This window comes from Microtus pennsylvanicus, chromosome 1 (assembly GCF_037038515.1).
Source record: "Microtus pennsylvanicus isolate mMicPen1 chromosome 1, mMicPen1.hap1, whole genome shotgun sequence".
Classification (NCBI taxonomy): Eukaryota; Metazoa; Chordata; class Mammalia; order Rodentia; family Cricetidae; genus Microtus; species Microtus pennsylvanicus.
The window spans coordinates 23,191,904-23,263,992 of record NC_134579.1 but is presented as its reverse complement, the minus strand read 5'-3'; the positions used below and the strand labels follow the sequence as shown (position 1 = coordinate 23,263,992).

General features: G+C 41.7%; 1 protein-coding gene across 4 annotated transcripts; it reads left to right on the top strand.

Annotated features, from left to right (window-relative positions):
* The first annotated feature begins 12,309 nt into the window (after positions 1–12,309).
* Mrpl39 (mitochondrial ribosomal protein L39) lies at positions 12,310–48,066 on the top strand. Of its 4 annotated transcripts, none has more exons than XM_075958950.1 (11): positions 12,310–12,434; positions 12,960–13,166; positions 14,678–14,817; positions 16,137–16,236; positions 17,396–17,463; positions 20,374–20,486; positions 23,082–23,147; positions 31,602–31,755; positions 37,354–37,401; positions 38,391–38,456; positions 46,079–48,066. In XM_075958950.1, the coding sequence occupies exons 1-10, from the start codon at positions 12,371–12,373 to the stop codon at positions 38,439–38,441; spliced, it is 1,011 nt and encodes a 336-aa protein (XP_075815065.1). In that variant the 5' UTR covers positions 12,310–12,370; the 3' UTR covers positions 38,442–38,456; positions 46,079–48,066. The 4 variants fall into 4 exon arrangements, with proteins under 4 accessions (XP_075815065.1, XP_075814980.1, XP_075815108.1 ...); XM_075958993.1 differs by having other exon boundaries at positions 12,355–12,798; positions 46,079–46,699; XM_075958865.1 differs by lacking the exon at positions 46,079–48,066 and having other exon boundaries at positions 38,391–38,494.
* The last annotated feature ends 24,023 nt before the right edge of the window (positions 48,067–72,089 follow it).

Sequence of the window (72,089 nt, the reverse complement as noted above, 5' to 3'; positions counted from 1 at the left end):
CATAGGAGCTGAAAGTAGAAGCGTGGACGCTGGGGGTGGGGAAGGTATGGGATGAGGGAGAGATTAGTTAACAGTACAGAATCCCAGCCAGAGAGGAGGAATGTGTTCTGGTGTGTTACTACCCAGAAGGGTGATCGCAGGTAACAATGGTGTGCCATACAACTCATGTAACCATAAGAGAGGATCTTCAGCGTTCTCATACAAAGAAACAATGTGGTTGAAGTAAGCGAACAAATCTAAACATCCTATGTCGACCACTGCAAATCTATTAAAACACATTCTATTCTATAGAAAGTATAGTTATTGCCTGACAATTAGGGAATAAATAAAAAGCATTTTACACAGAAAGCAAATGAATGAACATATGAATAAGTAGAGGGCTCTAGCAGCTCGGTTGTCTGCCAGGAACATGGACCACAGGGGTTCCACTGTGGGTGAGTAGCAGACAATCAAACTCCCCCAGTTTAGTGCCGAGTGAGGAATGCCAAGGCCTAGGAAGACTGGACTGTTAGAATGAGTCATTCAGTTCAGATCTACTGCCCCATGCTGAGAAGGTCAGGATGACACATTTCTTTCTTTCTTTTTTCACTTAGGATAATATTCTTTTTTTAAAAAAAATTTAAACAGAAATTAAACAAACTTTTTTTAAAAAAAGAAAACAAACTATCTTTTTATTTTTCATTTTACATACCAATCCCAGTTCCCACTCCTTCCCTGCCTCCCATTCCCTTTACTTTCCCTTTTTCATCCATTCCTCAGAGAAGGTAAGGCACACTGCTCTGAGGAAGGACCAAGAAGGCTCTCCGCACTATATCCAGGCTGAGCAAGGTATCCTCCCAAAAAGAATGCATTCCAAAAAGCCAGTACATGCAGCAGGCACAAATCCTGGTCCCATTGCCAGTGGCTCCACAGTCTGCCCCAGCCATATAACTGTCAACCATGTTCATTGGGTCCTATGCTGGTTCTTTCCCTGTCTGGCCAGAGTCGGTGAGTTCCCATTAGCTCAGGTAAACTGTTTCAGTGGGTGTCCGTCATGGTCTTGACCTCTTTGTTCATATTTCTCACTCCTTCCACTCTTCAACTGGACTTTGAGAGCTCAGCCCAGTGCTCCACTGTGGGTCTCTGGCCCTGTCTCCAATAGTTGCTGGATGAAGGTTCTATGGTGAGATTTAAGATATTCATAAATCTGACTACAAGGCAAGGCCAGTTCAGGCACCCTCTCCATTATAGCTCGGGTCATTTTTGTGGACTCCTGGAACATTCTCTAGGGCCAGGCTTCTTGCTATCCCCATAATGGCTCCCTCAATCAAAATATCTTTTTCCTTGCTCTCTGCCTCTGTCATTCCCCCATCTAGACTATCCTGTACCCTCAAGTTCTCCTCCCCTCTCCCCATCTCCTCTTCTCCTTTCCTTCAGCCTTCCCTTCTCTCCTCACTCCCATTCTTCCAATTTTTGTAAGGAGATCTTGTCTATTTTCCCTTTCCAGGGGGATCTATATATGTTTCTCTTAACAGTTTGTGAAGCAAACAGTTTAAACAGCTCAAGACTTGAAGACTGAAATGATGCAATAAAGAAAACCAAGGGAATTCTGGAAATGGAAAACCTGGGTAAATCAATGGGAACTACAGAGGCAAGAATAACTAACAGAATACAAGAGATGGAAGAGAGCATCTCAGGTGTTGAAGATACTATGGAGGAAATAGATTCATCGGTCAAAGATAACATTAAATCCAACAAATTCTTAACATAAACCATCCAGGAAATATGGGACACCATGAAAGTACCAAACCTAAGAATAATAGGGATAGAAGAAAGAGAAGAAATCCAGCTCAAAGACACAGAAAATATATTCAACAAAATCATAGAAGGATATCCCTACGAATGTAAAAGAAGCTTACAGAACACCAACTAGACTGGACCAGGAGAAAAAGTCTCCTTGCCATATAATAATCTCTAGACCGCCCTGGCAGGTCTGTTAGTCTAGGGGTTGTAACCCGCCTGGCAGGTCAGTTATTCCAGGGTCCCAGAGAGGCGCTATCTGAAAAGACATGGGCGGGAGAGAGGAAGAAGGCCAAGCAAGGTGTTGTCAAAGCCTCCGTTTATTAGCGTCATGGTTTCGGCTTATATAGCCCTTGGATGAGGAATTTGGCTTGGGATGGGGGCAGGGGACAGGGGCATGGGATCTTGCCGGGGCAGCAATGGTCACTAGTCGGTCATGAGTCGTTGGTCAGGAGGTCACGATCTGTCAGGAGGTCACGATTCCTCGGTCAGGAGGTCACAAGTCAACACACCTAGTTCTCTATGCAAGCAGAATCATTCCTTTTGTGATTCCAACCACAAACAGTTCTCTAGATAGTTGGAATGTGGGGCGGGTTCTGCTAACAGATAGATCTCAAGATAGTTGGGTGTGGGGTAGGCTTTGCCAATAAAACAGTTCTTAATACCATTGGGGTGTGGGGCTCTCTGCAAACTCCCCAGGACAGTGGTCCCTGCAATACTTTTGGGGGGAAATGGCTCCTGACAATAATCAAAATGCAAAACATGCAGAATAAAGAAAGAATATTAAGAGCTGCAAAGGAACAAGGTCAAGTAACATATAGAGGCAGACTTATCAGAATTACACCCAACTTCTCAAAGATGACACATTTCACAGTGATGGTGAGGGGAGCCCTGGAACTTTGTACAGCTCATGGCCTCTGTATAATAAGGATAAAAAGAGGATGCTCTCGATCACCACAGGTAGTGGGTGCGGTGATGTGATGGGCAGTAGGGTCACAGCAGCAATCCGAATGAGCTGCCTTGTTCAGACCTCCAGTGTTGCTGGTTGATCACGGTGTTTGCGGAAATGAAGCAGATAATCTGTATGCCTTCTTTCTTGGCCTAATGTAAATCCTAAAACAGTCATAACATGGTCTGGATAGACTGTGAAATGTCCTCCATAGGTTCATGTAGTTTGAACACTTTGTTCCCAGTGGGAGCCTGAGCCCTAACTGGTGACAGTGGGTCACCAGGATGGGACTTGAAGGTTTTACCCACTGCTGATTCTTGTCTGTGTTCTCTGCTTTCAGATCCAAGATGTGAAGAGAGACCAGTTCATATTTCCTCCTATATGGACCACTGTGCTTGCCGTCATGCCTTCTCCATCAGGATGGACTGAAACCTCTGAACCTGTGAGCCAAGATAAATCTTTCCTCTTCTCAGTCAAGTGTTTTTTTTTTACAGCAGGAGAAAAACAATCAATACACAGCTTCCATCCACTTCTAGATTTGAGCTAATCAATAGGTCCATACCCTTTCAGTGAGCAGGAGTGACATTTGATAAAGGACTCTAACACTGAAACTTTATACTGTTAATCTTTCCATTAGTTTTCCCACAATTTTTTTAGTTGATGATTTTTTTTTTACTAGGGAATTTAGCATTGGAAAAGAATAAGGCATCAGACATTTGAGGAACTAATGGACTTTGGTCACCAGCTCCACATGGACACTTGGCCTCCTGTGGTTAGAACAGGAGCTTATGGTGTCAGGAGATCAATAGAATTTTAGCTCGAGTGCACTTTGCAGTGAGCCTTCTGGGTTTCCTAATCTATCCTGCGGCTATTTCCCCAGTTTCAGAATGTTTTATTGGAATGGATCTACTTGATAGCATGCAGACACCCTATACTGATTTTATGACCTTTGCAGTGAGGGCATGGGAAAGTCTAAATTGAATTCACTAGAACTGACTTTTCCTTGGAAACAAGCTCAAAGCATACCACATTTCTGGAGAAACTGCAGAAATGAGTGCCAATAATAAAAATTTTCAAGGGTCAAAATTCTCACCACATATCCATTCAATTTGCCCGTTCTTACAATGCAGGCAGTCAAGTCTATATACATTCAGGAAGGAACAGGTACTATTTTAGCCTGGAGAGTTAATAATATGATAGAAACCTATGAAGACTGAATTAGGGGCCAGTAAGATGGTTCAGTGGGTAAGGACACTTGCCACCAAGCCTGAGTTTGGTCCACAGGACCGATTTGGTGGAAGGAAAAAAGTATCTCCCGTCAGTCGTCTGACATGCACGTGCATACCACGGCATGCAACCCACTTACTAACTGCATACATGTAAAAAAGAGATTGAATTGGGGATGGTGAGATGGCTTTGGAGGTAAGAGCATGTGTTTTGAAAGTAAGAGGACTAGGGTTCAGATTTCAGCACTCAGGTAAGTATCTGGGCATGCCATACGTGTCTGTAACTCCAGTGTTTTTGGGGTAGACAGGTGAGTTCTTGGGAACACAGCGACCAGAAAACGTAGCTTAAGTGGCAAGCTTCAGGTTCAGTGAAAGACCCTGCCATAAGGCTGAGAGAGACAGGCACCAGACCCTCCCATTTACTTACTCCTGCTGGCACTCAGACACACCCCTGTGTGCACACACCTCCCCCCAGTCACATAAAAACGGTGTTATGTAAGATTCCACTTCGATTCCTGACTCGCTTCAGATTCTACAGCTGAACACCAAAATGCACATGTTAAATATAGAAAGTCCCTGCATGGCTTTAGCTTTAGCAGTTCCAATTATTCAAAGGGTTCATGGAATTATTAATTTGGAAGGATGAGTTACTTGGTGGAAATTGTATAAAGCATTCTGGAACCTGTCACGTGTAGCAATTCTGCAGCCTGAGAAATTGCTACTGGCATTTGCAAACACGGCAGAAATTTAAGAAACTCTCGCCAAACCATTTGCTTGTTTGAATGCCAACGTTTCCTGCCCTATATCACATGCCTTGCCCTGCTGCCAACACTTATCAAAACACTCCCCCAGTAGTCACAGAGTGAACTGTTCTGGGGGTTACTGATTCTTTATTCTCCATGTCCTCACAAACTCCTTGTCTTGCCACTTCCTGGAGATTTATTTGAATAAAATAAATAATGGATGGTGCAGTGGTTAGATTCTAAAACTTGGATTGAGGGTCACCTACAGCCATAGAATGAAGACCGGAAAGTATAGGTTTCGTGCTTTCTATGTGTGCTGTGTTCTTAATGTTTGCATTTTTATAGGGCAGCTGTTGTGCCAAGTGAAACAACGAGAAAACCTCTCAAAAGCTTTAGAGAGAAAGATTATAGAGAAAGGATCACGCAAGTCGGGCTGGACGTATTTATTCTAGTCAAAGTGTGTAATTGTGTGGTGCAAAAATGTAATAGAAGATTCAGAGATAGTCCACAGTCCTTAGACACAGACTGAGGCTGAGTTTGCAGGTTCTGTGACGACCCCAGTGGGTCGGTACCAACCTGGATTTGAAAACTATTGCGTAAGAAGCAGAAAAGGTGGAAGACTGGGGAAGTATGGTCCTGGACCTCAGCCACAAACTCAAAGATGCAGCAAGCGTTGCGCTTCTTCACAAGGATAATCATTCACAATTATCTGAAATATAGCTGTGAACACATATATCTACTTTGTTTTGTATGTTAGTGGCTTTAGTGGTCTCCTTGGCAGTTCTATCAAAATGGTAAGTTCATATACTCTTGGGCAAGGACTTCCATATACCTTTCCAGAAAAAAAAAAAAGACAGAAGGACAGACAGATGCTTACTGCAGCAAAATTCTCAATCTCAAATATACTACAGGAGCAGAGAGAGAAACAGACACAAAGATTATATTTACACCATACAAACAAAAGACTGCTGAGTCCTTTGAGCATTGCTTATATGTATATGTTTTCAAGGCTTTGTACTGGATAACCAACTGGGGGCTCATCTCAAGGGAAGACTATTTCTCCTTCTAGAGAGACAGTTCTTTTCTTTTTTTTCTAGCAATTCCAAGGTTAAAGGTGGAATGGAGAACTGGGAAAGGTTAGAAGTTCAAAGGCCCTGACCCAGGAGTGATTGACACAGTGTCCAGCTTCTGCATTTGGAGAATGTGGGCTTTTCTTACACATTCTCTGTCACTTATATGTAGTTGGTTTCCATTCTTCCTGCAACTGCCTTCTTTTGTAGATAGATGTTTCTTTCTCTACCCTAATCTTCATAAAGTTCAGGGTAGGGAGAGAGGGAAAAGCAGGAAAGTGGCAGTCAAGGGATTAGAAACAAGGAAAGGTGGGCCAAGAATTTGAAACAAGAAAATGAAGGTGTAATTATTCATAATTAAGAAAAAAGTGTTCTTAGGGAGTACAATTCAATTTACTTACACAGAAACAGGCTTCCTAAATAGGATCCAGAAGGATTAAGAACAATTGACAAGAGGTACCTCGGGAAACTAAGATAGAGGGATACAGAAGACACACACACACACACACACACACACACACACACACACGCATGCATGTGCATTTGTAGCACGAATAATAAAAACTCAGAGACAGATATTGAGGTTCAACCCGAAAACCAGAAAAGCAAAAGAGCCAAGCCACTAGAGAAGTCTCACTTCTACCAAGGCTGGGTAACTATAGACTAAGCAGAGTGAGCCTTTCTCTTCTCCCATTTTATATTCCTTCTAGTGCTGGGACTAAAGGTGTATGACTCCCTAGTGCTGGGATTAAAGGTGTGAGGCACTGTTTCTGTATTGACCTTGTGTAGCCCAGAGTGGCCTTGAACTCACAAAGGTCCGTCTGTGCGGTCTCCCAAATCCTGGGATTAAAGGTGTGCACCACCAATGCCGGACCTCTAATGGCTTAGTTTTGCGCTTCTGATCTTTAAGCAAGCATTATTTATTAAAACATAAATAAAATATTACTATACTTACACATGAAAAAGAAAAGAAACAGAAACTCTAACCAATTTTTACTCTATTCTCCAGGATCCATGCATTTCCATTCTAAAACTTTATGTGAGTTTGTATTCTAATTGCTCTGGTAGGTGCTCTCAATTTAAAGAAGAGTGTCGGTTCCCAGCTAAACGGAACATACTTGCCTCTTTCATTCAAAGAAAATTCCTATGAACATATGTTTGTCACTTTGAAATCTTAAACAAATGGGTGTGGGAATTCTTGTGATGTTCCCTTCAAACTATGAAGCGAGGGATTTTTACGTGGCTGTCCCACGCTGGGATAAATCTGAATGGTTTAAGGACCACATGCCACATGCTTTGGAAGTCTTGGCATTTTTGGCATACTCTAGTGTTTCCAAGAAACCCAGGCGCCAAGCTAGCATTCCAGATGACCTTGAGCCAAATACCAATCTCTTTCTGATGCACTTTCTCTGGCTACTAACTGAGGAGGAGGAGTGCAATAAATAATCTGTACTATCTTTTCAACTTGTGATTTTATTTGGAATTTTCAGCACTTACTGAATCGTCATTTTAAGTGAACATTATTTATGTTTATGAGTGAAGGTAAAAATACTTAACATATATACATGTATATACATTATTACCTGTATTTTTGTAAAATGAAACAGAAAAGTATTATCTGCAAAAAATGTTATAGCTTCATGGTCTATATCCTTGATTCCCTCTTTAAGAACTGATAATATTTTATTATAGCTTAAGGACAGACAGGGGTGGTGTAAACAGGAATGATAATTGAAGGGGTCAATTGTATTGTACATCAAAATCTTTTTGCAGTGCCAGGATCAAGTCCAGGGCTATGTGCGTGTTAGGCAAACATTCTACTACACAGCCATATCCCTGGCTTTTACAATCAACAGCCTTTTATCTTCCAGGGACATCTGACACACACAGACAGGTTCACAGCCAAGTCAGTTCACAAAGGAGTTGATAAAGCTAGTAGAAGAACCCTACCATTTAACTTCATGGGGTCATGCATCAACAGAGAGGAAAAAAAAATTTAATTTGCTTTTATCTTGGGTTATTCTGCAGCACCATGCATCACTGAAATCAGGAGGAACTAGATTCTTGATGCAAAACGAAAAAGATAGAAGTGTGTGTGTGTGTCCAAATGGATAAACCTACTAGCTGCTGGGCCATGCTTTGAATAGTAAAAATGGCTTTCTGTGACCTTGCTCATTGTTAAGTGCCACTGTTTTCCCTGTCAAAGTCATTCATTCCTTTTTGATGCTATGGGACTTGAAGGAGAGAGTGGTTATCGCACAGATCACAGTTTTCTTCTAAATATTTATCTCCCTCTTCTACTACACTCTGCTCTGATGCTAAGTTTTGCCCTGTTTCAGCTTTGTATTGAATAAAACCTCTTGCCAGGTGTGGGGTTCATGCCTTTAATCCAAGCACTCAGGAGGAAGAGGCAGATAGATATCTGAGTTTGAGGCCAAGCTAATCTATAGAGTGAGTTCCAGGACAGTCAGTGCTACACAGAGAAACCCCATCTTGAAAAAAACAAAAAACAAAACAAAACACAAATCCTTGTATAGTATAAAGACCATTCAACAATTATTTCATGGGAATAAGCTGTTGACAAAAAAATCGTGGTTAAATGATATGAATTAAATATGATTTATCAAGTTGAATCAATGAAATAATAAAGTATATTTCCATTAAAAAAGAAGTGTGTGTGCGCGCGCGCGCGCACGCGTGCACACATTTGTGTTACTCAGTGCATGTAAAATGTGTATCAACTGCTTCCTAAATTACTAGATTTTGAAATGTAACTTATTTCAAGTGCTTCAGAGACCTCCAGCTACAGGTACCACGGCTGATCCTCCACCTCCTAATAAATTGTAAAGCTCAAATTCTCGTGTGTACTCTGAGGCTACAGTCCCCACTTCTCAGGAACTGCTCCCACTAAAACACTGAACGTGGAAATGATGCTGAGGCAAGTTCCTGGGACACCAAAGTTCTTGGTGAACTTGGACTCAAGGTTTCTAGTTAATTTTCCTTCCTTTGGAACTTATGTGTGGTCAGCCTTACCAGGCTGCTTGTTCTTTTTCTTCATAGGCTATACTGGTTAGTTTTTTGCAAACTTGACACAAACTAGGGTTTTCTAGCAGAGGGATTCTCAATTGAGGAAATGCCTCCATAAGCTGGCTTGCAAGCAAGCCTATGGGGGCATTTTCTTGATTAATGATGGATGTGGGAAAGCCCATTTCCAGTAGCGCTTCCCCTGGACAAGTGGTCCAGAGGGTATAAGAAAGCAAACTGAGCAATTCAGGGCAAACAAGCCGGTATTCATCACTTCTCCATGGCTTCTGTTTCAGTACCTGCCTCCAGATTCCCACCGTGACTTCTTTTAGTGATGGAGGGAATGTGAGAGTTTTGAGATGAAATGAACCCTTTCCTCTCCAAGTTACTTCTGGTCATCTTTTATCACAGTAATAGAAACCCTGAGACACAGGCATTGCCCCTGCTAAAATCTTTGCATACTGAACTCTGCCTTTTTCCAGGTGCATGCTGAGCTTTCTTCCTTTATGGACTCCACTAACGTACATTATACATTTTTTTCCAGACACATATGTTTGGTATGTTGGATTTGGATCAAAAGAGTGAGAAGATACATATTTGGCTTAGTTTAGGACATGCATGTGTGTTCATGTCTCTCTCTCTCTCTCTCTCTCTCTCTCTCTCTCTCTCTCTCTCTCTGTGTGTGTGTGTGTGTGTGTGTGAAAAGAGCTGGGATGAAAATGATTCACTATGCACTTCTAACAGTTTTTTTAAAAAAATTTCATTCAAATGAATGCTTAATAATTTGAAATATAAAATCAAATGCTGAGATTAAAAAATACAAATTTTTAAAAAACAAAATCAAGGGCTTTGGAGATAGTATACAATATTTGCCCCACTGAAAAGGAACAACTTTTGCTCTGTGGTTAGTTAAGTAATACTTAAGATTAAGTGAATTTCACGGCTAGAGAGAACTCAGTCAGCAAAGTGATTGTCATGAAACCATCAGCAGCTGACTTTGAGTTTTGGAGCCCATGTACAAAGGTAGGCTTGGAAGCACACCTTTATAATTGTAGCACAGGGAGGCAGATTTGGATTCCTGGGAGTAGATACCAAGACAACCTGATTATTCGGTGAGTTCCAGGCCAGTGAGAGAAACAAACTCACTTCAGGAAACAAGCTGGACAATGCCTGAGGAGCATCCGAAGCTAACTTCTGGCCTCCACAGGCATGTCCCCACACAGGCACAAAAGTTATAGGAATGACGCCAAGCAAACTTGGCCTATTTAATTTTACTGTTTTTGAGGTAGGGCCTCACTAGATAACTGGCAGGCCTGGGACTTGCTATGCAGACCAGGTTGGCCTCAGTCTCACAGAGATCCTCCTGCCCCTATATCCTGAACGCTGGGATTAAAGGCATGAGCTAAAATGCTTGCCAACAGCTCTCACTTTAGTGTTCCATGAATATTTCCTTCACCTGAACCAGTTATGAGACCCACAGCTGCAGAATGTTGATTTCTTTCCTTTCGTTATCCAGCACTTTTTCTTGGTAAAGAAATCTCTTCCTTCATATCCTAATGTCATTTAATTCTGAACGTTACTACGGATTTGGTGATTTTTAGTATGTATATCTTAATTCCTTATTCTTTTTGTTACTAAAATACCTGCATACAGAATTCTGCCTACTGAACTCTGCCTTTGTGTCTGCTCTTCAGAGGACTCCACTAACACACAGATTGGAAACCAATGTTAACAGTGGGCAGTCTGAGGGAAGGGATCAGCAAGTCTGGCACAGGAGGGGCTGGGGAACAATTGGAAATGTTTAATGACATGAAATTTCTGTAACAAGCCCAATATGTTGTATACTAAATTAAAAAATAATGAAAGGGGGTGTCTTAGGGTTTCTACTGCTGTGAAAAGACACTATGTCATGACAACTGATATATCGAAAAATATTTAATTGGGTGGCTTACAGTTCAGCGGTTCAATCCATTATCATCATGGTGGGACACTGCAGTATATAGGCAGACGTGGTACTGGAAAAGGAGCTGAGAATTTTACTTCTTAAGCAGGCAACAGGAAGTGAACTAAGATACTGGGCGTAATTTGGGCATATATGCGACCTCAAAACCCAAAGGCACACTGACACACTTCCTCCAACAAGGCCACACCTCCTAATAGAGCTATTCTCTAAGAGCCTAAGGAAGGTGGGGGGGATTACATTCAAACTACCACAGCCGGGAGAAGCAGTTCACAAAGAGTTCTAGGATGTTCTCTTCAAAATCAACATGATGTTTTTCCAAGACCACAGAAAAGTGGCACAGATCCACTGCAGCCGACCTAAACATTCACCCTTGCAAAACTCTTTTTTTTTGCTTTTTGTTTTATTTTTTAATTTATTTATTTATTAAATATTTCTGTCTCTTCCCTGCCACCACCTCCCATTTCCCTCCCCCTCCCCCAATCAAGTCCCCCTCCCTCATCAGCCAAAAGAGCAATCAGGGTTCCCTCCCCTGTGGGAAGTCCAAGGACCACCCACCTCCATCCAGGTCTAGTAAGGTGAGCCTCCAAACTGCCTAGGCTTCCACAAAGCCAGTATGAGCAGTAGGATCAAAAACATTGCCATTGTTCTTGAATTCTCAGTAGTCCTCATTGTCGGCTATGTTCAGCGAGTCGGGTTTTATCCCAGGCTTTTTCAGATCCAGGCCAACTGGCCTTGGTGAGTTCCCGATAGAACATCCCCATTGTCTCAGTGTGTGGGTGCACCCCTCGCGGTCCTGAGTTCCTCGCTCGTGCTCTCTCTCCTTCTGCTCCTGATTTGGACCTTGAGATTTCAGTCCGGTGCTCCAATGTGGGTCTCCGTCTCTGTCTCCTTTTATTGCCTGATGAAGGTTAATATTCAGGAGGATGCCTATATGTTTTTCTTTGGGTTCTCCTTATTTAGCTTCTCTAGGATCACTAATTATAGGCTCAATGTCCTTTGTTTATGGCTAGAAACCAAATATGAGTGAGTACATCCCATGTTCCTCTTGGGGTCTGGCTTACCTCACTCAGGATAGTGTTTTCTATTTCCATCCATTTGCATGCAAAATTCAAGAAGTCCTTGTTTTTTACTGCTGAGTAGTGCTCTAATATGTATAAATTCCATACTTTCTTCATCCATTCTTCCATTGAAGGGCATCTAGGTCCTTGCAAAACTCTTTATTCCACCACCTAGAGTTGTATCCCGGGTGGCTGACCAGGCTGTCATAAAAGCAAAAGCATAACTTTTCTGCTCGGAAACTGGAAGCCTTGGAAGGCAAAGGCGCGTGTGTGACTCGCGCGTGTTCCCTGTACAATTAAATCTCTGCTACTCGACTAAGCAGCCTCACACCGGGTCGTCCCTGCACCTTGGAGAACATTCCCTGTTCTGCAACCAAGGATTGATCAGATCAATCCTCAGAGAAGGGCGATCGCGCCCCCTTGTGGCGCCACGCAGCTCCAGCGCCGGGTCCGGAACTGAGCGGTCCTACGGAACCTCGGCCGTGCGGTTCTGGTTTCCGGGGGAAGAGGGACGAGAAGGACCCGGGCGAAGAGGCTCCCTTGGTTTCCTTGGCGGTCATGGCTACTACGGTCGGAAGGCTGCTGCTTTGCCGGCCCAGCCCGGGCGGCGGGGGCCGCTGGAGTGAGTTTTCGCGTTCCCAGCCTGGGAAGACAATCTGCTGCGCAGAATCGGGGAAAGAGAGGGACGCGCGCACGGGGGGCGCTTGCGGGGCTTTTAGGAAGCAGCCCTAGCCTCCTGCAAACGTCCTCATACTTGTGCTTGCCTGGTCAAGTCTCTTGCTTTGGGGTTTGGAAGAAAAGTCCAGCGTTTTTTGTGCTAGATAGTGATAGTTTGGGCATGGGCTTTCCGCTCTCATGGAACTTTCTTGTCCCCTCCCAGACACTTTCCAACTCCAACATTGCTTCCTTTCCACCGAGCCTGGTTTCCTCCCACTTGCTTTTGGGACGCCACTGAGAAGATCGGTGGATGTGAGAGAAAACCAGAGGTGCGGGCCTAGGCTAAGCTAAATTATTAATGCTATAAAGTGGTATAAGTATGCCCCGGTCGAATTTTTGACCTATGTTCTGCAAAAATTCTGTTGCTTTCTCTACTTGTTACAGGCCTCTAGTAAGCTATTCATTTATTCAGTCTTTCATTTCTTCATAGGATTTATAGCGACATCGCCAGCTGCTCAGCTGTCACCCACCGAACTGACAGAAATGAGGAACGAACTTTTTAATAAAGAGAAAAGTAGGCAGTTATCGTTAACTCCCCGAACAGAAAAGATCGAAGTTAAGCATGTTGGGAAAACTGATCCTGGCGTCGTCTTCTTGATGAACAAAAACATTTCAACTCCCTACAGTTGTGCCATGCGTAAGTAGCAGAATCAGTGTACGGCCCTGACCATTCGACAGGCACACTGCGGAGGGCAAAGTGCTGTAATTGTTTTGCGAGGCTAAGGAATTTCTTTATTTGACACTTGGTAGCCCTTCACGGTCCCTTTTACTTTGTGGGTACTGCGGATATTGCAGCATTTCTGTGGCATGCAGGTTGTCTCCAAGTTTGCTTGAATGTGACTAAGCCTAGGGTGTTTGGTGCTCTTGAGACTGTCTCTTTTCATGTACTGGGAGCCTTTATCCTGCAGGTCTCATTAAAGTATTTTGAGTTTTTGTTTTTTCCTACCTTTTCCTTTTTAGCCTTTTTTCCTAACTGAATAATATAACTCTCATCTGCTTGCTACCTGCCCCTTGTGTTGTGGTTTTGTTCAGTATAGGTACTCAATGTATGAATGGACTTTTTAAGTATAGTGAGGGTTAAAAGTTAATTGTTCTGTTTATATTGTTTGAGAGAGCCTTGGGCTTATATATATGATTTGGTGTGGAAATGAAGGCGTTAAAGACATTTGGATAGGGCTTTGATACACATGATATTTAAATTGCATATCTCCAAATAGTAGATAGGAACTATTGGCTGTGTTGTTTAAACTTTTAAGAGACTCAGTAATACCATTTCAGTAAGTGACAGGATTAGTCGCCAGTTGAAACTGGTTTAAGGCATGCATTCTCAGCCTTCCTCTACTCTTGACAGTTAAACAAGCACTGGTGGTAATTACTCATCTGATATTCATGTATTTCTTCACCTTGCTGTGTGGTACAGGCGAGGAGAGTAAGACACACCAAAGGCCCTAGTGGAGCTCTCTATACATACCGTCTGCAGAGATGAAGTTTCTGAGCCATCCTCATCTTGATCTTTAAGACCTTTGTTATGGAACTTAATACTAGTTTATATGTTAGACTCTGTAGTTTGACCATTTTTGTGAATATGTGTTAAATGTGTATTTAGGGTTAGAATCTTAGGGTAGGGTAATAGAACAGATTAGAGGTGATTGGTTTACGTGTGAATTCACTTTTGTAATTTTACAGATGTAACTACATTATTTTATTTGAAATGTCTGTAATGTAAATGTAAGAAAGAGGTGGTTTGGGAGCAAGACTCAAGGATAATTTAAACAAATTTATGTGAATATATAGATATATTTTCCTTTTCTTCTGACTTGTGTGTGAATGAATCCATATATCTATGTTGTTTCCCTTTGACTATTTAATTATAACTCTTTGAATATTATTTTATTAGTTGGCAAATTAATTTAAGACTACACTTAGCTGTAATAGATTTTGTTAAAGGTTTTGGTAGTTTGTTGGCAATGCTTTTGTGTGTTGTTTTCTTTTTAAATTCATCATATATAAAATATATAATATTTCTGCAAAAATAGTTGGTAGAATTTTGCCCTTCATTATTTTGTTTCGGAACATATCAGTTAAACATGTAACTTTTCACGTTGGATTTTGTTAGATTTAGATCATCAATTCAGTTTGCATTCACAGATTTAAGTGAGTGGTACTGCAGGAAGTCCATTCTGGCGCTTGTGGACGGACAGCCGTGGGACATGTATAAGCCTTTGACCAAGTCCTGTGAGATTAAATTTCTTACTTTCAAAGACCCTGACCCAAGAGAAGTGAATAAGGTATTTTCTTGGCTCCTCCAGCTTTTTTCTTCTTTTTACAAATCACACCTATGTTCTATGAAGTAGAAAATCTATAAATAAGGCCAGACTCCTCTGTGGTATTCTACTAGTGTTTTACGTCAGCTTAAGTATTTTTGTAGCTCAAAATACTAGTGGTATCAACTTGTTTGTATTTCGGATTGATAAGACTATAGGGCATGTCATTTATGCTCATAACCTTTGGTAACCCTCTATGTATCTGGGAGTTCCACTTCTACTGATATAACTTGAATTTGGTCTGAAATCAAGCCATTGTCTGTGGATGATTTTAGTAACTTTCTGACTCTTTTCCACCCCAACTACCTCTTAGAACACCATCCTTTGCAGTTCTGTTACATTTTATGAGTGACTTTTTGGGGGTCTTGTCATTGATCCCTGAAGAACTTGCATGCATAGTAAAGTGGACATAGCTTTCTGGGGGTCTTGTCACTTGTTCCCGAAGAACTTGCCTGCATGGTAAAGTGGACGTAGCTTTCTGGGTTTGCATGATGTGTCTCCAGCCTGCTGTTTTAGTCTTACCGTCCATTGGATCTCCACACCCCCACCCCTTTCTTGCTCTGGCCACACAAGAGTACTTGGTGGTGAACGATTTATACGTTATTATCCTCCCTGCTTTTGCTGTGTTCTTCCTTCAGTGCAGATCACTGTCTTTCCCCTTTAGCGCTCTGTTTATGTGTTATGGTTCAGTTAAAATGCCATCTGCGCTGTGGATTCTACTAGGTTTCATCTTGTCAAAATTCTTTAGGCTCTAGCAACACTTGGCTAGAGTCTCTAAATACAGTATTTTCATCTTATTACTGGGTGCATTAGACTCCTGTGAATACAGAGGTAGTTTCTGTTTCAGATCTAGTCTTTCACTTTAGGAAATGTTCAATAAACATCTGTTGAAATAACGTACTTAAACAAGAAGATGTTAAGAGCCTTTAGTAGTAGTAACACTGAGGTACTGGTTTAAGTAATTGACAGATGTTCATTTGATCTCATATAAACTCTAGAGAGTAGGTGGTTTTCTTCCTATTTTCCATAAATCAATGATAAAGAGAACTTTCACACCTTGACTAAGGTTACAAGTTACAAAGTAGTAAGGTCTGGATGTGAACCTGGGTATTTTGGCAAAAGCGTAATAGATTTTTGATTGTATTAATGTTATAATTGCCCTGGATGAGTGGGCAGGTATTGGAAAAATATGTGCTAAGCCAAGAGTTGATTTAAGTTTTAATACTGTAGAAACTTTAGTGAATCTTAGTATGTTACATTTTTGCGTGTATTTCTTTCTTTAGGCCTACTGGCGTTCTTGTGCCATGATCATGGGCTGTGTAGTAGAAAGGGCCTTCAAAGACGAGTATACAGTCAGCTTGGTGAGAGCACCAGAAGTTCCTGGTAATATATACATCAATAATTTATACTTTTAAGATCTATGAATGCTTTGGTATTGATTTTTGATTTTATCCAGTATAAGACTATGCATGTGGTTCATGTATTGTAGGTAATACAGTTACTGTGTTAGGATGAAATGTGAAGTAATCAGATGTCAGTAATTAACACAATGAAATTAGTTACTCTTACATACAATGTTATGGAATTACACTGTTGATGAGGGAGAGTCTTCTGTTTTGTGTTAATTTCATTGGTTAATAAAGAAACTGCCTTGGCCCATTTGATAGGCCAGCCCTTAGGTGGGTGGAGTAGACAGAACAGAATGCTGGGAGAAAGAAGCCGAGTCAGGCAGTCGCCATGATTCTCCCACTCCAGACAGATGCAGGTTAAGATCTTCCCTGGTAAGCCACCTTGTGGTGTATCACAGATTATTAGAAATGGGTTAGATCAATATGTAAGAGCTAGCCAATAAGAGGCTGGCACTAATGGGCCAAGCAGTGTTTAAAAGAATACAGTTTCCGTGTAATTGTTTCAGGGCATAAACTAGCCATGCGGGCGGCCGGGTGCAAGAATGCGGCCCGCACCTACTACAACACACTGTTACAGTGTTCTTTTCCATATTAAGACTATTTCTAAACTGAATTTGTGGGAGGGTGCAAGAATGGGCAGATGTGTAGGCTGCTGAGAAGAGCTGTGCTTTAGGGGGGTTCCGTTCTTCAGAAGCAGACCAGAGGGGCAGCTTGGTGATGAGGTGCAAGGGTAAGAGTCTAAAGCTTTGTTCACCCCAGAGCAGCAATGTATGAAATTAATGTGTGTGTGTGTGTGTGTGTGTGTGTGTGAGAGAGAGAGAGAGAGAGAGAGAGAGAGAAAGAGAGAGAGAGAGAGACAGAGAGAGAGACAGAGACAGAGAGAGAGAGAGAGAGAGAGAATGAATGAAGGAAGCTCAGATGATTCTAAGTACAAAAAATTAAAAAATGAAGTTTTCTAAGAGATAAGAATTTGGGCATTTCCTGTAGAGTTATATTTGTATCCATTTGTAGAGTTAGGAGTGATTGCTAACTTTTCATTCTGTGATCTAACTAATTGATTGTTGCAGATTAGAAACTTCTTGCTCTAACAGATTTGGCTTGCTTTTTCCTTTTTCTTGCTGTTGGATTCACAGTAATCGCTGGGGCCTTCTGCTATGATATAGTTTTGGATAAGAGGCTGGATGAATGGATGCCAACAAAAGTAAGTCTACTCTTTGGAGCATTGTTTTCGGAGTCTGTTGTTCTCTGCTAAAATAGTGCTGTCAGTACTGCTGAATGGTTCTGCACATTGAGGACAGTTAGAGAATCTCTCTCCAAGAGTAATATCTCCTTGTTATCTGTGTGCCTGTCAGTCACTAATCTCTCATCCACCCATTCATCTTTTTTCTATCACTCTATATTGTAAACACATCTGTTGGTGATTTTTTTTTTAGCTTATTTGTATATTTATTTGTATTAGGATATTCTATGCCTTGCTTGACCTTCTCTTTTTTGTTTGTCTATTTATTCTTTTTTTTTGTTTTTGCATGAGATGAGAGCCTTACAGTATAGTTCTGGCTGCCGTGGAAATAACTTACAAAGTTAGTTGACCTCAGACTCACAGAGGTTTGCCTTCCTTTGCCTCCTGAGTGCTGGGGTTAGTAGTTTGAGGACATCCAGAATATAAGATACAGAAGCTGGACTGGAGAGTTGGCTCAGTAAGAAGCTTGCTGTGTGCGGTCTAGCTTTTTGTTAACTTGACAGATGCTAGAGTCCTAGGGGAAGAATGACTTCAGCTGAGAAGTGTTCCTCTCAGATTGGCCTGTGGACAACTCCGTATGGAGTTTTCTTAGTGATTAATGTAGGAGGGCCCAGTCCATTGTGGGTAGTGCTATCCCTGGGCTGGTGCTCTTGGATGCTATAAGAAGGCAGGCTGAGCAAGCAATGGGAGCACACTATTAAGTAGCACTACTCCATGGCCTCTGCGTCAGCTCCTGCTTTTGGTTCCTGCCCTGCCTTCCTTTGATGATGAGTTGTGATGTGGAAGTGTGAGTGAAGTAAACTCTCCTCCATGACTGTGCTTGTGGTCATGGTGTTTTTACAGTAGTAAGAATCCTCAGATGCTGTGACAGCATGTGGTTCTCAGTGCAGATCTCCAGTATCCTTGTAAAAAGCTGAGTGGGACTGTACCTACTTGTCGCCCCTTGTACTGGGTGCTGGAGCAGAGATGGGGGGTTCACGGGAGTTTGCTAAGCATCAGCCTGGCTTCAGGTCCTGTGACTGACACTGATGGGAATATGGTAAAGAGTGACAGAGCAGGACACCTGATACCTGATGTTCTCTTAGGGCCTCAGCATGTATCCTTCACCTCAGCAGGTTCATATACACCCACTATACAGACACGCACACACACACCATATACATATGCATGTATATGCATGAGCTTACCTTGTTGGTTAATGCTGTGTTAGGGGACCTGGAGCCATACTTACTTGGGTCCACAGAGCAGAGTGTGAAAACTGTCACCTTACATTGTTTTAACATTGTGCATACAGTGAGCATTCTGTATATGCAGGAGTCATAGCAAGAGCCAGATGAGGCTGCAGAGATGACTTGGCAATGAAAAGAGCACTTGCTGTCCTGACTGAGGCCCTGGGTTCTGATCCTGCCACCTACATCAGGCAGCTCACAACTGTCTGTAACTCCAGTTCCAGTCGATCGGACACGCTCTTCTGGCTTCTGTGGGCACTTGAACACACACACACAGACATACGAATAAAATAAATCAACTTTTTTTTTATTTTAAAAGGAGTAAGTTTAACTAAGATTCAAACATGAAAAAGTATCCCAAATAGCAATGACATATGTAAAACCTTAACTAATTGTGTATTTTCTGCCTCATTAAAAAATGTCGGTCCTGATTGATCTGGGATATGCTAACATTACATGACCAGCGAAACAGGGATAAAAACAATGATACTTTTCTCCTGTATTTATTTATTTATTTGTTATTTATTTTATTGAGCTATACATTTTTCTATGTCTCCTCCCTTCCTCTCTGTTCCCCTCCCCTCCCCTTCAATCCTCTCCCATGTTTCTAATTTACTCAGGGGATCTTGTCTTTTTCTATTTCCCATGTGTGACGTGTGTCTCTCTTAGGGTCCCCATTGTTGTCTAGGGTCTCTGGGATTATGAATTGTGGGCTTGCTTTATTTATTTTTTTGCTAAAAATTTTATTTATTTATTTATTTTGTCTAAAAACCACTTATGAATGAGTACATGTGATATTTGTCTTTTTGAGTCTGGGTTACCTCACTCAATATTATGTTTTCTAGATCCATCCGTGTGTCTGCAAAATTCAAGATGTCATTATTTTTTTTTTTTTTGCTGTGTAGTACTCCATTGTGTAAATGTACCACATTTTCCTTATCCATTCTTCGGTCGAGGGGCATTTAGGTTGTTTCCAGGTTTTGACTGTGACAAACAATGCAGCTATGAATATAGGAGCACATGTCCTTGTGGTGCAATTGAACATCCTTTGGATATATAACCAAAAGTGGTATTGCTGGGTCTTGAGGAGGTTGTTTCCTAATTTTCTGAGAAATCGCCATGCTGACATCCAAAGGGGCTGCACCAGCTTGCGTTCCCACCAGCAATGCAGAAGTGTCCCTTTTCCCCACATCCTCTCCAGCATAAGTTGTCATCAGTGTTTTTGGTTTTGGCCATTCTTATAGGTGTAAGATGCAATCTCAGCGTCGTTTCTTGCATTTATTGAACATAGTTTTAGTCATGTGTACACAGTATGCAGTCTTTTATGCCTCGCTGCTTATTAATGTTTCTACTTGTGTTATAATTTTAGTAAACATTTGTTTGTATATTTTGAGTGAAGTGTTAAGATTTTCTCTGCAGATTTATGTTTAACAACAGTTTTACTATTTTATAAGATTTTTAGTTTGTGAAATTGAAAAGATTGAAAAAATATTGTGAATGAAAAGGGTCTTCATAAATGAGTTTTTCCTTCTTTTAAGTGAAGATCTATAGCACTAAGTATGTGGTTTTGTCTTTGTGACTTATGGAGAAAACATTTTGGGTGAATGGTTTCTAGCAGTTTGTTTGTTTGTTTTTCCCCCAGGAGAACCTGCGTTCTTTCACAAAAGATGCCCATGCTTTAATGTTTCGGGACCTTCCCTTTGAAACTCTGGAAGTTGATGCAAAAGTAGCCTTAGAAATCTTTCAACATAACAAGTAAGTGTTGGCTGCATTTTCTTAAGAATAGCATATAATAATGAAAACTCAGCTTTTAAGAAGTTTTGTCTTTTTATTTTACTTAGTATATATATTTTTCAAGTACTGCTGGTCGAGCCTTGGGTCTTGTGCACGCTAGGCAAGCCTTCTGCCGTTGGGTTGTATTTCCAGCCCTCCTTTCCTGTTGAGTGTGAGACACAGTGTCACTAAGTTGTGCAGGCCGACTTCGCAGTCCTCATCATCCTGGCTTAGTGTTTGGAAACCTGGGGTTGTAGGGCCCTTACCCTTCCATACTCAGCAGGAATGTTTATCTTTGGTTTACGTAAGGCATCATTTTAATTTTTTTGCCCTAAGATTTATTTTTCTTTATCACATTTCTCTTTCTGTATTGTCTGTGTTCACCTCATTGCTGATTCCCTAAGTAAAGTGGTCCCTATTTCCTCAATAATTTCCTCACTGGGTTTTAGTGTCTGTTTTTAGGCCAGCCCTTCTCTTTTTATCAAGATGGTGTGTTTCCTTGTTTCCACTCTGAAGTGATGACCTGTGTTTAAGAGTGTATTCTTTTGTGCACACATCAGCCTTTCCCTGATGGTCTTCCAGTCTTAGAAGGTTAAGGCTGAAAATGCAAGTAGTTTTGGACAGTGTTTATGCATTTGGGTCATACATATGATGGATTTGCTAACATTTCAAATCCTGCTTGGCTTCTCAAGTCTCTTTCTCCCTTAAAATTTGTAGTTTCCCTCCTACTTGTGTTGTTAAGAGCAAACTGAATTTGAGAATTCATGTACTAGAAAACATTACAGAGACTTTAAAGGGAGATCTGTGTTGAAGACAGAAAACATTGTGGCCTAAAGCTCCAGTGTACACCTTGGAATTAGTGAAGGGTGTGGATGAGAATTCCCTTAGTGTGTAGCCAGGAACTCAGACTCTTAGAGGAATATTTTGTCATAAATGTATCAAGAGACTCCTCACCTTATTGTCTAGGTTGGCATCTTGTAAAGCAGCATACCTCTTTGCAAGTACCTTCCAGAGACATTGCTGCTGAAGTGATAAGCCCACACTTAGCACACTTGCAAAGCAAGGCCTCCCGGGAGGTAGAAGATAGCGTGCAAAAGACTGGCTGGGAAGCCCTTTCCTGTGAAGTGTTTGTGACATTTCCTAGTCCAGTGCACTTTGTACTAACGTATGTTTAACTCAACTAGAGAATAGGTAGTAACTCGTGCCATAGGTCAAACCATCCTGTAGCATTGATGCCATAAGACAATTCCTGAGTTATCAGAGCTTATCAGCTTCCTTTCTGACAAAAGCCAAGACATACATATAGAAATGTGATTAAGCCATTTATCTAATTTTATTAAATTTTCTTGTGGCTATATAAAAAATGTTAAAAGAAAATCTGTGATACTAAAATGTTAATTTAACATACTATCAGTATCAAAGCTGCTAAGTATTCATATTCTCTCCATTCTGAAGTGTTCAGAGTCCACTGTGCATTTACATTTAGGACATATCCAAGGGAACTGGCCCTCCATCTGCCTTGGGTATAAATCGGTGTATCCCACTGCATCCACAGTTCACGACCTCATGTTCATGCCCACTGGATATCTACTTGGGACTTGAGGATAAATGAACAAGTTCTTAGTAAGCGTTTATCTGGGCTTCGCGTTCTCCATGTGTGCATTAGTTATAGTGACAGCTGGGTAAACTCAGGGACTTCAGGCACTGATATTGGTAGGATTTGGAGGTAGTGATACAGGGTGTGGCGATAGAAGAATCAAAGAAATCTCTGATTTTTCACTGAGACACACAAACAGTTTTTTTACCATATTAAGATAGGAAATTCATGAGAAAATAAGAAGTTTTTGTTGTTCCATTTGGTGACTGGTGGGTTAAGGTGTTTGTGGGTTGTCAGGAAGTTTTGGATCTCCAGCACAGCGGAGAGACATGGTTGGGGGCAGGGTGTGGGAGAACTAACTGCGTCAGTGGAAGCTAACACTTGTAAGTCAAGAAGTGACTTTAAGGCAGATGCTTAAGTGAAAATGAGGGTCTAGGATAGCCTGGCCTTAAAAGGAAGGGAAGTGAAGGGTGGCTAAGGAGCTGAGTTAGCAGGCAGCTGGCATGTCACTGAGGCCACGGAAAGGATGCTGCGAGAAGTGGAGAGGAGCAAAGTGTCCTCTCAACGCTGGGTGGTGGCGCACGCCTTTAATCCCAGCACTCAGGAGGCAGAGGCAGGCAGGGTCTCTGAGTTCAAGGCCAGCCTAGTCTGCAAGAGCTAGTGTTTCAGGACAGGCTCCAAAGCTACAGAGAAACCCTGTCTCGAAAAAAAACCACACACACACACACACACACACACACACACACACACACACACACACACACACACAAATGTCCACTCAGTTGGCAACCATCGTGCTGTGAATTTAGTGAGAGGAGTTTAGTGGTGCCGTGGGACCGGAGCCTAAGAAGAGGAAAGTGAGGATTAGGAAGTTACAGTTGAAGCAGCTGCTGCAGCTGAAGTGAAAATGGCATCTTTAGGTGTTTCTGGATAGTTGAAGTTTGAATTTTTTTTTTCTTGTTTTTGGTGCTGCCTTTCAGGTATAAGTTGGACTTCATAGAGGAGAAGGCATCTCAGAATCCTGAGAGAATAGTCAAGTTACACAGGTAAGCGCCTGAAATTGGGTGGCTAGCTATCGGAGGCCTGGCTGTGTTCCCCGGGAGCAGTAGATGTGCACAGTATTGTGCTGTCACTGCCTTCCTCTGTTGCTTTGTGAGGTTCACATGATCTCTAGGGACAGTTGTGCTTTTCATTTTATGTATTTTCTACCTTTTTGTGTTTGTTTGAGACAGAGCTTCTTATAAACTGGCCTCAAATATGTGATACTCCTGCTTCAGCTTCTTGAGTATTGGGATTACATGTAGGTGGAAGTTTCCTGTCTCACAGCTGCTCAGTCCCAAATACTTGGCAGTTGCTTCCCAAATTACCGCACAGAGGCTTAATATTACTTATAAATGCTTGACTAATAGCTCAGGCTTATTACTAACTAACACTTTCATTTTAAGTTAACCCATATTCCTTATTTACAGTCCGCCACGTGGCAGTACCTTTTCTCAGTATAGCATGTCCATTTTACTTTCTTCATGTTTGGCAGGCATCTCCTGACTCTGCCCTTCTTCCCATCATCCTTAGTTTGGTTGCCCCTCCTGTACTTCCTGCTTGGCTACTGGCCAATCAGCGTTTTATTAAACCAATTGTAACAATGTACAGGAGGATTATTCCACAACATTTACAGGCATGTGCTACCACATGTGATCTTATGATTTATTTTTATTCAGTTGACGATTTTAGAATGTTAAAAATGAAATTTTTGAGAGTTGATTCTGAAATTGGGCAAAATCTTTAGATAGGAATTGGAAATGGTTGTATAGAGCCATGTGTGTTAATTTGTTATTTATGATTCATGTCAATTAAATTGGAATATACTCTCTGCAGAAATGAAGGAAATCCACTGCTTATTTTGATGGTTTCTCACGGAGAGCAGTTTCCAGGCATAGGGGTTGGGGGAGGAAAGGAGGGAAAAGAGAGAGAGCTCATGAGTGCATACTCTTTCAGAAGTGGATACTGAGTATCCTCTGTCGCTCTCTGCCTTATCCCTTGAGAAAAGGCTCTCAATAACAGGAAGCTTGTACCTTTAGCTATACTGGCTAGTCAGTGAAGTCCTGGGATTTGTCTGTCCCTGCCCCTCATGTAACAGCGGTTATAGGCATACATAGCTGTGCTTGGCTTTTGTGTGGTTGCTGAGCATCAAACTCAGGTCTTTATGCTTGTATATCAAGTCCTCTTATAACTCTGAGCTTTTCCCAGCTCCAAAGTTCCAGGGTATTTTCTTGTAGAAAAAGTTCTTTTATTCTGCGTACCAAATTGAAGACTTGGCTACTGTGACTTATTGCAAGGTTGTAGGTTGTCAGTCATAGACAAGTTGGATGTGTCTGATAACATGATGTGTTCCATGACTCTCAAAATCCTTTAAGTTATATGAATCCTAATTAAAAAAATGAGTTCTCTTAAAATTTTTAGGTTATTCTCTTGGCATTGTATGTCAGGGTTGTCACAGGTGGATTATTCTTGGCATTGTATGTCAGGGTTGTCACAGGTGGATTATTCTTGGCATTGTATGTCAGGGTTGTCACAGGTGGATTATTCTTGGCATTGTATGTCAGGGTTGTCACAGGTGGATTATTCTCTTGGCATTGTATGTCAGGGTTGTCACAGGTGGATTATTCTCTTGGTATTGTATGTCAGGGTTGTTACAGGTGGATTATTCTCTTGGCATTGTATGTCAGGGTTGTTACAGGTGGATTATTCTCTTGGCATTGTATGTCAGGGTTGTTACAGGTGGATTATTCTCTTGGCATTGTATGTCAGGGTTGTCACAGGTGGATTATTCTTGGCATTATGTCAGGGTTGTTACAGGTGGATTCTCTTGGCATTGATGTCAGGGTTGTTACAGGTGGATTGTTCTCTGGGCATTGTATGTCAGGGTTGTTACAGGTGGATTATTCTCTGGGCATTGTATGTCAGGGTTGTTACAGGTGGATTATTCTCTTGGCATTGTATGTCAGGGTTGTTACAGGTGGATTGTTCTCTGGGCATTGTATGTCAGGGTTTTCACAGGTGGATTATTCTCTGGGCATTGTATGTCAGGGTTGTTACAGGTGGATTATTCTCTTGGTATTGTATGTCAGGGTTGTCACAGGTGGATTCTCTTGGCATTGTATGTCAGGGTTGTTACAGGTGGATTATTCTCTTGGCATTGTATGTCAGGGTTGTCACAGGTGGATTATTCTCTTGGCATTGTATGTCAGGGTTGTCACAGGTGGATTCTCTTGGCATTGTATGTCAGGGTTGTTGCAGGTGGATTATTCTCTTGGCATTGTATGTCAGGGTTGTCACAGGTGGATTCTCTTGGCATTGTATGTCAGGGTTGTCACAGGTGGATTCTCTTGGCATTGTATGTCAGGGTTGTCACAGGTGGATTATTCTCTGGGCATTGTATGTCAGGGTTGTTACAGGTGGATTATTCTCTTGGCATTGTATGTCAGGGTTTTCACAGGTGGATTATTCTCTTGGCATTGTATGTCAGGGTTGTCACAGGTAGATTATTCTCTTGGCATTGTATGTCAGGGTTGTCACAGGTGGATTATTCTCTTGGCATTGTATGTCAGGGTTGTTACAGGTGGATTATTCTTGGCATTGTATGTCAGGGTTGTCACAGGTGGATTCTCTTGGCATTGTATGTCAGGGTTGTTACAGGTGGATTATTCTCTTGGCATTGTATGTCAGGGTTGTCACAGGTGGATTCTCTTGGCATTGTATGTCAGGGTTGTTGCAGGTGGATTATTCTCTTGGCATTGTATGTCAGGGTTGTTACAGGTGGATTGTTCTCTGGGCATTGTATGTCAGGGTTGTTACAGGTGGATTATTCTCTTGGCATTGTATGTCAGGGTTGTTACAGGTGGATTATTCTCTTGGCATTGTATGTCAGGGTTGTCACAGGTGGATTATTCTCTGGGCATTGTATGTCAGGGTTGTTACAGGTGGATTATTCTCTTGGCATTGTATGTCAGGGTTGTTACAGGTGGATTATTCTCTTGGCATTGTATGTCAGGGTTGTCACAGGTGGATTCTCTTGGCATTGTATGTCAGGGTTGTTACAGGTGGATTATTCTCTTGGCATTGTATGTCAGGGTTGTCACAGGTGGATTATTCTCTTGGCATTGTATGTCAGGGTTGTTGCAGGTGGATTATTCTCTTGGCATTATGTCAGGTTTGTTACAGGTGGATTATTCTCTGGGCATTGTATGTCAGGGTTGTTACAGGTGGATTATTCTTGGCATTGTATGTCAGGGTTGTTGCAGGTGGATTATTCTCTTGGCATTGTATGTCAGGGTTGTCACAGGTGGATTATTCTCTTGGCATTGTATGTCAGGGTTGTTGCAGGTGGATTATTCTCTTGGCATTATGTCAGGTTTGTTACAGGTGGATTATTCTCTGGGCATTGTATGTCAGGGTTGTTACAGGTGGATTATTCTTGGCATTGTATGTCAGGGTTGTTGCAGGTGGATTATTCTCTTGGCATTGTATGTCAGGGTTGTTACAGGTGGATTATTCTCTTGGCATTGTATGTCAGGGTTGTTACAGGTGGATTATTCTCTTGGCATTGTATGTCAGGGTTGTTACAGGTGGATTATTCTCTGGGCATTGTATGTCAGGGTTGTTACAGGTGGATTATTCTCTTGGCATTGTATGTCAGGGTTGTTACAGGTGGATCATTCTCTTGGCATTGTATGTCAGGGTTGTTACAGGTGGATTATTCTCTTGGCATTGTATGTCAGGGTTGTCACAGGTGGATTGTTCTCTGGGCATTGTATGTCAGGGTTGTTGCTGGTGGATTATTCTCTTGGCATTGTATGTCAGGGTTGTCACAGGTGGATTATTCTCTTGGCATTGTATGTCAGGGTTGTTGCAGGTGGATTATTCTCTTGGCATTGTATGTCAGGGTTGTTACAGGTGGATTGTTCTCTGGGCATTGTATGTCAGGGTTGTCACAGGTGGATTATTCTCTGGGCATTGTATGTCAGGGTTGTCACAGGTGGATTCTCTTGGCATTGTATGTCAGGGTTGTTGCAGGTGGATTATTCTCTTGGCATTGTATGTCAGGGTTGTTACAGGTGGATTATTCTCTTGGCATTGTATGTCAGGGTTGTCACAGGTGGATTCTCTTGGCATTGTATGTCAGGGTTGTTGCAGGTGGATTATTCTCTTGGCATTGTATGTCAGGGTTTTCACAGGTGGATTATTCTCTTGGCATTGTATGTCAGGGTTGTCACAGGTGGATTATTCTCTTGGCATTGTATGTCAGGGTTTTAACAGGTGGATTATTCTCTTGGCATTGTATGTCAGGGTTGTCACAGGTGGATTATTCTCTTGGCATTGTATGTCAGGGTTGTCACAGGTGGATTATTCTCTTGGCATTGTATGTCAGGGTTGTTACAGGTGGATTATTCTCTTGGCATTGTATGTCAGGGTTGTTACAGGTGGATTATTCTCTTGGCATTGTATGTCAGGGTTTTCACAGGTGGATTATTCTCTTGGCATTGTATGTCAGGGTTGTTACAGGTGGATTATTCTCTTGGCATTGTATGTCAGGGTTGTTACAGTTGGATTCTCTTGGCATTGTATGTCAGGGTTGTCACAGGTGGATTCTCTTGGCATTGTATGTCAGGGTGGTTACAGGTGGATTATTCTCTTGGCATTGTATGTCAGGGTTGTCACAGGTGGATTCCTTTGGCATTGTATGTCAGGGTTGTTACAGGTGGATTATTCTCTTAGCATTGTATGTCAGGGTTGTTAAGGTGGATTTTTCTCTTGGCATTGATGTCAGGGTTGTTACAGGTGGATTATTCTCTTGGCATTGTATGTCAGGGTTGTTACAGGTGGATTATTCTCTTGGCATTGTATGTCAGGGTTGTTACAGGTGGATTATTCTCTTGGCATTGTATGTCAGGGTTGTTACAGGTGGATTATTCTCTTGTCATTGTATGTCAGGGTTGTTACAGGTGGATTATTCTCTTGGCATTGTATGTCAGGGTTGTTACAGGTGGATTATTCTCTTGGCATTGTATGTCAGGGTTGTTACAGGTGGATTATTCTCTTGGCATTGTATGTCAGGGTTGTTACAGGTGGATTATTCTTTGGCATTGATGTCAGGGTTGTTACAGGTGGATTATTCTCTTGGCATTGATGTCAGGGTTGTTACAGGTGGATTATTCTCTTGGCATTGTATGTCAGGGTTGTTACAGGTGGATTATTCTCTGGGCATTGTATGTCAGGGTTGTTACAGGTGGATTATTCTCTGGGCATTGTATGTCAGGGTTGTTACAGGTGGATTATTCTTGGCATTGTATGTCAGGGTTGTTACAGGTGGATTCTCTTGGCATTGTATGTCAGGGTTGTTACAGGTGGATTATTCTCTTGGCATTGATGTCAGGGTTGTTGCAGGTGGATTATTCTCTTGGCATTGTATGTCAGGGTTGTTACAGGTGGATTATTCTCTGGGCATTGTATGTCAGGGTTGTTACAGGTGGATTATTCTTGGCATTGTATGTCAGGGTTGTCACAGGTGGATTCTCTTGGCATTGTATGTCAGGGTTGTTACAGGTGGATTATTCTCTTGGCATTGTATGTCAGGGTTGTTACAGGTGGATTATTCTCTTGGCATTGTATGTCAGGGTTGTTACAGGTGGATTATTCTCTGGGCATTGTATGTCAGGGTTGTTACAGGTGGATTATTCTCTGGGCATTGTATGTCAGGGTTGTTACAGGTGGATTATTCTTGGCATTGTATGTCAGGGTTGTTACAGGTGGATTCTCTTGGCATTGTATGTCAGGGTTGTTACAGGTGGATTATTCTCTTGGCATTGTATGTCAGGGTTGTTACAGGTGGATTATTCTCTTGGCATTGTATGTCAGGGTTGTTACAGGTGGATTATTCTCTGGGCATTGTATGTCAGGGTTGTTACAGGTGGATTATTCTCTGGGCATTGTATGTCAGGGTTGTTACAGGTGGATTATTCTTGGCATTGTATGTCAGGGTTGTTACAGGTGGATTCTCTTGGCATTGTATGTCAGGGTTGTTACAGGTGGATTATTCTCTTGGCATTGTATGTCAGGGTTGTTACAGGTGGATTATTCTCTTGTCATTGTATGTCAGGGTTGTTACAGGTGGATTATTCTCTTGGCATTGTATGTCAGGGTTGTTACAGGTGGATTATTCTCTTGGCATTGATGTCAGGGTTGTTACAGGTGGATTATTCTCTTGGCATTGATGTCAGGGTTGTTACAGGTGGATTATTATCTTGGCAATGTATGTCAGGGTTGTCACAGGTGGATTATTCTCTTGTCATTGTATGTCAGGGTTGTTACAGGTGGATTATTCTCTTGGCATTGTATGTTAGGGTTGTTACAGGTGGATTATTCTTTGCATTATGTCAGGGTTGTTACAGGTGGATTCTCTTGGCATTGATGTCAGGGTTGTTACAGGTGGATTATTCTCTGGGCATTGTATGTCAGGGTTGTTACAGGTGGATTATTCTCTTGGCATTGTATGTCAGGGTTGTTGCAGGTGAATTATTCTCTTGGCATTGTATGTCAGGGTTGTCACAGGTGGATTAATCTTGGCATTGTATGTCAGGGTTGTCACAGGTGTATTATTCTTGGCATTGTATGTCAGGGTTGTTACAGGTGGATTATTCTCTTGGCATTGTATGTCAGGGTTGTTACAGGTGGATTGTTCTCTTGGCATTGATGTCAGGGTTGTTACAGGTGGATTGTTCTCTGGGCATTGTATGTCAGGTTTGCTACAGGTGGATTATTCTCTGGGCATTGTATGTCAGGGTTGTCACAGGTGGATTCTCTTGGCATTGTATGTCAGGGTTGTTACAGGTGGATTATTCTCTTGGCATTGTATGTCAGGGTTGTCACAGGTGGATTCTCTTGGCATTGTATGTCAGGGTTGTCACAGGTGGATTATTCTCTTGGCATTGTATGTCAGGTTTGTTACAGGTGGATTGTTCTCTTGGCATTGATGTCAGGGTTGTTACAGGTGGATTGTTCTCTGGGCATTGTATGTCAGGTTTGTTACAGGTGGATTATTATCTGGGCATTGTATGTCAGGGTTGTCACAGGTGGATTCTCTTGGCATTGTATGTCAGGGTTGTTACAGGTGGATTATTCTCTTGGCATTGTATGTCAGGGTTGTCACAGGTGGATTCTCTTGGCATTGTATGTCAGGGTTGTCACAGGTGGATTATTCTCTTGGCATTGTATGTCAGGGTTGTCACAGGTGGATTCTCTTGGCATTGTATGTCAGGGTTGTTGCAGGTGGATTATTCTCTTGGCATTGTATGTCAGGGTTGTTACAGGTGGATTATTCTCTTGGCATTGTATGTCAGGGTTGTTACAGGTGGATTATTCTCTTGGCATTGATGTCAGGGTTGTTACAGGTGGATTATTCTCTTGGCATTGTATGTCAGGGTTGTTACAGGTGGATTATTCTCTTGGCATTGTATGTCAGGGTTGTCACAGGTGGATTATTCTTGGCATTGTATGTCAGGGTTATTACAGGTGGATTCTCTTGGCATTGATGTCAGGGTTGTCACAGGTGGATTGTTCTCTGGGCATTGTCTGTCAGGGTTGTTACAGGTGGATTATTCTCTTGGCATTGTATGTCAGGGTTGTTACAGGTGGATTATTCTCTTGGCATTGTATGTCAGGGTTGTCACAGGTGGATTATTCTCTTGGCATTGTATGTCAGGGTTGTCACAGGTGGATTATTCTCTTGGCATTGTATGTCAGGGTTGTCACAGGTGGATTATTCTCTGGGCATTGTATGTCAGGGTTGTTACAGGTGGATTATTCTTGGCATTGTATGTCAGGGTTGTTACAGGTGGATTCTCTTGGCATTGTATGTCAGGGTTGTTACAGGTGGATTATTCTCTTGGCCTTGTATGTCAGGGTTGTTACAGGTGGATTATTCTCTTGGCATTGTATGTCAGGGTTCTTACAGGTGGATTATTCTCTTGGCATTGATGTCAGGTTTGTTACAGGTGGATTATTCTCTTGGCATTGATGTCAGGGTTGTTACAGGTGGATTATTCTCTTGGCATTGTATGTCAGGGTTGTTACAGGTGGATTATTCTCTTGGCATTGATGTCAGGGTTGTTACAGGTGGATTATTCTCTGGGCATTGTATGTTAGGGTTGTTACAGGTGGATTGTTCTCTGGGCGTTGTATATCAGGGTTGTTACAGGTGGATTGGTGGATTATTCTTGGCATTGTATGTCAGGGTTGTTACAGGTGGATTGGTGGATTATTCCTGGCCTTGTATGTCAGGGTTGTCACAGGTGGTTTGTTCTTTGGGCATTGTATATCAGACTTATTAAAGGTAATTGGGCGGATTATTTTTGCCTTGCGATTTAGTGGAAAGAAGTTGATTTTTCACACTACTGTGATTTGATATTAATGTTTTCTTTGCTTATTTTTTAACATCACACCAGAATTGGTGACTTCATCGATGTTAGTGAAGGCCCTCTTATTCCAAGAACAAGCATCTGTTTCCAGTACGAAGTGTCAGCAGTCCATAATCTCCACTCCACTCAAGCGAGCCTCACAAGGAGATTTCAGGGCCTGTCTTTACCCACCCACTTGAGAGTAAGTAAAACCGAAGCTCCACAGCTTCTAGTGTGGGGATGGACTGATTCTAGACTTGATTTTATAGAAATTGGAAGAACAAGCGTTTTCATTTCCTCGGGGTCCACTAATAATTTTGCAAGCTCTTTCATAATGTAAAACAGAAGGTTCATTCAAGGAATCAAATTGAGATAGTATTTTTAATTTTCGGAAGTAGCCTAGGAGAAACAGATAATGACGAATTGAGGGGCCCTGGGGTGGTTGCTAGTGAGTGCGGCCTCTGGAACGCCCTGGGCCTTGGGAGTCACCCTTTCCTCTACTGTTAGGATCGCTTATAAATCAAGGAGACTGTTGTTTCCCACATCGCCTCCACCTCTTAGTAATGCTCTTCCTTTCACTTCTTTTTTTAAGCATTGGTTTTTGTGGTAATTATAGTTATAAGAAATAATACGTGTCATGCAGACACAGAAGAAACCCATGTCTGGTTTCTTCAGTGGTAATGTCTTTGTGGCTGTCAGGGTATGGACATGGCGATAGGAAAAATCCGGTGGGTAGGGCTGCTTCTGGGTTTCAGTTCTGTTCCATCGGTCACCTTCTCTCTACATACCCACAGTGTTAATTACTGTGGCTATAAATAGGGCACTGAATAGGGTAAATAGTTTATTCCGTTTTATTGTTCTTTGTCAAAATTGCATTTTTATTATTTTTTCAATATATTTGTTTGAGACAGGGTCTGTCTACATATGCCTGGATATCATGGGACTCTATGTAGACTAGATTGGCCTTGATCTCACAGGTGTCTACCCACTTCTGCCTCCAAAGTGCTGGTATTAAAGGCATGTGCCATGATGCCTGGCCAATATGTTTTTATTAATTAATTTTAGTAATTGAACAGTTCATGTATACAGTGTATCTTAGTCATATTTACTCCCTTCTCCCCTAACTCCTCTCAGATCCATTATTTTCTCCTCCTTTCTAAGTTTGTGTTATCCTGTTTTATATTCCCACGGAGTCCAGTTTGTGGTGCCCATGTGCTCATGGGTGTGAGGTTATCCACTGGAGTGAGGTGGAAGTGCCAGAGGCCCCACCCTTAAAGAAAACGGACTCCCCCTCCCCTTCAGCTGTCAGCTCTCAGCTAGGAGTGGGGGACAGTGGTGGGAGGGGAAGCAAGATCTTAAAGGAACAGGGATTGTAAACACATGATAGAAAGGAGGAGGGGGATAATGGGAAGGGTGGGTTAAGTGGAGAGAGGAATGGGAGTGTACGGTGGAGTAGGAACAGTTAACTATGGACATCTGGAAGAGCCGCATGGACTTGTTTTATAAACTTCCTATGTATGTATATTGTATCCATATGAAAAGTTAACTACTCTAATTCCTTTGTGCTTCATTTTTTCCTGTTTTATTTTATTCTTATTGATATTTATTGAGCTCTACATTTTTCTCTGTTCTCCTCCCTTCCTCTCTCCTCCCCCCTTCTGTCCTCCCCCAAGGTCCCCATGCTCCCAATTTACTCAGGAGATCTTGTCTTTTTATACTTTCTACTTCCCATGTAGATTAGATCTATGTAAGTCTCTCTTAGTGTCCACATTGTTGTCTAGGTTCTCTGGGATTGTGGTCTGTAGGCTGGTCTTCTTTACTTTATGTTTAAAACCACCTATGAGTGAGTACATGTGATAATTCTTTCTGTGTCTGGGTTACCTCACTCAAAATAATGCTTTCTATTTCCATCCATTTTCCTGCAAAATTCAAGCTGTCGTTATTTTTTTCTGCTGTGTAGTACTCCATTGTGTAAATGTACCACATTTTCCTTATCCATTCTTTGGTCGAGGAGCATTTAGGTTGTTTCCAGCTTCTTGCTGTGACAAACAAAGCTCCTATGAAAATAGTTGAGCACATGTCCTTGTGGTGCAATTGAACATCCTTTGCATATATACCCAAAAGTGGTATTACTGGGTCTTGAGGAAGGTTGTTTCCTAATTTTCTGAGAAATCACCACACTGACATCCAAAGGAGTTGTAGCAGCTTGCATTCCCACCAGCAATGCAGAAGTGTTCCCTTTTCCCAACAACCTTTCCAGCATAAGTTGTCATCAGTGTTCTTGGTCTTGGAAGTAAGATGGAATCTTAGAGTTTTAATTTGCATTACTCTGATGACTAAGGATGTTGAATATTTCCTTAAGTGTCTTTCAGCAATTTTAGATTCCTCTGTTGAGAGTTCTGTGTTTAGGTCTGTACTCCATTTTTTTTATTAGATTATGTGATCTTTTGGTGTCCAATTTCTTGAGTTCTTTGTATATTTTGGAGATCAGACCTCTGTCTGATGTGGGGTTGGTGAAGATCTTTTCCCATTCTGTAGGCTGTCGTTTTGTCTTGTTCACTGTGTCCTTAGCTTTACAGAAGCTTTTCAGTTTTAGGAGGTCCCATTTACTAATTGTTTCTCTCAGTGTCTGAGCTGCTGGGGTTATATTTAGGAAGTGGTTCCCTATGCCAATGCATTCAAGTGTACTTTCCACTTTCTCTTCTATAAGGTTCAGTGTGGCTGGCTTTATGTTGAGGTCTTTGATCCATTTGGAGTTGAGTTTTGTGCATGGTGATAGAAATGGGTCTATTTTCACTTTTCTACATTTTGATATCCACTTATGCCAGTACCACTTTTTTTTTCTTTTTTCCATTTGATAATTTTTGCTTCTTTATCAAAGATCAGGTGTTTGAAAATGTGTGGATTGATATCTGGGTCTTCTATTTGGTTCCATTAGTTCTCCTGTCTGTTTTTATGCCAGTACCAGGCTGTTTTCAGTACTGTAGCTCCTTAGTAGAGTCTGAAGTCAGGGATTGTGATGCCTCCAGAAGTTCTTTTATTGCCCAGGATTGCTTTGGCTATTCTGGATTTTTTGCTTTTCCAAATGAAGTTGAGTACTGTTCTTTTGAGGTCTTTGAAGAATTTTGCTGGGATTTTGATGGGCCCTTTATGCTTCATTTAACTTTAGTGTAATCCTTTTGTGATAATAACAGGAATTTCTCTTAACCTCTGTTGTAGTTTCAAAAGAATTGTTATCTTTAATATGTTTGGTTTTCTAATAAATTAATATGGAATATCTTTTCATTTATTTAAAGATTTTTTTCATTTAAAAGTTTTTAGTGCACATAGCCTAAAGTTGAAGAAGAATTACAATAGCTCAAAGAATTTTGGTAGATTGTAACGTGGGAGGCATCATCTTGACTTCACAGCCAGTTTATAGCTGCAGCAATCAAGACTGTGGCATTGAAAGGGATAGACAGTAGGACAGAATCAGGAATCCACTCTCACGAGTATGATGACACCCATGTTTGCATGTTGGATTTCCTGCACACATGCTTCTTTCCCTAGTTGTCCCCATTTCTACTAATTATAGATAGTCTTTGATTTGTTCTTTCTCCCCATTTATTAGCAAATCCTTTGGACTCCTAGCTCAGTGCAATCTGATTCTAACCTATCTGCTGCATAACACCATCCTACCTCCTGCTTTCATCCTTACCTTCTATAGTGTAGCCTTAAATTTGTAGTCAGAACCATCTATTTACTTACTCTTTGTTGTTTTTTGAGACAGGGTTCGTCTGTATCCCTGGCTGTCCTGGTTCTAGCTCTGTAGATCAGGCTGGACTTATACTCAGAGATCCGCCTGCCTCTGCCTCCCAAGTGCTAGGATTAAAGGTGTGTGCACCACCGCCCGACTGTACATTTAAATAAATTATTATTTTTATGTGTATGAGTGTTTTGTCTGTAAGTATATCTGTGCACTACATGGTCATTGGAGGCCAGAAGATGGCATCAGGTCCTATGGAACTAGGATGGCTATGAGCCAGCATGTAGGTGCTAGGAATTGAACCTGGCCCCTTTAGCAGCACAGCCAGTGCTTTTCCCCCCAGCCACTGATGTGGCCCACTCTTTGTTTCCTTCTTTTGAGACAGGATCTCCTGTAGTCCAAATTGACCTTGAAGTCACTGTGTAGATTAAGGTGACCTTGATCTTCTGACCCTCCTGCCTTTGCTTCCTAAAGCTGGGATTACAGGTGTGAGCCACGTACAAATTGTCTAATTCTTCATGCCCCAACTCTCCAGTGGTCTGCCTGAAACAAACCTGACTGTTCTGTGTCCCTAAGCCCTTCAATGTCTCCCCTGCTTGCCTTGCTGACCTCACTGCAGGCCACTCCTTCCTCCGTCTGCTCTGTCCCCTATACAGGCTAGGTTCTCTCACAGTGTCCCTTCTGCCTCAGGAGGGTTAAGTTTTCCTCTTTGGCATTCCATGCCGTCTATAGAAGGGTTTGCATGGAGATAGTTAATAATTTTGCCTTTTGTTGCAGACTGAGTTCATTTTTGTGTGAAATGGTCACTGACCACCCCTGTGCCTCACTGCCACCATCAGTGAGCTTTCTGCTCATTCTTTGGGGTGTAATTTTCTGAGCCATGGCTCTGCCATTTCAGTGTCACAGCGCTGCAGGTGGTTCCTAATGACATGCCCTGTGGGCGCTTGTGGTCTGACAGGAAGGATGACCTCTAGAGGGTGACATGGGCTAGTCATGGAAAGAGCTGTAGTCTTTGGAAAGTGGGGCACAGTTTTGCTTCCCATTAGGGAGAATGCTTTCTATGATAGACGTGATGTACATGAAGTAGCAGGACAAAGACGGGAGAATGGTATATCCCAGCCACATGAGGTGAGGGGTCTGTGTACGTCCTTCCTCTGGTCACTTTTGTTTATTTATTCCCAACATACTATTTTGTTGATTATCAGGGAATTTCACATAATGTACCCTGATGATACTTACTTCCCAGTCCTCCCAGGTCTGCCCCCTACCTTGTGACCCGCTTACCCCTAATAAAAAGAGAAGTAGGAAAGAAAGAAAGGAAGGAAGGAAGAAAAAAGTCCAATTTGTATTCACTGGTGCATGGCCAAACTCCCGGTGGCCATCTTCTTGAAGAAAACTGAGTCCTTCCCCACCTGCACCCCTCCAGAATCCATCAGTTGTGGAGAGCTGCACTTTAATATCTTTATCACATTTATTCTTCTCCTATATTCCATCCTGACCACAGTTTCCTCCCTCTCCTCTCCTCTCCTCCCAGTCCCCCATTCTCGCTTCTGTTTCCCTTTAGAAAGGGCAGGCCTCCCAGGGATATCAACCATACGTAACTTATAAGATTAGGCACCTTCCTTCATATTAAGGGTGGGCAAGGCAGCCCAGTAAGAAGAAAAGGGTCCCAAAAGCGGGTGAATAGGGCAGAGACTGTCCCAGTCCACACTGTTAGGAGTCCCACCAGAGGAAAGCAATGAACTGTCACATGGATGTGTCAGACCCATTCAGACTCCCTGGTTGTCGGTTTAGTCTCTATGAGCTCCCATGAGACAAGGTTAGTTGACTCTGTGGGTTTTCTTGTGCCCTTGGCCCCTCTGGCTCCTACAATCCGCCCTCATAAGATGGCTCATAACAAACCCTGGGATTTGATGGCCCTCTGAGATGTCCACAGGCACCAGGCACAGATGTGGTGCATGTACATATATGCAGGGGAAGCACTTAACACATGAAAATAAATCTAAAACTCCAGCTTCCTCCTGTATGCATTCATAGCAGATCTTCTATTTTCAGGCACATTTTACAATATGGGACAAGCTATTGGAAAGATCACGGAAAATGGTAAGTTTTCACTGCAAAAATTTTCTTCTGTGAAGGGATGTCTTAGAAATTAAGTAACAACCAAAAACCAAACAAAAATAAAAAAACCACCGCCCCCCCCAAAAAAACCAAACAAAAAAACCCCCAACAAAATAGAGGTAGTGGCCTTGGAAAAACAGTACTAATTTGTCTTGTTAGTAGTGATTGTTCACTGATGGTGTTTTGGCAAGAATAAAGCTATAATTTGCCTTTTAAATTTGTTAATATCATTAAAATGATAGCATAGAACTGAAACAGAAGGGATGTGATGATGATTGTTCTTAGTAGCTCTGTTAGTCCTAATTGAGTTCTTTTAAAAAAATGTTGTGAACTTAATAAACATTTGAAAAATGAAGGCGTATGAGGTTTAAGTAAGAGCGCCACATTCTTGACCTCCGCACCATGTTGTCAACCGTGTTGTGAGAGCTGCCTGAGACTTGCTGCAGCTCTTCTGACTTACTCAGTCATTCAGTGAACAATAAATTAAGGCTAACCAACAAACTCATTAAGCACATGACCAGTTTATTTTCAAGTTGCTTATTTCTTCATGACAGCCTGTCCATAGAATGGGACCACAGGCTGTGCTGGTACCTCGTTGCACTAGGTCTGTAACGCAGTCAGGTGCAAACACAACTGTGCCCACACAAGACACCTTGAGTAGAATACCTTGTGTTTCACAGCTGGTGATTTTTCCTATAGTGATGCTTTTGTTCCATAGATAGAAAGAATAAGGTGAGAACCTTGGGAAGCCTACATGTAATATGCCTCTGATTATGTAGTTTTAAATGGGATACATTTGGGGATCTATATTGGAACTTGTTTTTTAACTCTCTGTTCTTGTTTAGCTTTCCATAATAATCACTGGGGGAAAGTGGGACAGGTTTTCATAGGAGGAGTGGAGGGCTGGACTGTGGGTTAGGGTGAATTTTGAATGGTCTGTTTGAGAAGTAAAGCTGTTGGTGTCTTTACAGGTGACTGAAGATGAAATCAGACAAACAGAGAACACTGTCTCTACCCAGTAACTTTCTAAAATTTAAGTATGTACAGTAAGTTAAAATAAAAGCCTGTAATATAATATGTTTGCTTTAGCTCTGGCTACATCAGCAAAGTCCATGCCCCACAACCTCCATTTATAAACACATGTGGAAATACACTGTATCTATTGCCATCTCTTGCTTTGTTAAACAGTGGTGTGGTAAACATCCTTGTCTAAAATCATGCCTTTGTAGTTAGAAGATGCTATTAACTGTGTAGTTACTTTGTGCCAGCATGGTAAGACTGCCACAGAAAGTTTTTCTGTGTTTTTGTCTGAGACAGGGTCTCAGTATGTAGTTAGGCCTAGCCTGGAACTTGCTATGCTGTCCTCCTGCCTCAGCCTCCAGAGTGCTGGAATTAGGGTGCACGCCCGCCTTTTAGTTAATTGTCACAATTCATTTAGATGGTGTTTCCAATTCATAAGTGAGGAAACAGAGTTTGAATGCAGGTGATTTGTCTCTGCTACTTTGTGCTGCCTCTTGTATGAAAACCCGCATAGGGTTGCAGTTCCGGTAGTGAAGCTACTGCTAGATGCTGCAGATGCTAGCCTCCAAAGGGCTTGGTTTTTGTATTTTTTAAAAATATATAAAACTTTTTTTATATATTTAAATATTAAACTTTTAGTAAACTTTATTATAAAATGTTGCAAATAAAAAATATCCTACACCAAAATTAACTAGACCCCAAGTCTGTACACATACTCAGTGAACTTCCACGCAGTTAGAATAGCCATTTGGGATGGAGGCCGTGGAGTATCACATTGGATTTTCATACTTTAACTACTGAATATATCTGTGTGCACTTAGCCATCACCAGTTGTGAAAGACCCATGACAGTGTTTTCCAGTTAATTCCTGGAAAAGGAATTAGCTTTATACTCCTTTTGTTGCAGGAGAATTGTCTGTATTCTGTCAAGCATGTTATAAATAAACGCTGATTGGCCAGGCAGGAAATATGGGCCGGAAACCAGACAGGAAGTAGAAATAATGTAATGAGAACAGGAGAATTCTGGGAAGAAGGAAGTTGATTTCTCCCACTCCTGCCCAGACCACCGAAGCAGCAGGATATGATCTGCCCCACTGAAAAAAGGGTACTGAGCCACATGGCTAACATAGATCAGAAAAATGTGTTAATCAAAATGTGAGAGTTAGCCAGTGAGAGGCTAGAGCCAATCAGCTTATAATTTATGGAGACCTATGTGTGATTTTCTTTGGGGCTAAACAGTTGTGGGGTACTGGGCGGGGCAGAAACCCCAACAACAAGCAGCCCACCCCCCCATGTTACACCGTTTACCCTCTCATGTCCATTACTTGCATTCAGGTTTTGACAAGGGATATTCTCCACAGTGTTTGAAAATACCTGCTTCATCTCACCTTTGAGCAGACTTTGATTACTGGATTTTCTTCTTTTGTGGAAGCCTTTGCCAAAACTGTTTTTTCTTTTCCAGTCTAAATACTTCTGAACTGGTGCCCAGGCTTTGTCTAAAGCTATTATTTCCTGTGTAATATATATTTCGCCTCTCCAGTTTATTGTCTATTTCTTGCCCAATTCTCATTTTCCTGGAGTTGATCTTTCCGATCCTTCCTACAGGAAAAGAGAAGGCGAACCGGGTTTCTAACTGGCTTTTCTCTGTTCTTGCCTCTGCGCAACTCTCTGGCCAGATGCCAAAGTCTTCTTTGAAATTCCCTGTGAGCCTTTAGAAGTAGTTCAGTTGGTATCTAGCAAGTGATGCTGTTAAGTTCTTGTTTGGTTTTGGACCTGAAGCTGTGCACCTCCTAAGACCCAGCACATTCTGGTCACTCTGGACCTTCTTTTGTTCTAGAATGATAACTTTCTATAGCTGTGCCAGTCTCAAGCAGTTATTTTTTTTTGGTACTTACTGGGTCTGCTTAAAAATTTTTAAATGCATTTTTAATTTTATGTGAATGCATATTTTTTCTGCATCCCTTTTTCTTCAAGTTCCCATTTCTCTTATAGTTTCCCCATTCTTTCAGGTACTGGCCATTTGTTTTCAGAAAATTTCTTATATGCCACATTCTCTGCTTCAGTCTCCCAACTCCCTGTCCCAACCCTCTCTGCTAGTTTGTAGTTGTTGATAAAATGTTACAAATAAAAAAAAATCATAATTCTAGTTTAGTTTAGTTTTGAGCTCAGCAAGTGTCTGGGAGAGAGTGTGAGTGCTCAGCCAATTCTCTTTGTGTCCTGTGTCATTCAGTCTTCTGCATACAAAACCAGGACTGCTATTTCCTTCCTCAACCCCATAAAACTGCCCCAGGACTGCTATTTCCTTCCTCAACCCCATAAAACTGCCCCAGGACTGCTATTTCCTTCCTCAACCCCATAAAACTGCCCTTCGTGTAAATCAGGCCCAGCCAAGGTAGCGTACTTCCACTTCCTCATGACTCGCCTTCCACCCAAGCACACCCAGTCTTACTCAGGCTCCAAGAACTTTTGGAATGGCTTGAAATAATCCAGTCTGTGACAAACAGATCAACAAATAGAAGCCCAGGAGAGTTGGGCATCAGAAGACCCAACCTTTGGGCCACATCTGGGTTATGGCTGGAGAGCTAGAGTGTTAGGGACACCTACTATCGTAGATCTCTCAGTTTAGGTGATGGAAATGGAAATGCTCAAGGTTTGTGTTTTCACAGTGCTGGTATTGATAGAGCCATTGTGCTCTAACCTGTGTATTTCATCTTAGCCTGCCATCCTTAAAAACAGACAAGTCATAGAGATGCATACACTGATGGGGAAACTGAGGCTGGATCAGGTAATTTGCCTAGGCATGCAGTATAGCCCAGAGCTCATCACAGAAGGCATCGAAGTTCATAGCTTTTGACTAGAACTGCAGGACGGGAAGGACGGGAATGTAGAAAACCTAGTCGTTATTGACGTGTTTTGACGTTGTGGCTGTAGCAGCAAAAGGACTGAAGAATTGAGACTGAAAACAAGGAGTCCTGAAGCTAGACTGGCCAGAGAACAGCAGTCCAAAGAAGCACCGTGGTGTGATCATTTCCACAGAACCTCTGTGGAACCACAGGATCGGTCCAAGGGTTGAGAAGAGGAATTTGTCTTGACAGCATACACAGCAGAAAGCGATGGGGCCATGGGTGGGGTGCCCTTCCAGGGGAATTCTGTGTCTTAGCAGGAGGGAACATTCCCCTCACTATCCTTATAACTCTTTTCCATTGTCTTCTTGTGTAAATAGCTTCAGAAACCACACTCTGTACTTTGCAAAGGAAAAAGATCTCTCTCTCTCTCTCTCTCTCTCTCACACACACACACACACACACACAATTTTCTAAGCCAGCTGAAGACTCATGAAATTTATTTGTCTATAGTGAAAAAGGTGCTTGACAAAATGTTCAGGAAAACTGTCAGAACATGTATACATTAAATGTAATGACAATACAACTGTCTGACTATAGTTTATAAGTAATGGAGAGTGACATACAAATTCAAACATTAAACATGGGTTCTGCAAATCAAATTATTCATTATAACAAAGCAGCAGGTAGTGTTTTGAATTAACTTTGAGAGAGCATTAATGTGGCACTTTACTATTTTATGACTAGTTCTGTATCTCCACGAAGTCACACACCAGCTTTGAAAGTGCCATTCCGTTCAGTGCATAAAGAAACAGAAGCTTTACTGTGGGCTCAGCTATTGAACCTAGATTTGGGGTTTCATTTCAAATCAGAATTTTTCTGAGTTAAATTTTTGTGCCTTGTGAGGAAAATACAGGTAGCTAGATCTCAGGGGTTATATCAGTGTTGTAATACTTTATTATATGTGTGTGTGTGTGTGTGTGTGTATGTATATATTTTTGAGATTTTTTTTTAATGCGTAGCCCTGGTTGTCCTGGAACTCGCTCTATAGACCAGGCTGGCCTCCAACTCAGAGATTTGCTTGCCTTTGCCTTCTGAGTGCTCAGATTAAAGGCGTGCACCACCATCTGGATAATAGTTCATTTTAAAAATCATTCCGTGTTGTCTCAATTATCCCTTAAAATAAAATACAAATTGAGAGATAAGAACTTTAATCAAAGCTGACTAAATAAGACATCGTAACAGGGGAAAAATGCTAATTCCAAGTCTTATAAGAGCTACTTTCAGATAATCCTTGATGTTAGTGGAGAATGGCAGCCCTGAACTGTAACTACAGAGATATTACAGATACGCTTTATATATAGTATATTCAGCCTGTATTCTGATGGAATCATCAAAAGTGCTTATGAGCATCATTTTGGATTACAAATGATACAAGTTTCGTTTTCCATTAAAGATAAAAATAAACATGCTGTGGGCTTGAAGTTGAAATGTTGTTTGGGATACTGCTGATAATTCTTTTAAATGACATTTATCTTAACACTTACGGTGGAACATCCTAGTAACCAGATTATGATTAGTACATTAAGAAACGATAGAGTCTGAAGTCTGTGCTCCTCCAGCAGAGTGACTAATGGTCCTGTCATCCTCCCACGGCAGCCATTTGTTCCGTGTGAACGCTAGTAACAGGCACCGTATCCTGTTAATGCTAACATGTAGGAGTCAGTCAGAGGCAAAACCCCTATCACGATTAGCATTAACAGCATACTGCCTCCAGCGAGCCTCCAGTGAGCCTTGGGCATCCAGACGATGAGGCGCAAGCAACTTAAACCACAGGCTCCCCTTCCTGGTTCTCACCACCTGCAGAGAGAGAAAAATAAATAGTTTTGTGTGCACGTGCAGTGATAAAGACAGAGTGACTGACTATACATCTGAAGGCAAGATGGATTTCAGCTTTGAAAGGAAATAGCTGGCTAAATGCTAATAATTAATTTTTGGGAAAATTTTTGAAAGATTTGCATTTAATAGGCTAATTTTAAAATTACATTTAAAATTGTGTGGGTGAGAATAATTTGTACACATGTATCATCTCTAAAATAAAACCACTGTTGACAGTTCCAAATGCTGAAGTTCAAAGGACATAGCTTCAGTTCCAGTGTAGTTAGACTCTGGTTTGTATCCTACGGGTCCCTAGACACCTCAAGAAAACAACCCCGGTATTTAGAATAGCACTTTCTGAGTTATGAAACTTCAACTCAATGAACTCCTTTTCAGTCTGTAATGAGTAGTTGAGGTTTCCCCTTCATCTTTTTTTCCAAGTAGTGCGATGCAGGCAGTACAGGTCTGCTCTGAAAATGGATCTGAAGCTCTGAAGCGTTTCCCACTGCTCTGTAGGGATTCCTTTGGGGAAAGCACAGGCCAGTGACTTCAGTTTCATCCGTGTAAGGGAAGTGCAACTTTAAGAGCTCTGGCTCCAGGGACGTGGTCTCCAGCAGAGAGTCGAGTAGAAAAAGAAAAAGATGAATTTGCTGTTTCCTGTTAGAGTTTGATTTTACTCTCTCAGATAAAGTGACATTTCTCCCACAAGTTTCTGGTTTCGGTGTTACTGTAGGCGAACCTAGAAGTTAGACCATCATTCAAGGCTGTGGTTCCCTTCAGGACCAGAGGGGAACCACCTTCTCTTTTATTTAATAATGAAACCAGCTAGATGTAAAAATGTGATTCAGTTCAAAAGAAATGCATCAAGTGAAAAATTCCCCAGTGAATATATTTTGACAGGGCAGAATATCGTGGCTTGGAAATTTCCAAACCAAGGAAATCTATCATACTTACTGATAGTATTGTTTTAAACTTTGCTGTTTTCTCAGATGAGTTGGTTTCATGATGAAAATCTTTGAATTAAACAGTCTCAATCCAGGATTTTATTTTACAGACTTTCCCCCTTCACAGTGCACTGGACGCAGTGAATGCTCAGTAATTCTATGAACATTATGTTGTTCATTCTACTTCAGGCAATATTATTTGACCCATTTTAGGGAGAATACATACGCGTGCATGTACACGTATGCACGCACACACAGTTCTATTAACTGAATAGGTTTGGTATCTGTAAATCTTATTTTGTAAAGACATTACCTGAATAAAGGAATCCACATGAATATATTTAGTATAGGTAGCCAAGAGTGCCCTATGTAACCCAGGTTGGTCTTGAACTCATGACCTTACACTTCAGTCTCCCAAATTATAGCTGGCATTATAGCTGTACAACACCACACCTGGCATATTTTATCTGTAAAAAAAATATATGAAACCTGAGGTTCAATCCTCAACTAACACATATACTGGACACTGGTGCAGGCCTAGAATTCTAGGACTTGAGAGATGGACTCAGGAGGATCATTGGTTCAAGATTGTTATCAACTACTCAGCACCTCTGAGCAGGTCAGCTTGGGTTACCTGAGCTTCTGTCTCAATAAATGACAAAACATAACACTTGGAATTGCTACTCACCATTACTGAAAATAATTCTTGACCTTGGGTAGAAATCTAGCCCAGTGGTAAGCACTATATAGTTCAGACAAATGCTGATACCAGATAGCACTCACTGAATGGCAAATTACTCTTTCCCTGTAGTATGATTTAAACCTAAGGGACACTCCAGGAAATTTTAATTAGGTTTTTCTGCCTGATAATTATTTGAGGTATGAGAAAGATTTCACAGTCTTTCTAGTCTTACCTTATTGATTTGCCAGGGATGATGTTATCATCTTATCTATTCAGAGAAGACTATGTCCCAGGCTTAATCTTTTTTATTTTCAGTAATTTCTTTGTGGTGAAACATATATACAAAGTTTGCTGTTGTAACCAGTTTTAAGTTTATGATGGGGTTATCCAACTCATTTGTTAATGTTCTGCATCCATCCCTACTGTTCTTCTCAAATAGCTCCATTCATCTTCTCTCACTGTATAAAAAGTCGTGAGTTCTAGGCCAGCTATGTTGATACACAGCCTTAATCTCAGCACTCAGGAGGCAGAGGCAGGCAGATCTCTAGGAGTTCCAGGCTACCCTAGTTTATGTTGGGAGAGACTTTTTCTCAGACAGACAAACAAGCAAACAAACAAGAAAATCATGAGTTTTAACTTCCCACAATTATATATATCTTCATATTTTTGTTTTGCTGTTTATTCTCAGCATCAACCATTCAATTGTTGTTACCAAAGACACTCTATGTTAAAAACTTTTCTTTATAGGGACCAGTGGTTACATTTCTGACCAGCATCGTTGTGGGATAGCCCTAGCTATTCACTCTGACATACAAATATTTAGAAACTGACTTCAGTGTTCTGAAGTGAATCCACTTCTATGGAAAGCCATGGTTGTGTGTTGGTAGAGCAACACAAATTTAAGTTCTAAAGCCTCTAGGTGAAAACAAAGTCATGTTTTTGGAAATTAAAATGATTAGTTCAGATGACCTCATCAAATTTCTCATGCTTCTATTTATTTATTTATTTATTTATTTATTTATTTATTACCTTTAAAAACAACGATAAAGATAGAATTCAGAGTTGAGTTTTGTATGGATTTACTTACTAAAGTCAATTGCATATAATTTCATCTGTGGAGCATCTGGCTTTCCCACCAGAGTTTATCCTGCGCCTAAATATTCTGAAGCTGCAGTTCTGGGCTAAACCAGGGAAGTAGGAAGTAAAGGTTAAGGCAGATGTGTAAAAACAAGATCCAGGGAAGCTCCGGGCTAGTTCTAGTTAATTAATTTCTTGGTTGCTTTTTGACCTAAGATGAAAGCTGAAGATGACTGAACATGAGCCCTACGTTCTTGCACCCCCACAAGCTCTTCATCTGCTAGGTGCCTGGTTTCCATTCTCAGCCTGCGTCTCCAGCTGTCAGGACCATTCCTCCAGAGTGGGAGAAGTAGGGCTGGAAGGCTTCAGCAAGTTCCTAACGTGCATGAAGGACGGTTGGGGTGGGGTTTAAGTCCTCAGTAACTTGCACATACTGGACTAATTAACTAGTCGTGATGCAAAGCAGAGGCTGGGAGAAAGAACCCACATGTTGGTAGTTAGGCTTTAACTGGAATAAAGCATGACTTGGACCAAAGTGATGGTTTATCTCAAATACTTTTATGTTTGACATTAGAGTTACGCTTTTGAATGGCATTATCTAAGATTTAGTTGTTCTCTGTATTTTGAACATCATTAGAATGTCTTTCAATAATGCTTCATATAAAGACCAGTCTCAAGGAATATTTCAGTTTCTGCTCTTCTAAAGTGTGTGTATGCAAAGCACGTTTGTTTTCTGTAGAACATTATTTTTCTGTATCACATCTCAGTCACTTATTTTAAGGATAGATCTCCTTCTCTGCTATCAGGAAATGGAATAAATAATATTCTACTTCCTCCTGAGTCCACGAGTTCCATCATTAGAGAGGCATGTGTGGTGTGACCAGCTACTGACTGCTTCTAAAGCAAAAATGCATCTTCTAAAGGTAAAATGATTGCTTTATGGTGATAGCCTGTGTCCTGAACTCAGAGTGAATTACAAAAGATTACATTTCATATATATATTTCTTATTTATGAGAAAAAAATATCTAAGCTATTTTGGGGGAATTATTAATTCTTTATTTCATAATATTTTCTTTCATAAAGCCCTTAATTCCTTCTTTGCTCTTATTTCTAATTAAGAGCTCTTTATTAAAAGTCCCTAACATTTCTAAATTATGAGTTCCTTACTAAAAGGAGCCCAAATATACTGAATAGCTTAAATATACATACATTTATATATTTGAGAATTTGCCAGTAAGATTAATATATGCAAGCAAAAATATGGCATACTTTTGAACTGTCTCAGAAGAATGCCAATGTACTAATTTGGGATCACTATGGAAATATAATTCTGAGAGAACATTTAATTATGAATGCAGAAAAGAGAAAGAATATTCATCTTAGAAGAGTCTGTCTTTCCCAGTTTTAACTAGAATATTTTTACAAAATGACCCGTGGACCTGAAGTAACCATCCCAATAGTTTCATTGTGGACTGTGAGTAATATTTTCACTCATCAGATAAGGATGTGGAAAAAAACAGGTTAGGCTCTTTTCCCCCAGAGTCCGGCAGTGGAGTAAGCAGCTAATGTTGAGTGGAGTTAGCCTGAGTCCAGCTTTCTCCCCATATCAGTGCATCACAGGGAGGGATCAACTTCCTTACTTTAGTGGCCTCACTGGCTTAGTGAAGGCCCAAACTCTGTAAAAATATTATGAAATAAACATGGAAAAAACAAGAGACAGGAAGGGGAGAGCTCATTGGTGAGACATGATCTGTGGATTTATTCCTTATTTCATATTTATGCAAAGGTTTGTCATGTACTGGGCAGACTTTGTAATGCCATAACTCCAATAAGAAGATTTTAATAACTATTTTCTTTTTTTTTACTAATAATTTATTTTGATAACCTTACCTTTTTCTCCATCTTGGGAGAGAAATGTATAGCAGTTACTAATTCTATAGTATTTTATATCACTTTTTAAGGGTCCCCTCTTCATAAATTTTCTCTGTATATTTAAGTTCATGTATTAATTGCCAACAATTAATTTTAATAGAATTCCCCTTTGAAACTTATGTACTATCTATTAGTTACAGCCACCTTGAAAAGCAACAGTTCATATCATTTTCTTTTCTCATATACTATGACTCCAAGTATGCAAGGATTTATGTAACAAGAATTATGTGAAGTTCTACAATAAAAGGATTTGCTTTTGTCTTGTTAAAAAGTAGTTGTGTGAGATACAGGTGGGCGATTACTCTGAGCTAAAAGGCAAAGTAAGTCCATACCATTTACTCTATACACACCATAGCATTTGCCAGTGCTTTAACGAACCAAATGAGGATTACAGTTTTGCTCTTCCAGATGTCACTCTGAGACAGCGCACCCTCAGGCAGTCAGCGTGTGTGCTCCACAGGCTCAAGTATGGACTTTCTCTCCTTGCCTTTCGCCATGGTCTCAAGTAGGACATTCCCAGAGGATTGGCTCTGCTTGCTGCTTGAAGTGACTGTCCTGCCTTTCCCCAGGTGGTCCATTCTCTCTCCCCTCTATCACATTGCAGGGTAATTGGTGTCTGCATTTCTGCTACCGATCTAGTTTGTATATGAGGGCAGAAACTGGGTCTCCGTGCTTGGTCCAGAGCACTTAGTCCAGAATAAGCACGAGGCACTTTTTAAAGACCTTTCCTCCTGCACAGTGGGCTTAGACTGACGCTGGAACATTTCAGTGCGATTGAAATAATAGGCACGTTCTTGAATTAGTGTGGTGGAAATGTATTAATAAATTTGCTGGTATTCCAGATGAGAAGCCGACCCATTTAGAGGACTCTGCATTGGGATCTCATTGTGCGGTTTAAGTGACACTAGTGTCAAAGGCTATCAGCTGCTGTGACATCATCAACTGAGATGACATCAACTTTTTGTGTATTAATCTCATGCTAATATTGCCAATTCATTTTATATGGAGCTGGGGATTGAACCTATGGTTCATGCTTTTACGTTATCCCTGAGATCTTAGGGATCTCTAACCCTGCCATTTTAAGTGTGCAAATGCAAATACGTCTACCACTGCATAGCTGAATCCTTTTATCAGATGTAGGTGACACAAAAGCCTATATAAACACATGAATTTCTTTTGCTTTTCTGACCTCCTTTAGAATAGTTGCTAAAAGGTCGAAATGCCTCAGAAGAGGTTTTCTCAACTCTTTATTAGTTTTTTTTTTGATTTTTTTTTGTTTTTTGTTTTTTTATTTGGTTAAGGAGATGAATGAATTTGCCAGCTGTTAAAAACTTTAACACTTAGTAATTTTTACCATGGCAAGAATTTTTAGAGATCTCTCTGTGCCTTTATTCATTACACCTTCAGACTTGATTTGCATCTTCCTTTCCAAACTGGTTTGTTGAAATGTACAAGCTCATCCATCTATACATAATAACAGCAAGCACTCAGGACCGCCTGTGTGGCAGGCACAGTTCTGATTGGCTGCTTTACTGCTCACAACCTTGGGAATGAGCACCAGCCTTATATACACAGGAGAATGAGTACAGGCAGCCAATGTGATGAATTCATGTCAAACAGTGGGAGAGGAAGGTCACCGTCATGATATGCACCTGGACAATCACACACAGCAGTCAGTTCACATGCTCTGATCCACTCTTAGCCCATCTGATGATGCGTGGGCGAATAAAGGACCACATCTCTGGGTTAGGACACCCAGGAAACATCACTTTATACTGAACGTCCTTATTGATCCTATCCAAATGTCAGCTTCTCAGTTTCTGAACAGTTTGGTATTCTTCACACCTCTGCTGGGCCAGTGTCTTAACCTTGTCTTTCTATGCGGTTCACTGTTATCAGGGCCAGCATAAACAGTTACAATCTATGCTAAGCTATGGCTACTTAATGGAGGCCAAATCTCATTTTCTGGTGAGTGTGCCCTTGTGTTCAAGGATGGTGATTTAGGAATCAAGTGTTCTTTCACATGGCCAAGAGCCTTGGGGTTGTAAGCATGTTGATGGCTATGACATACGTGCTAATTTAACAAATGTTCTTTTGAGGTCGTTTTGTTTAAGGTCTTGGCTACTGTAAGGTCAAAGACATCGATGGACAGGCCTTAAGGGTCTCATTAGAGGGAAGAATTATAGAGCATATATCAAATTAAAAGCATTGCTTTTCATAAGAGTTTTAGTGAGAAGGGGTGTGTGTGTGTATACTATACATTTTATCTGTAATTTATTTCTCATATATATATTTTCATATACATGCACATGTATATATGGAAGTTGTAGCCAGTGTATTAAAGATAAAAGGGGATTTTAAAAAGGCTTTGGGAGTTATAATGTTTTTGAAAAATATCTGCTAATTTAGAGCCCTAGGACCCAGAAAAAGACAAAGACACATTCAATAATGGCTTCCAGTAGTGCCCACTAGAACTTTCTTTGGACATAAAGGATATGAATGTACTAAGGCTAGCTGTGTCTACACACATTAGAGTTTGTTGGTCTCTGTGGAATAACAATATCACCAGGTCAAGAGAGTTTAGAACCAACTCAGCTGCAGCCACTTATCCAAGGCACAGTGGAGAAGAGGCACAGGACTGTTGCATACAGGTGGCCCTGAGAACACTGGCAGATTCTAGGCTCTTTCTGGAAGCTGAGGGCTAATGCCCAAACAATAAAGCTATTAAAATCAGTATCTTCAGCTAAGCAATAGTTCAGGGCTCAAAAACAGAAAGCCAAGACCGAGGTACCTAGTCACAGTGAAGAATCCACAAGCTGCTCTCTATGCTCAAGCTCTTTAGTCCTCCTAAACTCAAAATAGGACCGTGTAAATGGACCACCCACAGGGATCGTGGCTGAGCACGACACAAGCCTCAGACTTGCTGATGTGAAGTGCAGAAATCTCTGGAAAAAAGCCAATTTCCATCAGAATCAAAAGATGTACAAAAGGCATGGGGGGCTCAAGGACAATTACTCTACCCTGAAAAAGACTTCTTTAAATTGATCATTAGATCTTGGTTATAACACACATAACTGATGAGAAAACTCCAGAGGATAAAACTTAGGTCCTTTTAAAAATGAAATTATTATTTAGAGGACTCATTTGTTGACATATGAGGACAAACATTACAGATTTATCACACTGACACACGGAAAGTAAAGAATGTCAAAATTCTTAGTACACGCTAATTAGTTTGGCAGTTTAAGGTTACCAAGGTTGAAATCCTATCAAATAGCACATCAGCATCCTGTTAGCCTCTTTTTCCATTTTCCATCCATGAGGGTGGAGCTGTGCCTATCTGGATCATTAAGCAGTGCTGTGTCCCACACTGCAGAATGTGACAAAGGCCATCCCAGAAAGAGAACATGGCACTTAGGAATTTTACGAGAGGTGAAGATGAATACATTATTATGGTTAGTGCTTGTTGAAGCTAAGCCAACAGTAGGTGTTTGGGTGGGCAAAGACCATTGCTCTGCCTTGTATCTCTCACAGTGTCACCCAGGGCTGATACTTTCCTCTCCAACTGTGTGGTCCTGTGGCCATGGCCAACTGACCTACCCTGCAAGGAAACTCATTTCTTATAATCCCCTTGAGGAACAGCCCTTGTAGCAAAAGGACTTAAAATGTGCTTTGGCCCCTTGGCAACAAGCTACCATGAAACCCAGCCTACCTGAGAATCGGTAGCAGGCTGCCTGCCTCCCAACCCACACTACCCATCCCATCTTCAACTCAACTGTAGGCTCTACTCTAAGGAATCTTTAGTAGACTTTACTAGAGACCATTCAAATTCCCAGTCCCCATTGTCAGAAACGAGATAGTACTAGCTACTCTGCCAGATCCCAGTCACTGTCACTACCCACCCATTTTGGGAGTTTCTCTGAAAACTAAATAGCATGTATTACTGTTCACTCACAAGCAATGAGCTACTTTACACACACCTACTTTAAAAGACGAATCCCACGATCATTACAAGTTTGGTCGTGCTGATACTTAGAATATACACTATGTTAAAGAAAAGAGGTGGTACTTCTGAAGATGTAAGCTGAGGTAATAAACAGTAACTTTTGCTTAGGAATACATATATAGTTTGCACTTCCCCTCATCTACTTGACACAAAATATAAGTTATGATCATCCTGGGTGCCACTGGGCTCTTCAAATCACAGCTTGTCCTAGATCTGCTGTGTGATGTTGGAGAAGTAACTTCATCTGTCTAGTCCTCTGCAACCCATTTTTAAAGTAGCCTGGACTTCATTTTTGTCAACCTTGGGATTTACTACGTGTGTTGTATTATTAATATCTCTGATTTAGATGGCACAAGATCCAAAAGATCTGGTCCATTCTTGAAAGCTGAAAACGTGATCTACACCCATTTCTGAGATTTCTGAGAAAAAAAAAAAAGACAACTAAGGTGCCTCGGGGAAAACCTTCCCTCCGCACAACAGGAGTAGTAGGTACAGAAGCTCAAGTCGGCCAGGCTTCATTGGGTCAAAAACTATAGGACCCTAACTTCGTTATATTCGGATGGATTATTAGCTGAAGCCAATTCCTTCCGACCCTTCCCTTGACATACTTGCCGGCCTCGCTGAGCCTCCAGTGCCATCTCACAGGTGGCTTCTCCTCCTCGGCCACCCGACCTGTGTCGGCCCAGGTCCCCGGCCACGTGCGCCGCTGACTCCCGCTGGCACCCCGCCCGCCCGGCCGACCGCACCCGCGTCCCGGGCCACCGTACCTGCGCAGCTGTCCCGGGCCTCCGCTGCCTGGCGCTCCCTGTCCCCAGACGCTCGCCCTACCGCCCGCCTGCCCGCGGCGGTCGCACACAGGAAGCCCGCGCTGCGAACCGGCGACCCTTTTATAACCCGCTCGTGACTCATAACCGACCAGCGCCGGCTGCAAAAGCCCCCGCCTCGCCCCCCTCCCGCCTGTTCTTGGAACCTACTGCTCGAAAAAGTTTTTTTCGTTTTAAAGGAAAAGTCGAAAAAAGTCCAGCGCTGCGGGGACCGGTGTTTCCCCTTTTTCCTTCCTCGGGTGGGAGGGAGCGCGCGGGGGGGGGGGGGTCACTGCGTGTTTTCTCTGACACGCTCCGTGTACTTTCCTGACCTGCTCCGCGGTGCTTTATTCTTAAAGGAAACGCATTCAAATGACGGCCAGACGTCGCCCAGCCGTCTGGAGGGGAAGTTGCTAACCTGTGGCAGCAGGGTGGCAGGTCATAACTCCAGACCCAGGTGGTAGGCTGGTAGCTCAGCTCTCATGAGGACAGTCAGGGCTTCAGGGAATCCTGGTTTGGGCCCCTCTTTCCTCGTGATCCCTCCAGACCCCAGATTCAGAATGTGCAACAGGTCTGAGAAAGTATGTGCTTTACTAGGACCTGCATTTACACGTGGGGATCCAGATACACAACTTTGATGTTCTTTAATTTTGACCCCACCAACGTTACCTTCCTCCCTTCACTCCCTCGCCTCCCCCTCCCCGGACTTTATTCCTTACCCTCACCCTCCTTCCCTCTAACAAGAGAAGGCATTTTCTTAGAGCAGGCCACTTGATAGGGCCAGTGGAAATGAACAAAATTCTTCCCAGCGAGGTTATACTTCAAGCAGGCGAACTGCCATTCAACTTAGTTCAACTTAGGGGAAGAAGAAACAGAAGGGAGCAGAGGATGGAGACAGAGCGAACCTCAGCAGCGTGGACCCATACAAATATATGTAGATATGTGTATGTATATATATGTGTGTATATAAACATATACATACAAACCATATCTATATCTATGTATGTATGTATCTATCATTTCTCTCTCTCTCTCTCTCTCTCTCTCTCTCTCTCTCTCTCTCTCTCTCTCTCTCTCTCTCTCTCTGTCTATCTAGTGGGTCACTGCATTCCAGAACGACTGTCCAACACTTGGACCTTCCACCCCAAGGTCAGAAGACATGTTAGAATAGTTCACATGTAATTGATGTGAGAGCTTTAGTTTCTGAACTCCCAAATGAGTGCAGAGTTGGAAATTACAGTTAATTTACAGACTGCCCAGGCTGATTAAGGGACTTGTGAGCATTTTAAGAACCTCTAATTTTAAGGCATAAAATTTCCCTCTTGTGTATTTCAAAGAGTGACCACGTTGTTTATAACTCATATTTATAAAGCATTTGACATAAGTCAGGCCTTCCCCTAAAACTCCACATATGTGTTTGCTCTTTCAGTCCTCAGGATATTCTGAGAGAAAGAAAGTGAGGCACAGAGAGATTAAAAAACAATTTACACTAACTTATATAGGCTCAGAATAAAGCCCACCTCCAGCCCAGGTAGTCTGGCTATACAGTCTAGTCTCTCCAGGTCCCTGTGGCATCTGCGGTCCAGGAAGAACCAGGCAGCAGGAACAAGTAGCCTGGGCAGGCAGCCAGGAAGACTGGACTGCACTCAGGCAGGGAAGAGACATCTGTGAGGCCAGTCAAACGCTCCTGTTTCTCCACCTCCCAGATAACAAGTTCATATAAGCCTTTGCAGCAGAGGCGGGGTTTCTATTTCTCAGTTCTCCATCCCCCAGGGAAGGAGGTGTCATCAGCTGCAATCTCACCCTTCATCCTTACATTCCTAATGGGACCTCTCCTCTTAGTGGACGGAGAAATGGACTTCTGGGGTCAAGGTCACTTGGATTTCACACTAGTTCTGGTTATAGAAATTGAGGGTCAATCTCGCTGCATGTCTGTATCCTCATCTGTAATGAGGACAATGGATGGCTATGAACAGAATTGACTAATCCTAAAGCATGAACCCTGAACGCTTCCTCTTACCACTCAGAAGTACTCTGAATGTGGGGCCAGTAAGCAGCTGGACAAGGTTAAATCAATCATGTCCTAACAGTGGATCTCAAAACAGATCGGAATAGTGAAGCCAAAGGAGGGAGGGGAAGCAGATTTACTTCCCTCTCCTTCCTGCTCCTTCCCCTCTCTACAAAGTAGATGCCACTTGTGTGACATGGTTGTTGTTTATAAGCCAAGGAGTGAGTCCTCCCCAGAAGTCCCACTTGCTGGACCCTGATCTTGGACTTTCTAGTCTCCCAAAATTCTAGGTTCTGTAATTTGAGTTGCCCAGCATATATATTGTTATACTAATACTAGCTGACCAAGGGAAGAACAATATGATTATTGAATTCATCTTCATTAATACAGAATAACTGTTCCAAGTGATGGTTGAGGAAAGTAATGGCCACCTCATTGCTGTAACATATTTATCCCATGGATATGACTTTGGCCAGAAACCTCATCCATATTTAAACCCCAGATCTTCTACCTTATTTGGGAATAAGATCTTGGTGGTATAATTACTTAAAATTAGATCAATGAGGTAGGGTATGCTCTGCATCCCATACACCTGGTGTCCTTTTAAAGAGAACATGGCATGAACAGAAAGGTCCAGAAGGGAGGTGAAGATGATGAGAAGAGATGCCGTGTGGAAACCTTGCACAGACCCTTCCTCCACAGCTCTGAGAACAGTCATGGATTTGTGATGTGATCCACATCCAGTCTGTGGTCCTGTTTCCTAGTGACCCTAGCAAATCGATAGGGGCACAAGTGTGTACCTGGGCTCATTTGGCTTTGGTTCCTTCCTTTCCTCACGACTCCTCAATGCTTCCAGTAGCCTCCCAGATAAAAGTGCTGATTGTTGATATTGCTTATTAGAGATTGGATGAACCTATTATAGATTATGACAACTGTCCAACTATATAACAGTGAAGATTCTTGCTAGAAATATTCTAGCAAGTCCATGAAGTTCTACAGAATTCATGATTATCATAGGGAACAATTAGAAGCCAGGCTCTTGTCTCCCTTCTCTGAAAATAAATGGTGGAAAAAAATAATCTTTTAAGGTTAACCGAGTGCTGAAATTCAGGCCTGGTGATTACCAAACACAACTTGCAACTTGGCTCTTTGGAAGAATATGAGAGGGATATTTCTCAGAGTGTATAATACATCTTCGACGGTGGGTGGAGAAACAGACCCGGGTGTCAGGCTTGGCTAGTTTATTTAATGAAGCCGAAGGTTTCAGGTCATTGTTAACTCGATTGGACAATAACATGGATATTATTAATTATTCTGTGAACTTGTAGATGCTCTCTGTCCCCCAGGATGAGGCAGGCTGAATCGGTTTCCTCTAGACTCCATCAGTGGAGCAACCATAATTGATGCCTGAAGCTAAAAATGTGGCCTTCATAAGATGTTCAGACTTAATGGTGTTCATTTTATTTGCCACAAACAAAGCATCATGTTTATTTTCCTATCATAATTTAATTTGTCTTGCTTTCACTGTTTATAACATTTTGGATGCCCAAGTCTGAAGTCTACAGTTTTATGTTTTGCACCCACATTTCTTCTGTAGTCTGTGGCCCTCTTAGATTCTGGGGTACATTCAGAGAATAAAGGGGTGGTCTTCTCTGTGCCCACCCACTTGTAGAAGCTCTCTGTCCACCCAGTAGTTGGAGTTCATGGATTAGAAACCATTAATCTTTCCACCTTCTCTTCTATTCATTTCTCTTCAAACAACAGTGGAATGAAGTCTGACTTCTACCTAGGAGACAGTGTTTATAATGATGGGTTAGTTGCTGAGCCAAAGTATCTTAAGATTCTTGTGTGCATACATACCTCTGTAGATAACTCCTTCCTTCCTTCCTTCCTTCCTTCCTTCCTTCCTTCCTTCCTTCCTTCCTCCCTCCCTCCCTCCCTCCCTCCCTCCCTTCCTTTCTTCCTTCCTTCTATCTTTCTTTCTTTTATTTCGAGACAGGGTTTCTCTGTAGCTGTGGAACCTGTCCTAGAACTAGCTCTTGTAGACCAGCATGGCCTCGAACTCACAGAGATCCTCCTGCCTCTGCCTCCTGAGTGCTGGGATTAAAGGTGTGCGCCACCACCATCCTGCTTCTTTTGTAAACTTTATGTTTCAAGTTTTTGGGATTCAGAGTTTTCACGTTTGACCCATCTCATCTTTTTTAAAGTCTTGAAAAGCCAGGTTGTCACAGTGTTATGGAGATTTTCCCACAGTGAAGAAGAGTGAGGCTCTGGAGCCCAGACCGAAAATTTCAGAGCATTTTGGTTCATGAGCAGCATGGAAAGGGAAGTGTTCTTGCCTTAGCCTCTGCCATTACCACACACAGAGCGAATTCCTCTGCCTACCCCACCCCCCACAGTACTCAACTTATTCAGTAACTCACGCCAACCACGCTCTTATCTCAACTGACCCGGTCCAGTGTTCTCAGCTGTACTTGGCGAATGATGAGTTATTTGTAATAAGTTACTCTCCACTGTCTTTTTTCTCCCTTCCTTCATGAAATAGTGGGAAGACTTCTCTAAGCACCGACAATGTCTATTCTGGAGTTTGTTTCTGCCTGAAGACCAGCAGCATCTTGTGAACCATTCCCTAGAACCTCTCCAGAACTTGGCTGTTGCTTACTCTATTGCTCTTCTAATAATGCCACTAATTTTATTGAATAAGGTCCCACCTTTACTACCTTATTAACCACATCCTAATAGTCTTATATATAAATATATTTACATTGTTGTTAGGGCTTTGATGTAGGAATTTAGGGAGACCTTAGTTCAAAGCACAGCATTTTGTGTCTTCCCTGACTTGCATGTCCTTTTCATGTGGGATATATCATGCCCAGGAGGCTCCAGTGCCTTAGCTCATTCCAGCATCCACTTTGCAGTGCACAGTCTCTTCTGAATACCTTCTAAACAAGATGCAGAGAGACTAATTTTCTTCTCTGGCTGTGAACTCCTGAAACCAGAGAAGTTATTTGATTCTAAAATGTAATGGTGGAATAGGACAAATAATCTTATTCAAAACTGAAAAGAAAATAGGGAAGAAAGAGGAGGTGGCCTGTTGCCAGGTGTTCAAAAGCTGGTAATTCATGTTTTGGTTGGTTGTAATGCTTGAGAATAATCTGTTGTTCAGTGTTCTTCCTTCCTGACCTACTGGTGGCAGAGTACCTAAGTATTTCCAGGAGGAGATTCTGCCCTAATGCTTTGGTGTCAGGTCAGCTGCTTTGTGAAATCAAGGCAGTGGTCTTGAGAACCTTTGAGGCCCTTTTCCTTCTTGAAGAATGGGGTATGTTTATAGATAGAATGCTCTGTTGTCTTATCAGGGCCAAGGAGTTGGATGACCTTCCTTTATTCTACCTTTACTCTGTCCATTTCAATTCAAACTGAAAATGTTTTGCTTATCTAATTAAACAGGACCCTTACTGAGTTACAGTCCAGCAACGCCTATAGTGTCCTCTTCTTATTTTTGTAACAGGCTGGCAGTTTTCCAAGTCGTATTGTTCCTTTTGGCTGACAATTCCTTCTTCACTCATGTTTCCCACTCAGCTATAATCCAGCCACTCTCTCAACACCCTGCTTAATAAATCCTCCGCTAAGCAGCCAATTTCATCACTCTCAAGTTCTATGTTATTGTTGCTGTTTGTTTTGTCCTTTAAGACTGCACCATGGGCACACTTGAGGCAAGTTCTTTGGCCCTTTGTAACAGGGATGGGTTTTCCTCATGTTTTTGACAGCCTAACTCTTATTCCTTTTTGAGACCTCACTGCAACAGCCTTTAGCAGACATATTTCTACCAAGAGTTTCTTCACTAACAGGAAGCAATCCTTCTCTCTGTCTCACTTCTCGCCATTTTATACATCACTAGAATTACTTTTAGCCCCATGTTTCTAGAATGTATGCTGAAAATGTTTTAGGCTCTGTATAGAACCCAGTTCCAAAACTTCTTCCCGTATTTAACACTTTGTTGTAGGCATACTCCACTTATTTACACCAAAGTTATTAGTTGTAGTGGTGAGGTGAGCAGGCCTGCTTTTTGTCCTGCTTAGCTTCCGCATGGCTAGCTTTACACCCAAAATAACAACACACAAATTGTATTCATTTAAACACTGCCTGGCCCATTAGCTCTAGCCTCTTACTGGCTAACTCTCACATCTTGATTAACCCATTTCTATTAATGTGTATAGCACCATGAGGTGGTGGCTTACTGGGAAGATTATAACCTAAGTCCATCTTGGGCTGGAGCTTCTTGGTGTCTGCCTGATTCTGCTTTCTTCCTCCCAAAATTCTGTCCTGTCTTCCCTACCTAACTATGTTCTGACCTGTCAGGCCAAGCAGTTTTCTTTATTAATTAACCAATGAAAGCAACAGATAGATAGAAGACACTCCTACATCAGTTAGTACTCTTTTATGGTTACTCTAACAAACTATCAGAGGCAAAGTTTTAGCTAAATTGGCAGAATTTTATTTCTCACGATTTTAGACCTAGGATGTCTAATCTCAGCTGTGAGACCTATTAGATGCCTGGAGGGTGCTCTTTTCCTGGCTTGCAGAGGGCCTCCTTCTCACCGTGGCCGCATGGCTCTCCACCCTGTGTGCATGCAGAGAGAGATTTCTTTCTGCTTCTTCACACCAGGGAACCTGTTCTACTGGATTTGGACACCACCTTTATGACTTTATGTAACCTTTAATTATTCCACAAAGCCATATCTAAAAATAAAATCAGGGATATAGTTTGATCTACCATACTCACTGGGGTAGGACATTAGGTTTTTTCCCCCTTTCTTTGTGTAAATGAAATACTACCAGTTTTTCTCTACAAAATCATTTGGACTTTACTTAGCATCTTCAGATCTTCATTTTTCTTCAAAAGAATAGTGTTCTATTGTTCATTGTATTGAATGCAACCAAGGATGACCCCAGCGACTTTAGAGTGTGGGAAAAAAACAGATGTTAAGGACTAGCATGAAGAATGGCACTACAGTAGAAGACGGAGCTGGTCTTGAGCTACAAGGAGATCATTGGTGTAATAGAAGTGGTTTGTAGGAAGTGGATTGTAACCAGAAACATACACATCCAAATATGCTTCAGGCTCAGTTATCTTTGACAGAGCAAAATAGCTTCTGTTACAAGATGAACACACAAAGGAACCTCATTTCACTATATAATGTGGGAGTGTCATATATCAATCTGTTGATTTCGTTGGTTAATTAATAAAGAAACTGCTTGGCCTGATAGGTTAGAACATAGGTGGGTGGAGTAAACAGAGCAGAATGCTGGGAAGAAGGGAAGTTAGGCAGACGCCATGCTGCTCCTCTCCAGGGCAGACACGATGAAGCTCCAGCCCAAGATGGACGTACACTAGAATCCTTTCTGGTAAGCCACCACTTTGTGGTGCTACACAGATTACTAAATATGGGTTAAGCAAGATATGAGAGTTAGCCAAGAAGAGGCTAGATATAATGGGCCAAGCAGTGTTTAAAAGAATACAATTTGTGTGTTGTTATTTCGGGGCATAAGCTAGACAGGCAGCTGGGAGCCTGGTGGCAGGAATGCAGCCTGTTGCTCCTTCTACAACTATAGTCTCAAAGAAGCCTGGGAAGGACTATATAGTTAAAATTCTTTGTAGAAGTGGCCCATGTCTTTCACATCTTTAGGTTTCTATTCTGTTCCCTATCCTACATTGCAAACAGTGCTTTGTTGGTGTTCTATATGTTTATTCTTCCAAAACTTTCTCTGAGATTTCTAGTCTCCAAAGCCAAACTTTCTCTTCAACTTTCCATTACACTAATTTGTCCTATTGTTAATATTATTGTTGCTTAATTTTCATAATCTGGGACTGAATCCAGGCTCTTGCACATTCTAGGTAAATGCTCTATCACTGAGTCATATCCTCAGCTCCATATTTTTCTATTATTAAGCTGTGCACTTAATAATTATCTTGATTTCATCATATATCTGCATTATCAGTATTTGGTTGTTAATAAATAATATTTCTAGGAAACAGGAGGTCAACAAAAGAGCAATAAGCAGGAATTCCTCACACCTGGAACCTCAGCACTTGAGAGACTGAGGAAGAAGGACTGCCATACACTTGAGGCCAGTCAGAGCTGTAGAGCTAGATCTTGTCCCAAAAGCAATTAAATAAAAACCAAACTCAAGGTTGCCTGAATAGGGTGCAATTTTGATATAACAGATTAAGAATCCGTTAATGCAGATAAGATGGTTAGCGTCTACTAGAATGTTTACTATGTTTTGATATAAACCCCTTCCTTAATGAATAATGTAAATTGATTTTTAACTTGGCAGTTGCTATAACTCTTACTTTAAGAGATAATACTTACTCCTCTCTGGCCTTGGCCATCTGAGCAATTGGTTCCACTGTCTATTTCATTAAACACCTCTGATTTCTTGCTTTCTCTTACTGCACATGTCCAATTCATTGAATTGGACATTCTATAGAAATGTAAGAATGCTATAGAAACTACCATAAAATCATATCCTAACACCATCCACTTCTGCCCACATCTATTTTGCTATTATAATAAAGTTACTAATCCTCTTGGGTGAACTCTCTCCCACACCATATATAGCCAAAGTAGTGTATCTCTTTACCTCCACTTTTTACTCTTTTTTTTGAGGGGGGAGAGTCTTACCATTTAACTCTGGCTAGCTTGGAACTCACTGTGTATTTAAGGATGGCTTTGAACTCAAAGAGCATTGTCTGCTTTGTGCTGTGGGATAATGCTCTTGTACACTGTAAAGATTTGTCACTCATATTGCTTTAATAAAATTCATATTCTGCCTGGTAGGGAATTCTTCTGGAATCTTGCTAGTTGTGGTCACTGGAGTATTCCAGGCAAAAGGTATTTCTAGATATTGGGGGCTGTCGTTTAGGGATGGGGATGGGATAGGATAGGATGAGGAGTGTTGAGGGAGTCTACAGGAGAGAAGAAAATTGGGTGTTCCACCCTGATCTCTTTAGTCCCCTGGCCCCTGGGATGGGGGCAGAGGGTAAGGAGAGATCACAACAGGTACTTTGCTATAGAGTTAAGAATGTGACTAGGGAATATGATGTGAAGAAGAGGAGGACAAATATGATCCGAAGCTCACCTACCTGCTTTGTTTGTTTACTTGTTTCTCAGGTTCCCAGAAAATGAATGCCTTCTGGGGTTGATGAATGTGAAGGGATGGTGACAGAGATATGTGTGAGCCACTAGAAATGGGGGTGAAGAGGAAGGGGATGCTGCGACAGGTAGTTTGCTACAGAGTTGGGGGTGAGACTAAGGGAATAGATTTAGTGGAGGGGGGGAAGTAAAGATCCATTGTTAGGCTACCTATTCCACTGGCTTAAGTTCCCTGCATATTTCTAGGGAATTCATGCTGGAGGTGGGGATTGGTATAAAATAATGTCTGGGGGAAGGAAATAAGGAAGGGAATATCCCTGGAGAGGAGGACAAGGGTGATGGGAAGGAGAGAGCCTGTAGCAGATGGTCTGAGCAGAAGAGGCTGGATAACACCAGAGAATGGATTTGGAGGAAGGGAGGATGAGGTGAAGGTCGGCAGTTAGTCTTCTTGCTTCCCTGGCCCTAAATATGTTTCTATATGTATATGTACACACATAATGCTTCAAAGCACAATTCAACATCACAAAGCACCTTGTAATAAGACATGGCTTCCCATAAAACTTGACCTTACTTCGACCTTTCTTGTGCCACTGCCTTCTGTAAATATCCTATTAATATGATGTTGACTTACAGTGTGGAGATCATCAAAGATCATTCCAACCAGAAAGGAAAGTCAACCTTCTTATGAGCACAAATGCAACCAGCAGTCCCTCTCCCATCACTACCAAAGGCAATCAGCAATGCTGTAGTTTAACCTGAACATCTTAATTGGCATTGAGAAAGAACAGTATTATAAAATCTTGCCACTACCTCAAAAAATGTATTCAGGAAACTAAATATTTTAGATACCAACTTCTAGGAAAGGTTCTCATGGTAAAAAACTACCTTCTGTAAGCAGAAAGGTAATTTCTATATCAAGCTACATATATCATAGGGATTCATATCCTGAACTCAGTGTGCAATATATGAGCAGTAGACTAGAAGTTGAAAAAGCACTGGCCTTGCAGCTGGGCATCAGCGCCATGGATGTTGACGCATTCTGCTTTGAGAAAGAAATGTGTGGCAGGACAAGAGTCCAATCTCTATCAGATTGATCAGTAGCATTTGTCAAAGATGGGAAACAAAACGTACAATAGCCTGAAATAATATAAAATAACTTTGGGGAAACTCTAGCCAAGTAAATGAAAGAATTGTGTGATAGAGGGTTAATATCCAAAATATACAAAGAGATCAAAACAATTAGCTCATTTAAAATATGGGGTAGAAATCTAATCAAAGACTTTTATTTTGGTAACAGCCCCAGCTGTCTTGGAACTACCTCTGTAGTAGACAAAGCTGACCTCAAATTCACAGAGCTCCACCTGTCTCTGCCTCCTTAGTGCTGAGATTAAAGGTGTGTACCACCACTGCCCAGCTATCAAAGACTTTTTAATAGAGGAAACTCAAATGGCTGGGAATGACTTAATGAAATGTTCAACATCTTATTCATCAGGGAAATGCAAATCAAACTACTTTGGGATTTCATCTTACACCTCTCATGATCACCAAGATCAATAAAACAAATGACAGCTCATGTTGGCAAGGGTATGGAGCAGAGGGAACACACATCCATTGCTGGTGGGAATGCGAACTTCAGAGCTACTGTGGAAATAAGTGTGACAATTTCTCGGGAAGATGGGAATTGATCTGCCTTATGATCCAGCTGTATCACTCTTAGGCATATACTCAAAAGGTGCTTCATTCTACCACAGAAGCACTTGTTCAATCATGTTCACTTGCTGCATTATAAATAATAACCAGAAACAGGAAACAACCTAGGTGTTCCTCAACAGATGAAGGAGTAAAGAAAATGTGGTACATTTAAACAATGAAATATTATTCAGCCATTGAATAATGAAATATTCATTCATTAATGAAGTAATGACATTTGCAAGTAAATAGATAGAACTAGAAAAAATCATCCTCTGTGAAGTAATTTAGACACAGAAAAAAAATGGGGTATGTATTCACTTATGTGGGGATATATTAAGTCAATGATGACTAAGCTACAATCTGTATAACCACAGAGGGTAGGTAGAGAGTAAGGGACTGGGATGGGGAACAGATAGATCTAGGAAAGTGAAATAGAACATAATTATGGAAGGGGGACTGGAAGGGTGAATCAAGTGGGAATGGAAGGGACTAGAGGGATGAGGGAGGGAATTTCTGGGAGAAGTGGCTAAAATTAAGGGCTGTTGGGCCAAAATTATCTCAGGGCCTGTACCTTTAGGCCTACATATAGAACAGAGAAAAGCCTGGCTTGAGTTTGAAGTGTAGTCTTAAAGCTACTGAGGGGGGATGGGACAACAAAATCTAGAGATGTCCCTCCTGCAAGAGAGAGGGCTTGACTGTTTCTCATTGGCAGGAGGTACCCCCACATCACACAATGTCACTTAACCTGTATATAACTGAGTTCTTACTTTGACTTGACTCACTATTGTGTCTGATTGTCCTGCATCATGGGGCTGTGGAATGGGTGGATAGCACCCCGACCTTTCTCTGGGAAATAAGGCTAAGGAGACTGGGCAAGTGGCACTGGAATATGGGGCGACTGGTCCCAGAGCAAAGTGATTGGTCAAGGTGAGTGGGACCTCACAATGGGTAACGCAACTTCACACAAAAATGACCCAGTGTTTAAATCTCTGAGATATATGTTACTCTCCTGAGGCCTGGAATTGTCAGACCACAAGGGTATCCAGGCCTGGGAAGATATAATTACCCTGGCTCCATGGGTACCCACTGGGAATCTTTTCTCATGGGACCTCATGTGGAACAGGGTGGAGACTCTGGCCAGAGAAAGGGAAAAACACTTTGATATACCGCCTCCATTGGGATTCTATCCAACTATTAACAACCCTTAAAGGATGTTTTCACCTTGCTGCTCTGCCTCCCCCAATGGTGGGTGAGAGGTCTAAAGAATCAATCAATCAAACAAACAAACAAACAAACAAACAAAAACCCAACTGGCTAGAAGGGTGGGGGAGGAGACAGGCTAGGAGCAGGAAAAGGTCAAAGATCGGGAGATGTCTGAAGAATCCAAATGTAACCAATTAACCAAAAGAATGGGAGAAAAGGAGACAGAGGTGGGGAAGATCAAAAATGGGCGCAATTTACTGAAGAGCAGTTCCAGAGGGAAGGAATACAGCAGGCAGAGGCAAAGACAAAAAGGAAAGTAGATATTGTCTGTGACGAGAAGTGGCCGCCTCCTTATGTCCCCAGCTGCACTGGAAAGGATAAAATGGTAGAGCGGAACGGTGTTGATGGAGGGAGGTTCTGCTTTTCGTCCTGGCTGCCTGGCTTGCTTACACCCGAAATAATCACACAGAACACACAGAAACTGTATTCATTTAAACACTGCCTGGCCCATTAGCCCTAGTCTCTTATTGGCTAACTCTCACATCTTGATTTAACCCATTTCTAATAATCTGTGTTCACCATGAGGTCGTGGTTTACCAGGAAATATTTAGCATGTCTGACCTGGTGTCTCCATGGCAGCTCTCTCCCTCTGCTTTCTTCCTCCCAGCATTCAGTTCTGTCTTCTCTGCCTACCTAAATTCTGCCCTATCAGGCCAAGCAGTTTCTTTATTGATTAACCAATGAAAGCAATATATAAATAGAAGGACCTTCTACACCATTTCCCCTTTTCTGTTTAAACAAAAATGAAGGTTTTAACTTAAACATAGTAAAATTACATATAACAAAACAGTGACAAATAAGGGGGCTCCATCCTTGCCAGGAGGAAATGAATATACACTTGGGTGGGGCAGGAAAGAGACAAAGGAAAGTTCAGGCTTCGGAGTTGTCTGCAAACCTCCTGGGACAAGATTTGTTAGGACCAATGGATGCTGTTATTATCACAGACCACTTAGCCTTTTATGATGGTAAAACTGAGCAAGGTGTCATCAGGCAGACCCCTGACACCTGGATTTTCCCCTAAAAGTAGAAGCCATTGCTCTCAGGGTCTCCCCTCATTATAGGTGGGTACCTGGTAAACCAGAATGGGTGGAGCAGTGGCCGTTACCTATACTTAAACTTAAGATGCTCAAGGAAATCACCAGAAATCTGCTTAAAGAAGAATAAGGCCCTCAGTGAGTCCCTGGAATATCCCTGTGTTTGTGATACATAAGCCTATGGGACCTGGAGAATCTTACAGGACCCATGAGCAATCAATACCCATATGGAGCTAGTAGGGGACCTTTTAAGGGGCTTACCTTGGGTCCCAAAAATCCCCTCCCAGTTTCACCTTATTGTAATTGATCTAAAGGACTGCTTCTTCTCAATTCCTCCTCATGAGGAGGATGTGAAAAGTTCACCTTTTCCATTCCTACAGTTAACTCTTCTTGACCTGACGAGAGATATGAATAGACTATTCTCCCACAGGGGATGGCCAAGGGTCTGGCCTTTTGCCAACAATATTTGTATAGTATCCTCTCTCCTTATTTTGACCAAGATAATACCCTTCTATATGTTTATATGGATGATCTAATCATTGGGCATTTGGAGGAATCAGGGCAAGCTCCCTGGGTAACTACTATTGTTGGTATCTTCCAACAACATGGCTTTATAATAGCCCCAAACAAAATACAAAAGGTACCTCCATTTCATATATTAGGATCCAAATTAACTCACTCAAGCCAAAGTGAATGGACCCCAATTATCAGGGTTACAAAAGATACTGGGGGAAAAGAATTGGGTAAGGCCCTGGTTTCCTGTAGAGACTGGGAGACTAGATGTGTTGCATGATCTACTAAATGGGAGGCAAGCTTATAAGATCATTTCCTTGCGCTCGGAAGGTTGTCAAATGAATTCGTAACTAAATTCATCAATGAGCTCCGTCAGCCTTCTTTGGTGAGATATAATCTTAACATTCCAACCCAAGGCTAGATATTATTAGGAAAAAAGACTATGCTGGCTACCATTTTCAGCAGTCACAACCAGTAGAATGGGCACACACCACCCTGGGGGGCACTCCCAGAGTGTACTCTCTAGTTGATTAAATAGCTGATATGATCATAAAAATCAGGGACATGTCCCTTTGACATTATGGAAAAGATTCCTCTAAATTAATAATTCCATTTAAAATTAAGGATTTAGAATGGGTAGCCAGACATTGTTCTCAATTGAACTTTGCCCTAGAGGGACTTCTGGGGACCCTGGAACCCACTTTGGAGAGTCCCAGTTAGTGGAGCTATAACAAGAACTACACTGGAGAGACCCTTAGTCTTTTCTTTGAGGCTCCTGCCCCAAGCATTCTCTGTTTGCCCAGATGGCAGGAACAATGGGGCTGCCTTTGTAGTTTTCTCAGCAGGGAAGGGGGATTAAGACAAAGATTACCAAAATTCTCCCTTGTGAAGGATCTGCTCAATATAAAGAAATGATGGCTATATATATTGCCCTACAAAAGGTCCCAGAACCCTGCAACCTCTATTCAGACAGCTCTCATGTGGTGAACCTACTGCCACACTTACCCTATGCCTATATCAGATTGGATGCTAATCCTATTTCTGCCTTGATGATACAACTCAGATTATTCTTAGAAGATATAAAAACAACCCATATATATATTCAACATCTCAGAGGACACCAAAACCTTCCTGGCCTCATTTCCCAAGGGAATGCTGCTGCGGATGCTGCAGCTTCAGGGGCCTGTCTCATAAAGGTCTCAACTCTGCCCATACAAAATGCTACCCAAATGCATTACTTAACTCATGTCAACTGGAGAGGACTCAAATACTTATATCCCCAAATCCCTGCAACAGAATTAAAAAGAATTGTTCATACATGTAAGACTTGCCAACAGTTTCTCCACATCCCTCCTTTAGAAGGGCTGGGGGTGAACCCAAGGAGCTTAGGACCCAATATCATCTGGCAAACAGATGTAATACATTACTCTCCATTTGGCAAATTAAAATATATGTTTCTGACCATAGACATGTCTCTAAGACATGCTGGGTTACTACTCACTCAGGGGAAGAGGCAACCCAAGCCAAATCCACTTCTTACAATGTTTTGCTACATTGGGACTACCACAACTGGTCAAGACCAACAATGGCCTCTGTTTTATAAGTAAACCATTAAAAGAATTCTTCCAGAGATGGAATATATCCCATACCTCCAGAATTCCATACATCACCAATATCTCAAGAAGGTTCTTATAAAAAACAAAGGGGGGGGGGGAGAGAAGTTGACGGTGTTATTAACCATCAATATTTTAAATTTTCAAAAATCAGATAACAAAATAGATTCCAGAAACATTGGGGATCCCTACCAATGAGGCCCTGCCTAAAGATTAGGTGGAAGGATCCTCTCACTAACAATGGAGGAACCTAGATTCCTTGTTGACACAGGGCAGAGAATATGGATGTGTCTTCCCAAACATGGAAAACACTTATAGGGCTACCCACTCGTAACTTAAAATTTATCCCCTCCCCTCAGGACAATGGGGAAGACCCAGATGACTAATAAAGAAAGAAAGAGATTATGGTGGACAACCCATTAATTCAAACACAAGAAAAGAAAAATCACCACTGCCCAATCGAGACCCTTGAGGAAAGTGTTGCTTGTTTATCTATTTCAGATGGCTCTCTTGGCCTTAATCATGTTAACTCTCCTCAAGGGGATCAAGGTCCAGGCAGCAAGCCTCCACCAACCACAGAAGGTGATGTGGATCTTGTTGAGTGCTGGTCCTGGAGGGATCCTAAACTAGACTTCTCATATGACAACACCCTGGACATGGTGGGCTGACCTGATGTTTGACCTCTGCGATTTGGCATGTGGGAGCTGGGACATGGGAGACTTGGTTTCAGGGATTAAAGGGAGACCTGAATGTGGAGGTTCTCAGGGGTGCACCCTACCCCAGGCATCTTACCCTAATGAACCTGGGTGTTCTCCTGTCCTTAGGAGACATACCTTCCTGCAAACACCCTTTTATGTATGCCCAGAAAGCAACCGGACTGCTTCTGCTCTTAGAAACTTTGGAGGTGGTGGGGGGACAATGACTCCTGATTACTATTGTACTATTGCTCTTTCAGGGAATGTGAGCAGGCTGGGCTGGACATAATTAGAAAAGACAGAGACTGCATTACATTATTTACAAAAGTCTTTGAATTCCTTAACAAGGGTAACCTTACAAAAGAGGAGGTGCTTGGACTTCCTGTTTATGGAACAGGGAGGAATTTGCAGGACACTTGGGGAAGAATGTTGCTTCTATGTGGACCATTCCAGGATAGTTACAAGAACCCTAGATGAGTTAATAAGAGATATTGATTCATTTAAGTCAAGGACCCCCTATGAGACCTGGTTTAATTGGTCCCTATAGTTTAACACACTCATCTCTTCCCTCATTGGGCCGATGAATATTTGTTGATTGATCTGTCTTTTAGGCCCATGCATTCTCCAAAGGCTGAAACAAGCATTCCAAAACCAGATACAACAGGTACAACTCATGACCCCTCAAGTATATTATGATAGGCTTGACACATCTCACCCCATGGATGAACTCTCAATTTGAGGGTATCCAGGCCAAAACTCCGGAAAGGGGTGGCCCTGACCCCTACTCTCTCTCTGGTTGGCTATTCTGGCTTGGTGACTGGGGTAGGGAGTAGGGTATAAAACAAAAGGAGGAGATGATGGGCCAAAATTATCTCAGGTCCTGTACCTCAAGGCCTGTAGGACAGAGAAAAGCCTGGCTTGAGTTTGAAGTATAGTCTTAAAGCTACTGAGGGGGGATGAAACAGCACAATCTAGGTAGATGCCCCTCCAGCCAGAGGGAGGATGGGGCTGTCTCTTATTGGCTGGAGGTAGGTACCCCCACATCACATGATGTCACTTAAGCTATATAAGTTGACATTCACAGTAATAAACTGAGTTCCTGCTTTGACTTGACTCCCTGTTGTGTCTGATTGTCCTGCATTGTGGAGCTGCAGAATGGGCGGATAGTGCACTAACCTTTCCCTGGGGAATAAGGCTAAGGAGGCCTGGAAAAGGGCCACTTGAGGAATAATATGAAAACCTAATATAGTAGAAGTTTTGTAAAGTATATACATATGAGAAGGGGATCTAAATAAAATCACCAAATGATGGGGGAGACAGAGTCACATTTTTTTTCATTAAATGAAGCATACAGAATTGGGATTGGATTACATCTAATTGAGTCATTGACCAAAGGAGCCCTATGGAAACCTCCAAACAACCCAGGATGTTGCCAAGACTATATAGGCTGTTCTCTATAAACTGATGGCAAGGCAACTCAATGAGCTTAAAGAAACTGAATGATGCCTACATAGAACCTTCACCCCTATGTTCTAGTGCCCTTGGTACAGGAAGGTACTCTGTGTGCTATCAAAGGGAGAGAGAGAGAGAGAGAGAGAGAGAGAGAGAGAGAGAGAGAGAGAGAGAGAGAGAGAGAGAGAAATGTAAACACCAATGTATCCACAACCCTTTGAGCTACTGCCTGCCTGCAAGACATGCTAGGACAATGGTGGCACAAAGCTGTAGGGATAATCCATATCTGATTTGACTTAAATCCCATTCCACATGATGGAAATTAGACCAATACTGTTTGGGTGATCCAAAGCCTGAGACGAGATAGCCCAGGATCTAGGAAAAAACCAAATACTATTATTCTGAAAAACAAAAACAAAAAAATCCCCAAAAAACAACAAAGAAAGAGAGAGAGTTGTGTGGGACAATGGTCTATATTCTGTCAATTATATTTTAAATAAACGTTGATTGGCCAGTAGCAAGGCAGGAAGTATAGGTGGGACAACCAGGCAAGAAGTAGAGGCAGGGCGAGGAGAATAGGAGAATTCTGGGAAGAGGATTCTGCTTTCTGCAGTCCTGATCCAGCCACAGAAGACGCAGATGTGACTGCCCTGCTGAATAAGGTACCGAGCCACGTGGATAACACAGATAAGAATAATGAGCTAATATAAATTGTAGTAGTCAATAAGAAGCCTGGGCTAATGTGCCAATCAGTTTATAGTTAATGTAGACCTCTGTGTGATTTCTTTGGGACTTAATGATTGCAGAAACCAAGCAGGACAGAAACCTCAGATGAGAGAGAGAGAGAGAGAGAGAGAGAGAGAGAGAGAGAGAGAGAGAGAGAGAGAATGAATCCTAGTGGTATTCTGCTATACTCATAGGTCAGTGACTTGTTCAGCCATCACTAAAGAAGCTTCCACCTGCAGAAGATGGGAACAAATACAGAGACCCTCAGCCAGAGAATGAGAGATCTCAAACACTTAGTCCTATATGGGATCTTTCTCCACAGGGCTGAGAAAGAGATGCAAAGAGTGTAAGAGCGAGAGGAGATTAAGGACACCATGATCACAAGGCCCACTAAACAATAGGATTGATGCACATTTGAACTCACAGAAACTGAGGAGCATGCACAGGGGCTGCAGAGGTCTACACCAGAGAGCATCCTAGAATGAGAGGAGAAGTGGGCACATGGCTTCACTACTAAGTTGCCTTTCCCAGATATTCCTTTGCAGTGATGAGAGAAGTGGCTGCTACATCTTCAGTTTCCAGAAGATATGGATGCTAGTATTTCCTAAAGATCTCTGGGGTAAGCCTTGATCTTTAGCCTGGTGATAGTTGGGGGTGGGAGGAGGTGTGCCTTACTATTGAGGTCATGGGGAGAAGAATGCTCTGGAAGGCAGTTGTGGGACATAGCCCTTCTTCCTCTTCTCTCTCACTGGCCATTAAGTGAACTATTGTGGTCTGCCATAATATCATCGTACTACTTTACCCCCAGCCCCAAACAACAATTGAACATGGGCTGGAACTTCCAAAAGTGGCACAGAGACCTTCTATCTCTGCAATTTGGTTGTCTCAGTATTTGTCATAGTGACAGGAAACTAACACATGTTTCCAGTAACTTCCTCTTTAATAATGCTTTATAAATGCTTGTTCAACTGCTTATATTTCAACTAGATTTTAAGTCATGTAGAGACTAAAGTAGATTATCTTTGTTTAAAACATAATATGTCTATTTTATCACAGCAGATGTCATAGAAGAGGTAAGTGGTGAGTATATTTGTTGATTGGATACATGAGTTTTATTTTTCCCCAAAACATTGTAAAATGTCAAAGCAACTATGAATAGAACTTTTAAATATGACAAATTTTCTGGTTAACACTATCAAAGATAACTAAAACATCATAAAAATAAGTAAGAAATTGTTTCAAACAGCACTAATGGTTACAATTAATATGGAATTATACTAGTTATATTAGAATTAAAATTTCTGTTAAAAGAAAAATTTCATGTAGTATTTT

Excerpts from the sequence above, each read along its gene's own strand:
- Mrpl39 (XM_075958950.1), top strand. The coding sequence starts at position 12,371 with ATGGCTACTACGGTCGGAAGGCTGCTGCTTTGCCGGCCCAGCCCGGGC. Across the intron at positions 23,148-31,601 it reads AGAATAGTCAAGTTACACAG|AATTGGTGACTTCATCGATG; the intron begins GTAAGCGCCTGA and ends ACATCACACCAG. Across the intron at positions 31,756-37,353 it reads CTTTACCCACCCACTTGAGA|GCACATTTTACAATATGGGA; the intron begins GTAAGTAAAACC and ends TTCTATTTTCAG.